A 72089-nucleotide genomic window follows, 5' to 3' on the forward strand; every position below is an offset into this window, starting at 1 on the left:
ATCACTGGGCAATACTCATTGGCATACTCAATCCCTTGATTGTGCAAATCCTCATGCACAACTATAGTCACAACTGATAGCAATCTGATCCTCTAACACCTGTCCCTGCTGAACTGAACATGCACTGACATGAAACTGAGTTAACTGATGTATTCTATAGTTGCATTATGAGTTAATAATTAGTTTAACAACTCATCATTAGTCTATTTGCAGTTAGACTAATTACAACTAGTTTAACCAAGTCAAACTGAACACAACTCCATCAACTCCACAATCAACTCCACCAAACTCAACTGATTGAGTTCTAACTGAATTCATGCATGCAAAAACTCAACTAACCCACAAAGAAAGCATACTTCCTTCTTAAAACTACATGTGCCACATCTGTAGCTCAAACTGAAGTGCTCCAAGAGAATAAGATCAAGTTTATAGTCCAAATATTATTATGAGACAATAATATTTGACTTTTCTATTTTTGACAGCCAGTCTAAAAATAGACTTTGATCACTCCTGCTGTGATCACTCCTACTGTGATCATCCCTGCTGTGGTCACTCTTGTTGTGATCATCCCTGCTGTGATCTAAAAACAGAACTTGCGCTATAATTTGCCTGCGGGCCCACTTAGTGAAGGCGACTCTTTTCACTAAGCTCCATCATCTTGTTGCAATCTAAACATTGTTCACTGCTTTTGAGGGTCCTATTCTTCATTGTGGCACCCATGGACCTCATTAGGCTTCTTAGAGGGCCCTACTACATGCATAAATTATTATTTGTCCTCTTGAGAGGCTTATCTTTTCATTTGTGAGCTAGTTTGGTGGGCTTGTCATCAAAGTTAGGTCATTTGCACATTATTTTATTTTTAGGGGCTAATGTAGGCTCATTAGCTAAATCAAACTCTGAATTAGTGTATAAATAGGATTTAGTTGGATCATTTGTATCATCACTTGACTTGGGATCTCTCTATCTTTAGAGAATTTTGCACTTTGTCCTTGGAGGATTATTTTGGATGATGGATGAATTTTGATGTATGGATTTGGGCTATTTGTATCTTGGAGCTTCTTATTTGAAAATGTGATACTGGTTGGATATACTCTAACATTGTAAGTGAAAATTTAACACTATTTTTCTTGTTGCTGCATACATTTGAATTTCACTATAATTAGGGCTAATTGCTACATGTACGAAATGTGGAATTATGTGTCTATTTAGCTTATTCTTTGTATGGGCCATTGTTAGATGAATGAAATGTCCTAGAGATCATGTTATCTTGATAATTTTGCACCATTGTATGAAGTATAAATGCTTGAAAATCATTTTTCTTACACATTCTCCCTCGCAGGTATGGGCTCCCACGAGATTATCAAATAAACCGGCTCTGTCAGCCCATTTGTGGATTTCCTGCCAATCACCACATCTCAACAGATTGCATTAGTTATAATCATAACATCATAAAAATAATCCACATGTCAATTCTTGCATGTCATCATGAAAACATAATATCATTGTTAATCACAACAATCTGAATAATAATGAACTGCATGCTCATGCGTGTCATAAAGTTTGCATAGAATTACTACATAAATACCCTCATAATTTATAACATCAACATATCAACATCAAAGACATAATAAACTAACAACGTGTCAATATAACCTCATATCATAACATCCTAATCCCTATGCCTATCATATCCCTCATGAGCATACAACATCATTATCATATCAAACAAAATGAATCAGAACTATATGTGCATCATTATCCTCATACCATCATATCATGAAATCTCATCCCAACGTTATAATTCAACATAGCAATTAATTGGAACCATAACTGAAATCATAGTGTATGATTTAGATATATCAATAAAATTTAAACAATAAGACAAGATTTATATGCTCTGTTGGCACACCTAAAAGTTTTAATTTTCGGTGAAAAATTTGTCAATTTTTCACTAAGCTAAAAATGTTGAGAGATATATTATGCTTTTGAAAGGATTAATTTTATTTTATATATTAATTTTTTATTTAAAATATATTATTTTTATAAAAATTATAATTTTTATGGAAATATATGTTTTAAATTTAAATTATATAATAAAATTAATTAAATTTTAAGCCTAAGTCAAACTAAGCATTCGAGATTTATGAAGAAATATTAAAATCGCATTTGGAAAGGAAGATTTAAAATGTCAGGCAAGTCAAAGTCAGTCAATAAGGTAATGTCCGGGCATTTTTAAATGACAGATATCATCAAAAAGAAAATAGAATGGTCTCCATTCATTTCGGACCCCCCAGGGTCATTCGAGCTTTAACAGCTGGGGGGGTCCGAAATTAGTTGTTTTTGAAAAACAACTCTTGGGCACGTGGCATCATGTGAAGTAGTTCACACCCCCTAGCCACGAAACTACATACCGTTATGGACCCCCTCCGAAATCCGCAAGTGGCCTCAGGGCTATGTCTGTCTCTGGTTTTTAATGACAGTGCAGATTTATGAGCCTAGGCATTGTGAGCAGCTCAATCATGAGAAGAAGACCCATATGTTGTCTACTGCCTCTCCACAGTCGAAATCAGTAGATCAAGGGAAACAGGAATTACCTCAGTGGCTTCAAATTGCAAAGTCGGCTAATGGTGCGAAAGGACCAGATATGTTGCAGTCAAAAGATCAGGAGCATACGTGGAATCAGAAAATAGAAGAGCTGCAAAAGAAATGGAATGAAAAATGCCGTTTTCTGCATCCCCATTTCCATACATTTCGGCCACTTATTTTGGTTGATCAATCTCAGGAATCCCTGCAGGTATCTAGTCAAGCAGATTGATACAAATGGCAGGAGACAAATTGCATTCGTGGAAGCTACAGGGTTATTTTTCAGGATCCAAAGTATGCCTAGGCATTCATCCCCAAAGCACTTAGAAACTGGAAGACTCATGGAAGAGCTTCATCATTGCATTAACAAACATGCAAATTTATACACACGGATAGCCGTAAATTCTACAGTAATCTACCGAATGCCGCCTGCTGCCGACTTCTCCAGAAGACGCCGACTTCCCTAGAAGATGCTAGGTTCTACATTTAATATTGGTGGTTGGATTTATCAATGTTTCCAACACTCCCCCTTAAATCCAACCATATGACAACTATACAATATATAAGACACTGTAAACATACTCCTAATTGACATGCCTGCTGGTCTAAGTCTCAGCTAGGCTTACAACAAACATTTCATTTTTGACTTCTTATTAAAGGTTCATGACAGCGATAACGGTCTCAACAATCCGCTCAGCTCCTTAACACTTTCGTTCTTCAACACTTAGAGTAGAACTTAACACAACACAGCTTTCACGCCAGACTCCTTGCTTGATCGGAGAGGCTCACACAACTTAGTTCTTTTTCACATAGGGTTTTTTTTTTTCTAAACAAGGACACACAACCCTTTGCACTTCTTCCTCGGCCTCCAGGCTCCTTCACGCTCGGCACAACGCTAGCAGCAGGAAAACGTGCCTCACTGTGGGCGGCACAACGCTCCATCACACTGAGATAACTCCACAGGTATTCAAATCACGACTCACTCACACAGGCTCCACAGATTGTCAGCTCAACAGCAACCCACCGAATCTCCACAATCGGTTTTCTCTCCACAGTCGAAACTCTCCACAACAAATCTGTCTCATGCGCTTTTCTCCAGACTGCAATTACACATCAACAACTTTTACAGCAGACTCTCTATGTTCAAAACACAGCAGATAAACAACACAACACACAAGGAATATTTCCTCCACACTCACAACACCATGCTGCACCTCTCACAGCGACTTTCCCGCGCCGAACAACTCTCACCAATCAGCGCAAACAACAGAGCACACAACTCCCAACTCGATGAGCACACAGCTCCACCACACTCACAGCTCCCACATTCCAACACCACTAGACCACTCACGTCCTAGGCCTTGTCTGCACCAGGCCTCCACGCTCTCACTCTCAACGCACTCTTCTTTTAACACAGCGACAACACAGCCACAGATGCTGTGATTCACAACAGGCACAAATAGCCTCACTAACCTTCACATTCCTGACCCCCTCTGGAGCTCCAGTGACACAAACATCACACAGCGCTACACACAAACAAAATACTTGGGGGCAGTCTCCAGTTCTTCACTGCACATGCCAATCTGACAGTCAACAGGAACAAAAAACAACAGATTCTACTTTCAACACAACTCTATGCTTATGTACTACACCACAACTCTCTGCTCTACTTTCCTCACAGCTCACAACATAACGCAACACAGTCTTGTCCTTGATGTTGTAGACGCAGCTCAGCGAACAACTACTACACTCCAACTCACGCAGCTCACCTCACCCAAGCTGAAATGCATATCAGACACTCAACTAGAGATCGGAGGCGCATAGCTCTTTAACTCAACATAGCTCTCAACCACAAAGCTGGCTCTGATACCAACTTAGAAATTGGAAGACTCATGGAAGAGCTTCATCATTGCATTAACAAACATGCAAATTTATACACGCGGATAGCCGTAAATTCTACAGTAATCTGCCGACTACTGCTTGCTGCCAACTTCTCTAGAAGACGACGAGTCTCCAGTTTTTCACTGCACATGCCAATCTGACAGTCAACAGAAACAAAAAACAACAGATCCTACTTTCAACACAACTCTATGCTTATGTACTACACCACAACTCTCTGCTCTACTTTCCTCACAGCTCACAACATAACGCAGCACAGTCTTGTCCTTGATGTTGCAGACACAGCTCCGCGAACAGCTACTACGCTCCAACTCACGCAGCTCACCTCACCCGAGCTCAAATGCATATCAGACACTCAACTAGAGATCAGAGGCGCACAGCTCTTTAACTCAACACAGCTCTCGACCACAAACCTGCTCTGATACCAACTTAGAAACTGGAAGACTCATGGAAGAGCTTCATCATTGCATTAACAAACATGCAAATTTATACACACAGATAGTCATAAATTCTACAGTAATCTGCCGACTACCGCCTGCTACCGACTTCTCCAGAAGACGTCGACTTCTCTAGAAGATGCTAGGTTCTACATTTAATATTGGTGGTTCGATTTATCAACATTTCCAACAAAAGCCACAACCATTCTTCTTCTTCTTCTCGTCATGGCTAACCATTGATGTGTTATATGAGGACAGAAAATGGATTTGATGGTTAAAGAAATTTTTTACTGTATACTTCATTTAAAAACGCAGTATCTTCAGTAGGTGATTTTCGGGCTCATTTTTTGGGCAACAAAGATGAATTTCTCAATTCCGAGACATGGGTTTTTTGCAGGATGGTCCCAATTTAGTCAAGCGATGAATATTTTGCAGAAATTGTGATCAAATAGAGATATTTTGCTAGTTTTCTGTAAGGCATATGTTCAATGCCATTTTCTGCAAAACTATATGCCATGTTTGCTCTGTGTAATCACCTTTCCAAGCTTGATAAGGAGATGAAGGACGATTTCTTCGGAGTAGATGTCAAAGCTATTTGCATTGAAGCAGGGTTACTTTCTTTAAGAGAAAGTCGTATGGAGCTAGCCGTGCTCTGGATGTTCTAGATTTCATTCCTGTAAATGAAAAGCCCAGCATACCCTATTAGAGTTGTTAAAATCAACTGATGCAAGAGGCGATGTTAATGGTCGCCTTTACTTTCAGTCCAATAGCAAGGAAATCATGATGGAGATTCAATTATAAAAGTTGATTGGGCAGTTTTCTCAATGAGAACTACAACTTTTAAGAGAAAATGAAGAAATATCAGTGTATCTTTTTAAGGCTCTCAAGGAGGAGGATCCATGTAGTCCTTTTATAGTGCAAAATTTTGAAGGAAAGGCTAAATTGTATATCAATGAATAACAAGAGGTGCTCCTAGAGACACTTTGGAAAGTTGATATATGCGCAACATGTGGTTGTCATTATCAAGATTGGCCTTTACTATATTTGGATTGAATATTCTAATATTCATACAGACTTGGATGCCCTTATGTAAAAGTTACTTCATTAAAGAAGAGACTAGCCTTGTTTCTCAAAGAAGATGATGCAAAGGTACATCGATAGTCAAAGAGACCATACGGATAGACTTGGCTACATATCCTCACTATCAAGCACCTAAAAAAAAATTCTCCTTTAGTTGGATGCTTGGGCCTTAAAAACAGTTAGATATGTATATCAATATTTTCTTCTAAGCAGAGTTGTATCTAATGTTGTAAGTTTATCAAATCTCTGATTTTTATTATGTAAAAGATTGACTTTTAAACTCAGAGAACAACGGAAAATGCATTTCCATATTCTGAGGGCAGTTATGCAGGTAGCAGCAGGTGGCAAGGAGGAGTCAGTAAGCAGATTCAAAAGCCTTCCAAATCTCTTAATTTAATCTTCCTCTCCTCCCAGATGTTAGTGCACATTTCCTTGTAATCTAAAATAGGAGGCATAAGCTCGTACATTTTTTTAGTTAATAGGTGTTAGGTTAGTTATCAGATTAGTAGGAAATTGTTTAATTATATTAAATAGTTAGGCATGCGAGCCTTTTTAATATATATTAGAAATTTAGAAACAGTTAATAGGTTGCAGATTTCAAGGAGAGCTCATCCAGGACTGTTTTTAATTTAATCATTTTAGATAGCTTGGTTAAGATTTTGTTTTATTTTCCTAAAAGCTAGCAACAACCAACGTATTGTAATCTCTATATATTTGATCATTTGCAATAATAAGAGGGTGGGCTTTTGATATCAAGACTCTTCACTTTGTAATAAAGTTTATGTTGTAGTATTTCTAATGAAAGCCTTATGGCTCTAGTTTTGACAGAATTTTGTGTTTTGAGTATGTTTTTCCAATTTTTCATATCTTATTTCTACACATGATAAAAGTGTTTATAGGAAGGTCTACAAAATCATTATCTTTAGAAAGAGATTTTTTTATTGGACTATGTTTTCATTATAACTCCTCTTTAATTGGTTTTGATTTGAGCTTTCTGACAACCATTAAAAGAGATTAACTTATTAGACTATTTGTCTAAAATATCTCTTCTTAGAATTGTTTTCAGCCTGGCCTTCTGTTTCCGTTTAAATCTATTTTGTTGGGTTGTAGAAATCTTCTACACACATCCAAATCTTCCTAGTTGTTAAGTAATCAGTCTGGCTACACAATTATTAGGAATCTCCTTACATTCTTCGGTCAAATTCTTATACAAATCAAGTCGTTCTGTTAGGCTGGAAGCTGACACTTTCAAAGGGAACCCTGTGAGAGAGCCTCTAAATCATAAATAGGAATTGTCATTGATCGTCTACCACCCCCAATTAAAACCATAAATCTGGCCATTGTGCTTCAAAGGTTGTTGTTCAGTGACAGGTGAACAACATTAAATAAAGCCTCGTAACAACTAAGGGATCCCCCTCTGGTTCAAGGGCCAACTTGAACCTAAAGGTTGGTTGAATTGGTTTCTTGGCGTAGTTTTTGCAGCCAAGGACTACCTACTGGAAACAAGTACAACATGCTCTACAAAAATATCTATCTAAGCTATGTAATCCTATCTAGTTCACTACAAATTAATAAAAAAGATAAAGAAGGTCACATTGGAGCAAAGTCAATGGAATAATCCTTATATATGCGTAAATAATCACCATGAATCATCTCATATAGTTTCAATAAATTTCCATAAGTCAAATCCTTAACTCTAAATGTCATTTTGAAATCCCATCAATGATGCTATGTTGCCATTTCATTTGTTTGGACATCAATATTTCCTTATGTTGGTGTGTACTTCAACCAATTATCCAACTCAACAATTAAATATCATATTATCCAATTAGTATTCTCTTAAACTATATTACTTAAACCTTTATAATTTTGTCCCATCATAAAATTAAATGCACTTATCTTTATATATTTATATCATGCATACATCATATGTCAAAATATTTATTATGGCCTAATACCATATAAAATCATATATATAATATTAATATATTTTCATTGTTAATAAATCATAAATTTCATCTTTTTCACACATTACATTATGAAATTCCCATATATATATTATTATATTATTACTCAAACCACATATTTTATAGATATAATTTTGGAATTGAGGGTTCTGTGATCCATATTACATTAAAGAGAGTCTTTTCCATAAAATCCACATAAGAGAAAATTTTTCCAACACGTTTGGAACCAACTATTATAATTCATTATCAAAACCAAAAAAATCAATATTGAAAATTATTTATTAAATAATATTAATATTATATATAGATCACTAAATGTTAACTTATTTTTAGGCCAATAGGCCTTCCTTTGAATGAGTTTAGTCTTCTACCTTTTCATTTTCTGATTGACATCTAGTATATGTTTTTCTGTTTGACATCTAGCAGCAAAAGATATTTTTTTGACATCTGGCTATAGTATTTATGTTACCGATTCATTATCCCTCGCCGTGCATCACATCTCGCAAGCATGCACTGCACTTTGACTGCTTTTCCCCCTTCTTTCATGTCCTTTCAATCCCATGCTCTTCTTTGCCAGTCTGCCATTAGTTAAATCTTCTATAGCCATATATTTCATCCCCATATTCTTGCACTCTTGGCCTCAGAGTTCATCGTTTCTTTGGTCTACCAGTTGTTGTTGCTGTTCTTCTTCCCTGGCTTTTGGAAAGCACTGATTAGGATTAAATTATCATTGTTCTGTTCATTCGTTGGAAGTTTAAGACGGATTATATGCTTATAATGCTCACGGCACCATGATTAGAGTTTGACAGGTGATCACTCGGTAAGCACTTGCTGTGTAAAGCATGATTTGAGTTTGACAGGCGGTCACTCGGTAAGCACTTGCTGTGTAAATGCGCTCTTCTGCTTTTTAATATGACAACCTAAATATCTGCGTCTTACTCATTAATGGCTATCGATTATGTCAGAAATTGTGTTTAAATGGTTTTAACTTCTAGGTTTTCAAGGCTTTTAGGGTTTTCTAATGTTTTAGTGCGATTCTTAGACTGACTCTGCCGTTTTACTGTCGTTCTTTAACCCGCACATAGCCTGCAAACAAATGTGCATATACTGCATCTGGTCTTTATGATTAGTTTCTGTCGGCCTCGGCCTATTTTTCAGCTTTCTTTTCCTTGCTCATCTTCTGCAAGATAATTTCTCTGTCATTTTTGGTTTAGGATTAATTTTGCTAAAATATCGCGAATTTCTTTTACGTTTTATCTTACCAGTTTAGCAGTTGTGCCCTCCCATGCGCCTTCAAAATCTCCAAGGTGGATAGCATTTTGGAGTGATTTTTCATAAGAGAGGTCCAATTCTTCTCTCCACATCATTCCTGAGACATCTGGTAGCTTTTTTTTCCTTGAGCTTTACTGTGTTATAAAAAATCCCTATTTCTTTTCAAGTTGGGTTTTTTTGATGTTATAACTTATTTTTCAACTTGTATGGCTGTCTGGGGCTTGGCATAGTTTTTTGGCTGGTGACATGTTTACACAGCAGCTGTGTAAAGGCAAAACACTCTTCTGCTTTATATTTGTTGTAACTTGTTTTATGGTGCATCTACAGGCTGCAATAGTTAGTGCACAAAACTTCTGGAAGCAAGTCAATTATTTACACAGCAGAAACTTGAACAACACAGACGATGCCATAATGCCACTACACAACATATGCCTTGTTTCATTTGTCTTGAGGGCCAAGAGCCAGTAAGACATGTTTCCTTTCTAATTTATGGCAAAGTATACTTTAGGAACTATTGAAACTGTAGAAAAATTTGGAACTTTAAGAAGGCATTCAACAGTTAAATAAGCCACCTTTGATGCTATACATGAGCTTCCAGTGTTGGTTGGCAGTTTGACTTCTATTAATCCTTTTGACAAAAACCTTCGATGCTATTTATGAGATTCCAGTGGTGGTTGGCAGTTTGACTCTATATTATCATTCTCCAGCAAATGTGAATCAGTGATTCAGACCTTGATTCCATGTTGACCCATTTCAATTCCCAAATAAAAATGTATTACAAATCCTGGCAGCCCAAATTAACTTAGGCAGTGGTTATGAAGGTACCATGCAGTGATTGTGAATCCAACCTCCACTTCAATGACTTATCAGGAATACAAAGTGCTGGAGTTGATATTCCTTTGTGAGGTCCCAACATGAATCCTGGACTGTTTCTCTTTTTCCAAGGTAATGGTTATCAGAGTCTAATGACTATCAGGAATACAAAGTGTTGGAGTTGATATTCCCTTGAGAGGTCCCGACATGAATCCTGGACCATTTATCTTCCTCCATGGTAATGGTTATCAGAGTCAATCTTGCCTCTGCAAGTGCCACACACTACCTCCCAACTATGAGGACGCATGTGGATCGTCAACCCAACAGTAAATGTTACAGATCACAATTGTTGACAGAATGTAATCCAATTCAAAACGTGATGCAAACCCTGGGAGTGTTACACAAAACCAGAATTTTGTACAGGGTATGATCTATATAACTAAATCCTGATCACAACATAAAAATTCTGAGCTCAGTTAAGATCAGTGAAGAATCTATCAAAATATTAACTGGAAACAAATTTTGTTTTTGTTTGTGAGGATTGCCCATGAACCAGTGAGGCTCCTGTATCATTTTGCATACCATAAAAACGTTGTTTACATTCATTCTACTGTCAGAGGGCAACATGTCATGCGTGACAGATGATTCTCAAGACTCGTACTGGTATTGCAGCTAGCAGGAAGGGTTGGTCCTCGAAGGCATGGAGTGCAGTGGATAATCCCTATATATAAAATGTCCCTATATATGATGACTTTTTGTTCTGGCACTAATTGCTACTGCAGACCTGGAATGCCACCCTTTGGAATTGTGGAAAAATCTCGTTGTATGATTTAGGTTCTAGGGATTCTAGCATTTTTAAGGTTTATGTTTGTTTAACTTAATTGTTCAGTATCTCTGTTAAATATATGTTGTATTTTATTTTAAACTCTGTTTGGCCATAATATGTGTTTTTTAAGTTTGATGGACTGTGTCAGTTCTGGTGCTACTGGACTTTGCTCTAGTCTTTAAAGTGATTAATTGCTATGGAAGTAATTTCTGTATTGAATGGTCAGTGCACATGGTCCCCAATCTTATAAGTCAATATGTTTCATCTCTTAATTGACAGAAATTACCTTTGGGTATGTTTTATTGACAGATTTGGTGAGTCAGTAAATGGTACTCCAAAGCCTACCTCTCCTGGTCTAAGAGAAACAAAAATATTGGAAGAAGAAAAGAGGAAAGCGAGGGCTGAGAGGTCTATTCTTTGAAAATTCAGGAATTTATTTTGTGTCTTCAGATTCTTGAGATTATGATGCTATTTTCCTTATCTTCTGTGTGTCTAATTTATTGTCAGCTTAATTTGCTTAATAGTTTTATCCAAAATTATGATACACATTTGTTTTACTTCAGAATAATTGGAATCTGACAATGCCCAAATTATTAAACAGGTTTGGACTTACTTTGCGCTCATCTGCTGATGATGAAGCAAAGAAGAAAGCTCATTTGGCTAGATTTGGAGTGGATGTGAAATCTGCTTCCTTGGAAGATGACAAGAAAAAGGCAAGGGCTGCAAGGTAAACTCCTATTTTAATGATTGTGTCTGAAAGTATTATTTGTTTTCTTTGTATGGTATGATGAAGATCACATCTGTTTCTTGCCTTTGTGAATTTCATAAATTAAGCTTTAATTGAAATTTTATTTTATATGGAAGCATACCTGAGGGCATTTCTTGTTTAATATTTAAAAAATGATTATAAATTGTTTGTTTATCTCAGGTTTGCCTCGACATTGGATGGAAGCACTTCAGAGGTAAACAAAAAACTAAAACCAGACCTGGCAGAGACTGTGGCATCAACATGAATGGTGAGTGTAAGTTCCTTGATCTCTTAAATCCTAATTTGGTTTGATTTTTGTTGCATGATACAAAGAAACACAACTGATTACTTTATTTATGATTCAGGTTTGGGATTCTAAGGCAAAGATGTTGTCCCTGTTGCAGCACAGCACAATCAGGCAATGTTAGATACTGGATATGATAAAAAATAGGCTAGTGGGGCTACAAATTGCATTAAATTTTGGTTGAGGATTAATGCCATTTTGGTAAAATCATTAATTAGTTTTGCTTTTATGTTTTGTCTAGCTTTCTCGTTTCTGGTGTCTTTCTTCGCTACATTTTGATTTGTTGTTAGCCTTCCCATTTACCCTTTTTATAGCCTTCTCCATTAGCATTCTCGTTTAACTTCACTCTTTTCCGCCCCCTCTTAATTTAATATTTGCAATGCTTACATTTACATGGAATCTTATTTGTGTTTGATTTTTTTTTTGTTATTGTTGTGGTTGCTTAGGCTTTAACTATCCATTTTACAGGTTTAAAATTTCTCTCATCTACAAGGTCAAATTGTCTTTGGTTTTGCTTTGAATTTCTCATCTATCCACCCTCTGGACTTTCTTGAAATGCCCTAACCAGATTGGGAATGTCAATTAACAGGAAAAACTTATATGATATAAAGGATTTGAAATAGAGCACGTGAACTTCGAAATTTTTTGTTTTGCTGGTCACTTAATTTCTGTTGTGCTTCAAATTTTCTGACTAGTGCTTCTAAATTTTGCTAATTTTCACTATTGAAATCTGCTGAAATTTTATCGTCGGTTATTTCACTTTTCATCAGTTATACTCAATTTCTCCTTCTCTTATTTTTCTTTTCCTCTATATCTGTTAGGTTCCCCTACTTTTCTCCGTCTCTCTTTGTGTCATTTTTGTTTTTTCAATTTTTTCTCTTTTATTTGAAGAGTATCCAGTGCCTTCATGTTTTTGTGGTCGTTTTAACCCCAAAGCATTTCGTTGTGGCTGCTGCATTTTCTTTGCCGATGGTAGGATTTTGGGATCAGTTTAATGTTTTACTAGGCTTGCTAATAGTATTTTAGGAATGAAGCTCATTTGACCCGCATAGACATGCAGTTTTGTGTTTTACTTAAAATGACAGGGATGCAAATTCCTCATCTTATGATCTAGTTGGACGGCTTATTTGGTCAAGGGGGCCAGGCAGTCTTCGTTTTGCTTGGCAAATGACAAAATGCAATTTCCTATTTTTGACCTAGGTGAATGATTCATTTGCTCAAGGTGGCCATGTGCTGTATAGATTTATAATTGTAAATGGGCGACTTAATTGTATATGATATTTTGATAAAGCTTATGTTCATCTCGATCTGGGTTAGACTGTGATGCAGTATATTTTGCCTTTTTTTCTGAATCTTTAAAATGTGGACTAGCTGTCAACTTTGACCTGAATATAGTTGCCCAAATCTATCTCATGTATACAACATACTGTGCTGACTACGAAAAATGCAGAATTTATAGGGTTCTGTTATACAAAATAAAAACACATGTATGCTTTGGGAATTTGATTTTGTGGTAAAATTCTGATTTGAAGGTAATTTTGTTCTCTCGTTCTCTAAGAATTGGGAGATTTGTAGATCATGCATTGTGGGTGAAAAACACAGAAATTCAACGATTGAGTGAAATTGAATTATGCAACTTGCACGACGTTGTGGGGAGCTAAGTCACAGGGTTCGATGAAACCTTCAGGTTTGGAATTTGGCGAACCTGAAAAAATTCGAAATTCGTCGAGGTTCAGTGAATGTCAAAGCCGAACTTCAAACTTGAACTCAAACCCGATCCAAATCGAATTACAATTTGAACCTGAAGCTGAACTGGATCGAACCCGAACCCGATCTGAATTGAATCACAATTCAAACCTGAAGTCGAACCAGATCAAACCCACCCAAACGAAAACACAAATTTTACTTAAAATGGCAGGGATGCAAATTCCTCATCTTATGATCTAGTTGGACGGCTTATTTGGTCAAGGGGGCAGGCAGTCTTTGTTTTGTTTGGCAAATGACAAAATGCAATTTCCTATTTTTGACCTAGGTTTAGTGAATGTCAAAGCCAAACTTCAAACTTGAGCCCAAACCTGATCCAAATCGAATTACAAGTTGAACCTGACCATCTATCTTGACCATCTTTACCAGTGGGGAGCCACTGTAAGCTACAAGCTTGTGGTATTGGCCGAGTTGGTTTAAGTAGGCAAACTACAAAGTTTTCACACAATTGAGTATATTTGTTGTTGCATATTTAGTATTTAGATTTCATGTCCCCCCTTGGAGCAGGTGGCTACCCATGAACTCACTTCTTTCCAAAACAAAACAGTTGTATAGTTGTGTAAGTGCAAAAGCTTTTATTGATTGGTGCTATCCCAGAAGAAGAAATTTAGAAATGCTGATGCATATGCTTTTGTCAGATAACTCAGTGTGCTTTCTTGCATACTCATAAATATTTTTTTTAAGGTGAAGTCACCATAAGCAAGTTGATGCATCAACTTGTGGCATCTTATTAGCTAATGAACTATTTATGTCAAGGCTACAAGGGTGCTAGAAAATCATCCTTATCTATTTCCGTATGAGTGTCTCTGCCATCCTTTTTTTTATTGAACCTTGTCAAGGTATGAGCTGACATCAGTGACTAAACTGGTCTGTGGTTGCAAAAATGACTAAACTGGTTTGTGGTTGCAAAAATTCTACATTAGTATTTAGAAAAATATAAGTATTAGGCTATTTTTGGGATTTAGGTCTCAACAGTATTGCCTATTTAAGGGTGCTCATGACTGAGCAGTAAACCCCTTTTTGTTAAATAGAAGGGTCTATGCTGATGCTTCATCTCTGTAGAAACCTTGTTTGTATGGGTATACTAGTCTGGAAATGATTGCAATGAGGGGTTATCTTTACTCAATGAAGGTTCAGATGTTTCACTTCTAGCTTCCTCCTCAAGAGGCATGCATTTATGGATGGATATACATGAGTATTTTGCCAACTTGAAATGATGGAGACTAAACTTAAACAGATTTGAGATTCTTTCTTGCAATTATCTGGCACCAACATTTCTTTACTTCATCATTTTTTTCTTAATTTGGTGTTCTCACAGTAGCTGGTTGCAGTGGCTAATTTGTTCCTCTTATTATTTTTCTTGTATGCCAATTAAACAATTGTTTTATCCAATTGGTCGGTAGTGTACGTGACTCACACTTGGTCATTCAAGTGTTTTTTCCATGCAAACTGAATAGTTGTTCTGTTTATTTGAGAAGGAATAGAATAGCTTTTAAATATCCTGAGCACAAGCATTGAATAGCTTTTGAAAAATATGGTAATGTTACTGGGAAATATAATTAGTGTACCAAAACATTGAAAAGCAATCTAGGATGGAATTGCAAAAATGTTCGTTGTAGCTTTCGAAAAATATCCTAATGTTACTAGGAAATATTAGTACCAAAACATTGGAAAGCAATCTACGATGAAATTACTAGAATGGAATTGCAAAGAAGTTCGTTTCAATTAGACAACAACAGAGTTTCAGGGTGTGTGAACTTAGATAACAATGAAGTTTCAAGGTGTGTGAACTTTTATAATGAACAACATTTCTAAAAACAAGTGTGAACTTTTATAATGAATAGCATTTCTGAAAACAGCCACTGCAATCTCTATAATGTAAGAGTTTTTAAAGTTTTAAAATGTTGTTGTTGTTGTTTTTTTTTTAATTAGTAATTATGATATATACAATTGAAAATAAGTAAGCAGTAATTTTAAACAAGTGTGAATTTTTATAAAGAATAGCATTTCTAAAAACAGCCACTGCAATCTCTATAATATAAGAGTTTTTAAAGTTTTAAAATGATTTTTTTTAAATTAGTAATTATGATATATATAATTGAAAATAAGTAAGCAGTAATTTTAATTATATCAATAATGATAATATATTATAATTTTGATTTGGAGGAATTTGATGAGGACAAACTGCAATCAAGATATACATTTAAAAATACTTGTAAATAAATTTTAATTAATTAAAAAATATTAATTAATAGTATAATAATAATATAATATAATCAAATCATTTTAATTAAATTTAAATAGTGATTTAATATTAAAATGATTTAAATGGTGGTTTCTAACCTTCTCTGTTTTTAATATTTTGTTATAAATATATAAATTAGTATTTTTTAGTTTTATCCATATATGTATACAACTTATTACATATAATAAACATTCATAAAACTAAAATATCATTTTTTACAATATCTATTTAAAATTTAAAGTTGCCAATACATATGGTATATGGCATACATATTTACAAATATTATCCTTAGATCATTTTTCCAATTTAAAAAATCTATCGACCTCTCTTTGCACCTTTGGGGCAATTACTAGTATATATATTATCACCTTTTAAATTTTTTTATAAAACATAATTAAATAATATTAAACCATCTATAATTATTAGAGTACATAATGTATTTTAAAAACCATAATTGGAAAGTCCATAGCATATTTGTATTTTAACATACTACAATTTTCATTCACACCCTCTTATATATCATATTAGCATTTTATGTAAATACTCCATTTAACATTCACATTATGTTTATTTGCATTCCTATATATATTTATTCTGTTCGTGGTGTTATCATAACTATTAAACACTTAATTTTATCCAATACTAGTTTTTATTTTTTATACAAAATTTATTTTTAAATAAAGTATATTTATCGTTTCAAGCTCTTTTCATTCACACCCTCTTATATATCATATTAGCATTTTATGTAAATACTCCATTTAACATTCACATTATGTTTATTTGCATTCCTATATATATTTATTCTGTTCGTGGTGTTATCATAACTATTAAACACTTAATTTTATCCAATACTAGTTTTTATTTTTTATACAAAATTTATTTTTAAATAAAGTATATTTATCGTTTCAACCTCTTTATATATATAATGTTGAATTATTTTGATAAGTATATTTATTGTTTTACCCTCCCCTCCCCGATCGGGCCCCCAACCAGCGGCCAAGAGGCCGCATATCAATTCTCGGAATCGACCTGCGGCCGCTAGTCGGGGGCCCGAACGAGGAGGCAGGTGGTGGAGGGGGGCGAGGGGCTGGGGTGGGGGTTGGCATGGAGGGGGAAGGGAGGTGCGGCGAGGGTCGGGGATGGAGGGGGGAGGGACTGCTCGGGGATGGAGGGGGGAGGAAGGGGTATGGGGTCGGGAGGAGGGGAGGGAGCGAGAGGGAGAGGGGAAGGCCGAGGAGGGGAGCGGCCAGGGGAGAGGGGCGGTGTGAGGGGGAGAGGGGGGAGGATGGGATCGAGGGTTGGGGGGATGGTGGGGCCGGTAGGGGGGAGAAAGATTTATGTTTTTTTTTAATATATTTTTTTAATTGATTTTTTTTTTAATATGTTTTTTTAATTGGTTTTTTTTAAATACTTTTTTTTTAATATGTTTTTTTTGAATTATTTTTTAATTGGTTTTGTTTTAATATGATCTTTTTAAAAAAAAAAAAAAAAATTAATTTTTTTGTTTTATTCTTTTTTTTAATTGATTTTCTTTTAAATTGTTTTTTAAATTGGTTTTTTTTTTAAATATGTTTTTTTTCATTGATTTTTTATTTGGTTTTTTTAATATGTTTTTTTAAATCGTTTTTTTTCACTGTCTTGTTTTGTTTTTTTAATGTCTTTTTCTATATATTTTTTTTAATTTCAACTTTATTTTTATTTTTTTTAATTTGTTTTTATTTTAATTTGTTTTGAATTTTTTTAATATGCTTTGAATAAATATACATATACATATACATATATATAAAATTTTGTTTTTAATTTTTAATTTTTAACTTTTAATTTTGTTTTTAAATTTTTATACTTTTGTTTTTGATATTTTATTTTAAGTTATTTCTTTATTTTTATAATTTTAATTTTAAAAAATAATTCTTAAATTTTTGTTTTATTTTGTTTATTTAAATTATTTAATTTAAATATTTAATTTATTTATTTTTAATAATTTTATTTTATTTTTTTTCAATGAGGTTTATATTTTTGTTTGTTTTTTTAACTTAAAAGGAAATGTTTTTAGATTTTTTGTGGTTTAATTTATTTTTCTTTAAATTATATATACGTTTTTTTTTTTTAAACATTGTTTTTTTTTTTCCATTAATTTTTTATTCAATTATTTTTGTTTTTATGAGTAAATTTTTTTTTTTTTTTTGGTCATGTTTATTTATTTATTTTTTTATGTTTTATTACTAACATGTTTTATGTTTTATTTATTTTTATTCTTATGTTTTTTATTTTTTGTTAGGTTTTTTTTTAATTTTTTTATTATATTTTTATGTTTTATTAATAACATGTTTTTATTTTTGTCATGCTTTATGTTTTTTTTTACATTTTTATATGTTTTTTATTTTGTTTTGTTTTGTTTTTTTTTTTTTTTTTTTGTATTTGATTTTTTTGGTCATATTCTTCTATTTTTACTTTTATGTTTTATTACTAATATGAAAATCACCAACATTTTAAAAAAATTATCCATACTTAATTCATTAGAAATTTTAAAGTGTAAAACTAAGCCTTTTAAACAAAAGGGTCGATGCTCATCAACACTTTTCAAAATCACGATGAAAATCATTAACAAAAAAATTTGTTCACACTCGATACATAAAAAAATTTAAAGTGTCAAAAGTAAGCCCTCTAAAAAAATGTGTTGATGTTGCATCAACACTTTTCAAAATCAGCATGAAAATCACTAACATTGAAAAAAAATGTTCATACTTGATACGTAAGAAAATTTAAAGTGCCAAAAATATGCTTAAAAAAAATCTATTCTGGCAGCACCATTTTTCAAAATCGGGTGATTTTTTTCTACCTCAAAAAATGGTACCAGTGCATTTTTTCATTTGATCGGTAACTATGTTATATGAGCTAAAGGGTAGAATTGTCTTTTTATAGTAGCAATGAAATCAGACCAAGTAATAGAGATCTTAACATGTTTTTTGATCTCATCTTGAGACCTTGCTACCCACCATATAAGTGTTGCACCCTCCATTCTCAATGAAGCCAACTGAATTTTGATATCATCCTCTTGAAGGTTATGAATTCTACAATACACCTCCAACTAATGAATCTAATTATCTAGCTTCTTTGCATTAACTTCACCATTGTAAATAGGTAACTCGAATTTACCATCAAGCTTCAGAAAAGGTGATTTACCAATTCCTTTCGAGGAATGATGATGAGTATGAGTAACAGTGGTATTTGTGGAAGAGTGTGAAGATGCTTTTGAAGAAGAAGATGAAGAAGATGATGGAGATGGTGGAGGTTTGCCTCCATTCCCATTACCTCATTTTCCATTACCTCCTCCTGAAGAACCTTCTCCATTGGGAGGCTTGGAGCTTTCTCCTTGCAATTTATTGTTCCTCTCTTCATAGAAGACCTTAATCATCTCTGTCATATCAAAGAAATCCTTTCTGAAGGTCTTTTCATCTTCTGTCATAATAGGTTCCCCTTCACGAGACATGGTCTCTAAAGACTCAACTACAACTTGAGGTTGTATTGGTGTTGGAATCTCAATTGCAACTTGAGGATGTACTGGTGTAGAAGACTTTGGCAACCTTTCTCTTCTTCCACTTGACCCAACTTCAGGGCTTTCAACTAGCTTTCCTTCACCTTTTTTGAGCTTTAACCTTGTAAGCATGACATAAACTTGCAAACAATTAAATCCTTCTTTCACTAACCAAATCTAGTAAGAAAAACCAGAGCTATCACACCAACTTGATTTCAATTGGAACAAATTAGTAATGTTGTGCCAATTCCCCATTCAAAAATAAACCCAAGATGCTTATCATTTGCTTTTTCAAGTGCTTAAGGATTCAAAAAAATTTCATAATTAACAGATTCCCATGAGAGTTTCTTATGTAAATATTATAAACAGTTTAACATAAAAAAACATATGCTGAACAACAACAATATAACAACAAATAACATCAAAATATAACACACAATAAGCACATGATAAAGGAGTTCACTCCTCCTAGGCTACATCTCCTTGGTCCAGCTTCCAATGGCTTAGGCCTCTCTATTATGCTCAAATTACATCAAAAGTGTGTTTATAATACTCAGATGCCTCTGAAACCTATCTCAATGAGTTAAAAATACTCAGTAATGGCTATTTAGCCTCTTTTTGTATCTAATTTGGATAAGAACTGAAGAAGTTATGACTTCTCCCAGTTCCTCCATTAATTGTTCCATAAATTGCTCTAAAACCGACAAAAAATTGTTGGGTTGTGTTATATTCTTTCCATGACTATCCCAGTAGTTTAACCGGGGGGTTAGAGAGGGGGCGGAGCCTCCGCTTCGTTGCACCGGGCGCAACGGAGTGGTAGCCCCCTTCTACAAGGTTCAGACCAACGCCCCAGGATTTTTTTTTTTGACCCTATATTAGGTGGGCAGACCTACCTATGGTTTTGTGCATGGATTTTGCATATGGTTTTGGGCGCGATGGTTTTCGATCCATGGTATCTGTAGATCTGGTCAAGAGAACTATGGTTATGTTCTAATCTAGGGTTAATGGATTGGGGTTTATGGATGCTTCAACATGTATATATATGTATTGTAACATTGAAAGAAACATAATGAAAAATCAATCTAGTAGTCTCGGTTTGGGATCCAGGGGAAGATCTCTGTGTATATTTGTTTTGTGTGTTATGCTCTCACCATTGTTTGTTTTCTATTTTTAGAATTCGTATGTAGGTAATTTCTGTATGGGGTTAAAACCTACATTTGGTGTCAGAGTTGTTTTGACTTCAAGGGGACGCCTTTACTGTTGAAGGGTTTTTCTCGAGCCTGTAGTAGACCCTATTCAGTAGGAGATCTACGAGATTGATTCTTGTGGCGAAATAAGATAATGAGCAGTGGAAATATAAAGATCTAGAAATTTAATGGTCAGAGTTTTGAGTTGTAGAAACTCAAGATGGAGGATCTGTTGGTGGATAAATATCAGTGGATCATAGTAGATCCGAGTACTAAACCAACGGCAATGTCCAATGAACACTAGAAGAAGTTGGATCAGAAGGAAAAAAGCATAATACGAATGTGTGTCTCAGATTCAGTGTTGTTGAGTGTGTCAGGGGAAGCTACACCGAAGGCTTTATGAGACAAGTTAGGGACTTTGTACCAATCTAAGTCTTCGGTGAATAAATTGTTCCTACGAAAAAACTGTATAACCCAAGGATGAAAGATGGAGACTCGGTGACAAAGAATTTGAACGCATTTAATACTATGGTAAGCCAGCTATTATATATTGATATTAAAATTTTAGATGAAGATAAGTGCGTCAGTTTGTTGTGTTATCTACCAGATTCATGGGATAGTTTGGTTGTTGCAATAGGTAGTAATGCAACTTCCTTGTAGTTTGATAAAATAGTCTCATTCTTGCTGACGGAGGAGATGAGATGGAAAAATATGGAGAGCCAGAATGGTAATGCCTGGTCTATACAAGGACGGTCCCATAACAGAAACAAAAATAAGTCCTCGAGTGGGAGATCTAAATCTAGAGGGAGATCTAAATATCCAGGAAAACATGTAAATGTGTGCTGGAAATGCGAAAAGGAAGGGCATTACAAAAGGGACTGTAAATCTAAATCTCTTGAGAAAGGAAAGGGATATGATGATTCTCCTCCTCTAAAGGCAAAAACCACCTTAGATGAAGGTGGGGATGTGTACATGGCTTCTTCTTCAAGTACACAAGTAGATCATGAGGCATGGTTGATTGACTCAGGTGCATCTTTTCATTTCACTCCCCATAGAGAGTGGTTCTACGAGTATGAGAAATATGATGGTGGTGATGTCTTCTCAAGGGATGACAAGGAGGCTAGAATCGTTGGTCATGAAAAATTCAAGTTGAAGTTGCAAGGTGGAAGGATTATAACACTTCCGGGTGTTTTGCATATTCCTTCATTAGCTAGAAATATGATTTCTGTAAGCACGCTGGATGATGCAGGTGTAAAAACAGTGTTCAAGAAAGATACCTACAAGATGGTTCGAGGAGCACTGGTATCGATGCGGGGAGGTCGGATTGGAACTCTGTACAAGCTACAAGTTAGCACCATTATTGATGGGTGCAACAATTCTATGGTTCCTGAAAGTGGAGCAGAAAATCTAGTGGTCTCTAGAGAAAAGACCATTTTGTAGCATCAAAGGCTTGGACATATTGGAGAGAAGGGCCTTCGAATGCTTCATGGTAAAGGTATGGTAGAAGGTATGTCTAATAGCTCTCTGGATTTTGATTTCTGTGAAAATTGTATATGGGAAGCAGAATCGGGCGAGTTTCCCCTCTAGTGGTAAGAGGGTGAAACATATATTAGATCTTGTGCACAGTGATGTGTTTGGACTTGTGAAGGTTCCATCACTAGGTAAGTCTGTGTACTATGTATCATTTATAGATGACTTCTCAAGGAATACATGGATATATTTCCTCAAGAAGAAATTTGAAGTCTCTGTCAGGTTTAAAGAATTTAAGGCTTTGATGGAAAAGCAGACAATGAAGAAGATAATGGTGGAGAGTTTTGCAAAAAGGAATTTGAAGATTTCTGTAAGAAGTGTAATATAGCATGGAAGAAGACTACTCCATACACACTTGATCAAAATGGAGTTGCAGAAAGAATGAATAAGACGTTTATGGAAAGGGTAAGAAGCATGCTCAGTGCTGTCGAGTTAGGACAGGAATTCTGGGCAGAGGCGTTGGAGACTGTATGTTACCTGGTCAACAAATCACCTTCATCAGCGTTGGAGGATAAGACTCCACAAGAGGCATGGACTGGCAAGAAACCTTCTCTTTCACATCTAAGAGTATTTGGATGTGATGCATATGTACATGTTTCAAATGAGAAAAGAACAAAGTTGGATAGTAAATCTGAAAAGTGCATCTTTATTGGGTATAAGGATGGTTTAAAAGGTTATAAGCTTTTGAAACCAGTAACAAGGAAGGTTGTGTACAGTCAAGATGTGGTGTTTAGAGAGGTGAAAGATGTAATTACACATGAATTCCTACCAAAGGAACCTGAGAAGATAGAGTTTGAGCTAACGGAGGAAGAATCAGATGTTCGGTAAACTTGACTCAGGATAGAGTCAAAGTTGACGAGGTTAAACAGTGATGGTTTTGGGGCACATGGTATTGTGCACCCATAGTATTCTACCCATGGTATTATATGTAATGGAGCTTATAAAAGGCTGGAAGGACTTCATTGTAATCTAAGCCCTGGAGGTGAGTGGTGAAGACTCACTTGGTCGGATTGGCCAGGGTTTTGGCCAAGGATAATGAAATTTCATTATGGTTGGGTTTTTCCCCAGATTTGGGGTTTTTCCGGATAAACATTTGTGTTTATGTGTTTATGGTTGTTGTTGTTTATTTTCTTATATATATTCCTCTCGGTAATTATTTATGTTATGCAGTAAATTTCTTAACAATTGGTATCGGAGCCAAATATTGGCTTCAAAGGGATTCTTTGATGCCAGGGGTTTATAGTGCCTGATGAGATCAATGTAGCATTTTTACAGATATGGGTCTGAAAATAATGGTGGTACACTCGTACGCGAAAGAACCTCGAGGAGAATGCACGAAATATAGTGTCGTAACTGCCAGGGATTGCAGTGCATTTGCGATATTTACCGGTTTGGAACATGTTGACGAATTGTTCGGGATTCATGCGGCTTCAAAAATTGTTCATTTTCTGCTACGTGAGACCACTAGTGCTGGAATCTACAAGGTTCTCGTTGGGCTCACAGTTGGAGCGGTTTTATAAAATCTTTTGAGCAAATCAAATTGAGAGAGGAAGGATCAGAATTGCTGCAGTAATAAACAAGAAAAAAAAATTAATGAAGTCAAAATTATGGCATGTAAATGGGCATACTACTGTAAGACTTGGTAAGGCATGTGTACCCCTCGGTGATCACCGTTAAAGTCTGGGTTAGACCTAGGTGATAGGGGGAATGTCGAGTTAACAATACCCCGGGTAAAAACTCTGAAGGGGGTAAGAGCTAGAGTGAGCGGGATTGTCTCACTTAGCAAGTTTGGCTGCAGTTAGTCAAGGAACCCTAACTCAAGTTTAAGGGGGGAATTGTTAGGTAAACTTGACTCGAGATAGAGTCAAAGTTGACTAGGTTAAACAGTGATGGTTTTGGGGCACATGGTATTGTGCACCCATAGTATTCTACCCATGGTATTATATGTAATGGAGCTTATAAAAGGCTGGAAGGACTTCATTGTAATGTAAGCCCTGGAGGTGAGTGGTGAAGGCTCACTTGGTCGGATTGGCTAGGGTTTTGGCCAAGGATAATGAAATTTCATTATGGTTGGGTTTTCCTCAGATTTGAGGTTTTCCCGGATAAACATTTGTGTTTATGTGTTTATGGTTGTTGCTAGTTATTTTCTTATATATATTCCTCTCGGTAATTATTTATGTTATGCAGTAAATTTCTTGACATCAGACTCTACAGTAGAAGAGGAATCAGAAGATGAAGAGCCACAAACTCTAGTTGTGAGAAGATCAATTCGAGAAAGAAGGTAGCCAGAAAGATATAGTCCATCTGCTTTCTGTTCAGACTTTTCTTTATCTATTACTGATGATGATCCCAGAACTATGAAGGAAGCAATAGATTCATAGGATGGAAAACTCTAGAAAGACGACATGGTTGATAAAATGGCATCTTTACACAAAAATAAGGCTTGGGATCTGGTGGAGTTGTCGGTTGGAAGGAAACCCATTGGCAAAAAATGGGTGTTCAAGAAGAAGATGAATGCAGAAGGAAAGGTGGAGAAATAAAAAGCCCGTTGGTAGCAAAAGGTTATTCCAAGGTGCTGGGAATTGATTTTGGTGATATTTTTTCTCCTGTTGCCAAGGTAGCTTCTATTAGATTACTTTTATTTGTTGTTGCTACTTTTGATTTTGAGGTAGAATAGATGGATGTGAAGAAAACATTTCTTCACGGGGATCCGGAAGAACGAATCTACATGAAGCAACCTGAAGGCTTTGTGGTGAAGGGTAAGAAAGAGATGGTATGCAAGTTAAAAAAGTCTGTGTATGGGTTAAAATAGTCACCAAGGATGTGGTATCAGAAACTTGATACATTTATATGGGGACTTGGGTTCATGAGAAGCAAAGTAGATCACTCCGTGTATTTTAAATTAATTGGTGATAGTGTTATTTATCAAGTCTTGCATGTGGATGATACACTGTTTTTTGGAAATGAAAAAGAAATTATCTAGGATTTGAAGACCCAATTATCCTCCAAATTCAACATGAAAGATCTTGGTGCTGCAAACTATATTTTGGGCATGGAAACGAAATGAGATCGGGAAAAGAGGAAGCTATGGTTAAACTAGAGGAAGTATGTTGAGACAATACTGCAAAGGTTTAATATGCAGGATAGTAAACCGATGAACGTTTCTATTCCTGTAGGTATAAAGTTATCTACTGAAAAGTGTCCCAAAACACAAGAGGACGAAGAGGACATGTTCTGTGTTCCATATGCAAGTGCAATCGGTAGCCTGATGTATGTGATGGTCTATACTAGACCAGAAATTGCACATGCAGTAGGAGTATTGAGCAGGTTTATGTCAAAACTAGGGAAGGAGCATTGGACTACAATGAAGTGGGTTTTCAAGTATTTGCATGGCACTAGTGTTATGGTTTGTGCTACCAAGGAAGGACCAATATTGGATAGATTTTTTGACGTCCATGGCTTTGTTGATGCAGACTGGGCTGGATATCTAGATCAGATAAGATTTACAAGTGGGTATTTGTTTAATCTATTTAGAGGCGTAGTTAGCTGGATGAGTAAGAGACAATCTATAGTGGCACTGTCAACTATAGAGGTAGAATACATGGTAGCCACTCATGCAAGAAAGGAAGTCATTTGATTGCAGAGATTGTGTTCAAGTATGGGGTTAGTATAGCGAGCTATAAGGATAAACTGTGATAGCCAAAGTGCAATTTTCTTGACAAAGAACCCTGCTTATCATTCAAAGACAAAGCACATTGATATTCAGTATCACTTCAAGAGGGATATGGTAGAAGACAAAAAGTTGTTGCTCATAAAGGTGGACAATTAGAAGAATACTTTAGATGCATTGACAAGTTATGTGAGCACTGAGAAGTTCTCTTGGTGTAGAGAAACAATGGGCATTGCAGGGCTGGATCAATGACTAAGATCTCCTGTAGCCCCCTGTGGAAAGAAAACAATAAGTGGGAGAATGTTGGGTTGTGTTATATTCTTTTCACGACTAGCCCCAGTAGTTTAACTAGGGGGTTAGAGGGGAGGCTGAGCCTCCCCTTCGTTGCGCGGGGTAGTAGTCCCCCTCTACAGGGTCTAGGGCAATGCCCCAGGAAATTTTTTTCTTTGGACCCTGTATTAGGTGGGCAGACCTACCTATGGTTTTGTGCATGGATTTCACACATGGTTTTGGGTGCGATGGTTTTCGGTCCATGGTCTTTTGTAGATCCAATCAAGGTAACTATGATTATGTTCTTATCCAGGGTTAATGGGTTGGAGTTTATGGATGCTTCGGTATGTATATATATGTATTGTAACATTGAAAGGAACATAATGAAAAATCAATCTGGTAGTTCCGGTTTTGGGACCGAGGGGAAAATCTCTGTGTATATTTGTTTTATGTGTTATTCTCTCACCATTGTTTATTTTCTGTTTTTAGAATTTGTATGCAGGTAATTTTTGTACGGGGTTAAAACCTACAAAAACTACATTTCTGCTCCAAAATTGGCTAAGGAAGCGAAAATTTCGCAGCACCACAGGCCATATCCTATCAGCCGTATCGTAATCACATTCAGCTAAGCTGTGGGATCTTAACATTGCAAAATTTTGCGATGTGGGGTTATGGACCCGACAGGATATTAAACGGAAGTTATAAAACTCCTTCGTCCAGAATCCTCTTGCTCCTTGCAATTGGTAGTTCAACAACGAAGGTTTTGTTACATGGAAACTCTACGATTGCGGACCTGTTGGGACTTTAAACTGCAGCATAAACATTCATCGTGCCCGAGGTCTATTGCCTTCAGAACTCACCAGCGTCGGGGTTGATTCCTGTTACCAATGCGATTGCGATATGCGATCGCATCGCATCACAACCCCAACCTTGCCCGAAGCTGATTTGTAACCCGAACCTCCTACTACTATGATATGCGATTTGCGAGGGCCAATGGTGGGCTACCACTTGGCACCTCCTCATTCGTTGAAGACCTTTCCAAATCACCCCAATTCTGCCATGTAGGCATGTCAAACTTGAGCTTTGACTTGCTCTAACTTTTTCATACGAAATCGGATTTGAGTGTCGTTCACACCATTAGAATTCGAATGACAAGATTTTGGGCATGGAAATTAAATGAGATCGGGAAAAGAGGAAGCTCTCGTTAAACCAGAGGATGTATGTCGAGACAATACTGTAGAGATTTAATATGCAGGATAGTAAATCGATGAAGGTTCCTATTCCTGTAGGTGTAAAGTTATCTGTTGAAAAGTGTCCCAAAACACAAGAGGAGGAAGAGGACATGTCCTGTGTTCCATATGCAACTGCAGTCAGTAACCTGATGTATGCAATGGTATCTACTAGACCATACATTGTACATGCAGTAGGAGTATTGAGCAGGTTTATGTCAAAACTAGGGAAGGAACATTGGACAACAGTGAAGCGATTTTTCAAGTATTTGCGTGGCACTAGTGATTATGGTTTGTGATACCAAGGAAGACCAAGATTGGACATATTTTTGGACATCTATGGCTTTTTTAATACAAACTAGGTTGCAGATCTAGATCAGAGAAGATATACAAGTGGGTATTTGTTTAACTTATTTGAAGGTGCAGTGAGCTGGATGAGTAAGAGACAATCTGTAGTGGCACTGTCAACTAAAGAGGCAGAATACATGGCAGCCACTCATGTAAGAAAGGAAGTCGTTTGGTTGCAGATATTGTGTTCAAGTATGGGGTTAGTACAACACGTTATAAGGATAGACTGTGATAGCCAAAATGCAATTTTCTTGGCAAAGAACCCTGCTTATCATTCAAAGACAAAGCACATTGATCTTTAGTATCACTACGTGAGGGATATGGTAGAAGACAAAAAGGTGTTTCTAGTAAAGGTGGACACTTTGAAGAATACTGCAGATGCATTGACAAATTATGTGAGCACTGAGAAGTTCTCTTAGTGTAAAGAAAAAATGGGCGTTGCAGGGGTGGATCAGTGACTAAGCTCTCCTATGGCTCCCTTGGAAAGAAAACAACAAGTGAGAGAATGTTGGGTTGTGTTATATTCTTTCCACGACTAGCCCCAGTAGTTTAGGTGGGGGGCTAGAGGGGGGGCAAAGAACCCCTTTCACTACGCGGGGCAGTAGTCCCACTCTACGGGGTCCACAGGGGCTTCAATGGGGGAGAAATACCATACCACGTGGGTTCATATTGGGGGATATATATTGAGGAAAAAATGACATAATATATTGGGGGATATATAAGGGGTAAAGGGTTTTTAGATTAACAGGTGTAAAAAATGGAGCTCAAAGTTAACGAAAAAATATGAAGGGGTATAAAAAATGTTAATCAAAAAATGGATACCTACAATATCTAGTGAAATTATGGGTTTTTAAATTAGGAAGGTGTATTGGGTTTGTATTGGTAGGGGGTTAAATAATGTGATTTTTTGAGGTATTTTTCGATATGTAGTCAAATTAGGGGTATTGTTTAGTATGCCACAAATGCACATGATACGTCAGAGGTTCATTGATTGAAGCCCCCATGACAGGGTCTAAGGCTGCGCCCCGAGAATTTTGTTCTTTGGACCCTATATTAGGTGCACGGACCTACCTATGGTTTTGCACATGGATTTCACACAGTGTTTTAGGCGCGATCATTTTCAGTGCATGGTATTTTGTAGATCCGGTCAAGGGAACTATGGTTATGTTATAATCCATGGTTAATGGATTGGGATTTATGGATTTTTTGGCATGTATATACATGTATTGTAACATTGAAAGGAACATAATGAAAAATCAATCTAGTAGTTTCGATTTTTGGACCCAGGGGAAAATCTCAGTGCATATTTGTTTTATGTGTTATGCTCTCGCCATTGTTTATTTTTTGTTTTTAGAATTCATATGCAAGTAATTTTTGTATGGGGTTAGAACCTACAAAAACTACATTTCTGCTCCAAAATTCGCTAAGGAAGCAAAAATTTCATAGCACGGCAGGCCATATCCTGTCGGTCGTATTGCAATCACAATCAGCTAAGTTGTGGGATCTTAAAACTACAAAATGTTGCAATGCGGGGTTACAGACTCGACAAAATATTAAACTGGAACTTATAAAACTCATGCGTGCAGAATCCTTCCGCTCATTGCAATTGGTAGTTCAACGACGAAAGTTTTGTTACACGGAAACACTGCGATTGCGTACCCACTGGGACTTTAAATTGCGACATAAAAATTCATTGCACTCGGGTTCTATCACCTTGAGAACTCATCCGCATCAGGGCTGATTCCTGTTGCCAATATGATTATGGTATGCAATCACATCGCATCGCAACCCCAACCTTGCCGGGAGCTGATTTGTAACCCGAACCTCCTACCGCTACAATATGCGATTTGTGAGGGCCAATGGTGGGCTGCCACTTGGAACCTCCTCATTCGTTGAAGACCTCGCCACATCACCCTAATTATGCCATGTAGGCAAGTCAAACTTGAGCTTTGACTTTCTCTAACTTTTGCATACGAACTCAAATTTTAGTGTCGTTCACACTGTTGGATTCAAAATGACGCGATTTTAGGCATATGAATTAAATGAGATAGGGAAAAGAGGAAGCTCTAGTTAAACCAGAGGAAGTATGTCAAGAAAATGCTGCAGAGGTTTAATATACAAGATAGTAAACTGGTGAAGGTTCCTATTCCTGTAGGTGTAAAGTTGTCTGTTGAAAAGTGTCCCAAAACACAAGAGGAGGAAGAGGACATGTCCCATGTTCCATATGCAAGTGTAGTTGGTAGACTGATGTATGCGATGGTCTGTACTAGACCAAACATTGCACATGAAGTAGGAGTATTGAGCAGGTTTATGTCAAAACCAGGGAAGGAGCATTGGACAAGAGTGAAGCGGGTTTTAAGTTATTTGTGTGGCACTAATGATTATGGTTTGTGCTACAAAGGAAGACCAATATTGGATAGATTTTTGGACATCCATGGCTTTGTTGATGCACACTGGGCTAGAGATCTGGATCAAAGAAGATCTATAAGTGGGTATTTGTTTAACCTATTCGGAGGTGCAATCAGCTGGATGAGTAAGAGACAATATGTAGTGGCATTGTCAACTACAAAGGCAGAATACATGGCAGCCACTCATGCAAGAAAGGAAGTCGTTTGGTTGCAGATATTGTGTTCAAGTATGGGGTTAGTACAGCGAGCTATAAGGATAGACTTTGATAGCCAAAGTGCAATTTTCTTTGCAAAGAACCCTGCTTATCATTAAAAGACAAAGCACATTGATGTTCAATATCACTTCGTGAGGGACATGGTAGAAGAAAAAAAGGTGTTGCTAGTAAAGGTGGACACTATGAAGAATACTACAGATGCATTGACAAATTATGTGAGCACTGAGAAGTTCTGTTAGTGTAGAGAAACAATGGGGGTTGCAGGGTTGGATCAATGACTAATCTCTCTTGTGGCCCCCTGTGGAAAGAAAAAAAAGTGGGAGAATGTTGGGTTGTGTTATATTCTTTCCACGACTAGCCCCAGTAGTTTAATTGGGGGTCTAGAGGGGGGGTGGAGCCCCCCTTCATTGCATGGGGCAGTAGTCCCCCTCTACGGGGTCCAGGGTAGCGTCCTGGGAATTTTTTTTATTTGGACCTATATTAGGTGGTCGGACCTACCTATGATTTTGTGCATGGATTTCACACATGGTTTTGGGCGCGATGGTTTTCAGTCCATGGTATTTTGTAGATTCGGTCAAGGGAACTACGATTATGTTCTAATCTAGGGTTAATGGATTGGGGTTTATGGATGCTTTGATGTGTATATATATGTATTGTAACATTGAAAGGAACATAATGAAAAATTAATCTGCTAGTTCCGGTTTTGGGATCCAGGGGAAAATCTCTGTGTATATTTGTTTTATGCGTTATGCTCTCGCCATTGTTTATTTTCTATTTTTATAATTCGTATGTAGATAATTTTTGTATAGGGTTAAAACCTACAAAAACTACATTTCCGCTCCAAAATTAGTTGAGGAAGCGAAAATTTCGCAGCACCGCAGGACATATCATGTCAACTGTATCGCAATCGCAATCGGCTAAGTTGTGGGATCTTAACACTGCAAAATGTTGTGATGCAAGGTTGCGGACCAGCTAGGATATTAAACCGGAACTTATAAATCTCTTGCTTCTAGAATCCTCTCACTCATTGCAATTGGTAGTTCAACGGTGAAGGTTTTGTTACATGGAAACACTATGATTGCGGACCCGCTGGGACTTTAAACTACAACATAAACATTCATCGCACCCGGGGTCTATCGCACTTAGAACACACCTGTGTCAGGTCCGATTCCTGTTGCCAATGCGATTGCGATATGAGATCGCATCGCATCGCAACCCCAACCTTGCCGGGAGTTGATTTGTAACCCGAACCTCCTACCGCTACGATATGCGATTTGCGAGGTCCAATGGTGGGTTGCCACATGGCACCTCCTCATTCGTTGAAGACCTTGCCACATCACCCCAATTATGCCATGTAGGCAAGTCAAACTTGAGCTTTGAATTGCTCTAACTTTTGCATACGAACTCGGATTTGAGTGCCGTTCACACCGTTAAATTCAAAATGACGAGATTTTGGGCATGGAAATTAAGTGAGATCAGGAAAAGAGGAAGCTCTGGTTAAACCAGAGGAAGTATGTTGAGACAATACTACAGAGGTTTAATGTGTTGGATAGTAAATCAGTGAAGGTTCCTATTTCTGTAGGTGTAAAGTTATCTGCTAAAAAGTGTCCCAAAACATAAGAGGAGGAAGATGACATGTCCCATGTTCCATATGCAAGTGCAGTCGATAGCCTCATGTGTGCGATGATCTGTACTAGACCAGACATTGCACATGTAGTAGGAGTATTGAGCAGGTTTATGTCAAAACCAGGGAAGGAGCATTGGATAACAGTGAAGCGGGTTTTCAGGTATTTGCGTGGCACTAGTGATTATGTTTTGTGCTACCAAGGAAGACCAAGATTGGACAGATTTTTGGACATCCATGGCTTTGTTGATGTAGTCTGGGCTCAAGATCTAGATCAGAGAAGATCTACAAGTGGGTATTGTTTAACCTATTTGGAGGTGTAGTCAGCTGGATGAGTAAGAGACAATCTATACTGGCACTGTCAACTACAAAGGTAGAATACATGGTAGCCACTCATGCAAGAAAGGAAGTCGTTTGGTTGCAGAGATTGTGTTCAAGTATGGGGTTAGTACAATGAGCTATAAGGATAGACTGTGATAGTAAAAGTGCAATTTTCTTGGCAAAGAACCCTACTTATCATTCAAAGACAAAGAACATTGATGTTCAGTATCACTTCGTGAGGGATATGGTAGAAGACAAAAAGTTGTTGCTGGTAAAGGTGGACACTTTGAAGAATATTGCAAATGCATTGACAAATTATGTGAGCACTGAGAAGTTCTCTTAGTGTAGAGAAACAATGGGTGTCGCAGGGCTAGATCAATGACTAAGCTCTCCTGTGGCCCCCTGTGGAAAGAAAACAACAATTGGGAGAATGTTGGGTTGTGTTATATTCATTCCACGACTAGAGCAATAGTTTAACTGGGGGGTGTTACAGGGAAAAGTGTCTATATAGAACTGCTCTATCCCACTAAGGTGTGACAGCTGCCTTAGAAACAAACAGAGAAAAGCTACTTTCGTTTGTCCTTTATGAATTATAAATAGAGAGGAACAAGAAGACCAACCTCTGTCTTGCGCTAATCTCCTGATTTGATTCCTCTCTTCTTTGATAGTCTTTAGCTACCTGCTCCCTTGCACGCCCAGCTTCACAAAGTACCTGTAAGATCATAGTAGCATAGCACTATACAAAGACATGGATCTATAATCATAAAAAATCTAGGATCAGATGTAAATTGACCATACAAATGTAGCAAGCATCAATGACACAAGAGCATGGAGGAAAACTTGAATAGCATTTATTGATAAAACAAGAAAGAGCCAAGAGGAGTTACAACCAATTGTTCTGACCCAACATCAATCTCCTAGCAAAGAAGCCCCTCTTCACCTCAAACAAATCTTAGATCACCCAACAATATGATGTTTGTCTCAAGAAACCAACAGCAATTCCTTACAATATGCAAAATTCCAGCCTCCTGGATCTCTGGGATGAGGGATCCATATATAGATATCTGTAATGGAGATGAGTCAGCTCATGATTTGATTAGTGTCTTCCCTCTGATAGTTCTTGCTTCCACTTGGAGATTGATGGTCTCTTACTCATCTTTGGTCGAATTCAGTGAGGCAAGTGTCACAGGACAAGATTCTGGAAGCTTCCATTGCCTCTCCACCTCGCGGAATGACACTGCCATTTGTCATTTCTCGCCCATCACACCCTACAGAAGGGATTTTTGAAATGCAATGCACCCATACAGTGTATTTAGGTGAGATGTAATGCACTTGGCCAGTGGAGCAGCTGAAATGATCCTGTTTTGACCAATTCTGAGCAGTTTTTCATGGAGAACTTCTGGGAGAAGCTGTAATCTGTTGACCTTGTTCCTTTAGGGGTTAGAACAACACTTTTAGGGAATTAGGAGCCCTTGGTTTATGGACATTTCATGCTTGGGGTTGTAGGGCCCAAAAATGTCTATAACAGTTGCCCCCTAAAGCATGAGGTCGTTAATCTTTTGATGTCGGGTGAAATGCTTTATTATGAGGATCCGAAGTTCTTTCAATGCTGGGAGGAGACCTGTAATAAGATACAATACAATACATTATCTTCATAATATTTTCATGATCTAGCTGAGGTGGGCATTCCCATGCTCAGCTTTATAAATTCATTTTCATGTACATAGGACAGATAATCGTCTGAGTGTAGACTGATGATTCTGGTAGAGCCATCATCCTTTTGATTGGATGATTATCTGTGCGGCAATGATGTACATTTGATGTCTTTATTTCCTTGAATATATATCGCAGCCCGGATGGATGAAACTAGATCCGGGGTCTTCAATCTTGTTCGATCTTCACTCGAAGTACAAGTCGATCCATGTGAAAGTTGTTCTGGAGTCGAACATGGAAAGACATCGCCTGATTACCAGCGAATGATGTAAGCTATTAACAGGCGCAAGAGGAATCACCAATAATGATAATGACCCTCAAGGTACTGTAGTACAATTCACGTGGTGTGAATAAAGGACTTGGAGTCGAACACCATGCAAAATCTTTCGGTCGAAGGCCATTGATGTAAACCTGTCGTCGGAAGTGAGAAACTTGCCATTGAGGCATGCAAGCTTCAAAGTACTGAATGGGGTGTTCCTAGATCAACTTCTTGGATAATGAGCTGATGTCGACAAGAAGTGATCCGTCACAGGAGGGCCTTAATGAATCCCACATAAATGACACGGAACGGAGCAAATGATTTTAATGGAGGTGAAAACGATCTGGTGATATAAGGTTCAGGGTGGCGGTCATGAAAGAATGGAGTATAAATGTATGGTAGTGGGTGAGACACTGGTGAATTCTCTGAATGAATTCTCTTGAACATATCGGCGACACTAATGTGATGGATTGGTAGCATTAACCCCAAATGTGGATGGTATGATGGGACCATGGTGATGTGACCGGTGAATGAAACAACCCAACCCGACTCGGACACGGAGTGGAAGTGTCATGTTCAAGAGCGACTTGCTACCAACAAAGTTTCTTCAAGTTTTCTTCCCAATTTTTCCCCAGTCATTGCTCACCAGTACCTCTTTATTTTTGTCAAGCTTGAGGAGGATAACATATGCTTGTTCTATAATTTGCCCTTCGGGCAAACCCATCGCTATGTTTTTACGAGCCTAGCAATAGTGAAACTCATTCTCGTCTATAGACAAGTTTGTCGCTATTAATCTTTTTAACGAGTTTAATGACAAAGATAACTCGGTCCTTTTCAATTTTAGAGAGTCTGAAAAGGAACGTAAAGGTAACTCCAAAATTCCTTTTTCTTCATCTAATCCCTTAAGTCCGAAAAAGTATAAAACAATACAAAAGGGATGAATTTTCGATACTTTTAACGAGCCGAACAAAACAAGCACTCGATCTTTTTGTGTAATAATCCCTCGGGTCCAAAAAGATTAAAATTTAGAGGAGGGATAGCACTTCCTGTCCCTTTAATGAGCTGGAGAGGCCAATGGCTTGACAATCTTTTCATATTTTACGAGTCAGTTGAAAAGAGCTTAAAGGAGACTCGTCTTTTGAGGAACAAGTGATAAAATGGGTAGCAACTGATTCCAGGTAAGGTTCGGAATTTTCCAATCACGCCAGTGTTACAAGGATGGCTAGTGAAATCACTCTTCGTAGGTGTTCCTCAAAATGGGTAAACAATCAAATGGAGGTGAATGATCAGCCAATGCAAAAGTGGAGGTGATGGTGCAAACACGACCAAGGCTTTAATGGGTAAAGTACTACATTCACGATGGTTATTTACCGGGGAATAGTTCATTTTTTAACGAGTTTAAACACAGGGGGAAACATTTGCTCATGGCTTATGTTTATTTTTTAACTAGCTTGAACTATGTACTAAAACTGCTCGATGCGGGTTTATTTTTTAACGAGCTTGAACCTTGCGGTAACATTGCTCGATTGATCCAGTCATGTGATAAGAATGTCTCATAAAAACGGAAACTTTTAGAGTTTTGCCCCACATCCTTTCTTTATGCATGTTAGGAAACGACCAATCCAAAAAACAGATAAATGATCGTTCTTTGCTTGCACGCCAAAAGGTTTGCATGCCCCCAGGTATAAAACAGAGTTTCAAGGTTACCCCTTCTTTAGTCCGTTAAAACATTTGTTTTACCGAGAGAGGCCTACCTCTTACAAGTTACCCAAAGATCGTTTTATTCATAGCGCAAACAAAACACTTCTTCGGCGATGTCTACCGAAATAGACAAAGGTGAGTGAAGGAGGCTACTCCACTCACGTAACTTTGACAAGAGAATCTTGTTCTAGAATAACCCCCTCTTCCAATCACGGACAGGAGTACAGACTAGTCATATTCTCTCGCGGAAACCTACCCTATACCCGAAGTTTTCCTGCCAAATCAGAACAGGGTGCATGCCCCCTGGGTTTCAGTCATATCCCCCCGAATCACTCGCGCTCATCGGGTGGACGGACCAAGGATTGAGACATTTCTTGCGTGAAAAGACCATTTAGGGATGGTATATGACTATTTTCTTTGTATGATCCGGGAAATGAAAGCTGGTCTACGAGCTTGACCACTCTTCCTTCGTGCGGAAAACACATTACTCTAAAGCGTGAGGAGACAATTGCTCCCATGCAATAAAATATAGTCTCGTCCAAGGAGTAGATTGTAATCCAGGGGTCCTTGAACTACCATTACGTTCATGTGAACTGTTTTCCCTCTCAATGTTATGGGCACATTGGGAAGGATCCCTAACGGTCGACTGGTTCCTTTATCAAAACCTATTAGATTTCTCATCTCAGGCAAAAGCAATGGCGAACCAAGCGCTTTCCAAGCAGTTGAGGAAAGGATACTCACAGAAGCCCCCTCATCTATGATGGTACCAGCCATAACCATTCTATATATTTGAACAATGATTCAGAATGGTACACTAGCTGGTAAACGGGGTCTGCCTAGTTGATTCCAGTCGAAGGAGACAACTAGGTTGCTTGGAGGTGGGACCGAATAGACGGCCAGGTATGACTCTGATGAACTTCCTTCCTGTGGTAAAGGAACGGGTAAATTGCCCCCATGTTCGTTGGAGTCTGTGCTTATGAAAAGAATTTGGACGGTGTCATCCTTGTTCTCTTCAGTGACTGTATCATCTGAAGATGGAACCTCTGAAGGCAAGACCGGGTCAACTGCCGCCTCGACCTTTTGACTTTCGTCTGGTATGGGTTCAGATGGTTTATCTTCAATGATAGATGCTTCGGCCGACCACTTGAGCGGGCCAGCCGGATTTTCAACCGGTGACGGACTCGGCAAGAGTTTTTTATATCCAGGAGGAAGTCGTAACGGTGAAACCGAACGATCGTCCAAAACTCTTTTAGCTTCGTCTAAGAAGGGACAATGGTGGACGGCATGATTGCCTTCGCACAGTTTACAAGGAAATCTATATTTTCCTTTTTGTCCTGGGGCTTCACTTTCACTAGTTGACGGTGTGTTTTCAACATGACCATCAGAGGTTGACGACACCGGGTTGTGCAAACGAGGAGACCAATCCCTTAAGATCCGAGGGATGCAAGGACAATCTCTATGATAGTGGTCTCCTTTGCAAATGACACATGGCGATTTAGGCCTGGTCGGTGAAGTGTGTGGATTTTCGCTAGACGACACTCGTTTGCCCCCATTCGCTTTTGGCTCCTTCTTCTTCTTCTCTTTCTTCTTCTTTTCCTTCTTCTCCTTAGGTACTTGACTTTTGGCTTTACCATCCCCATCAAGCGAAGAGGAAGGAGGAGAGGAATAATTAGAGGAAGTAGAAGGTTGGTGGGTAACTTTGGACTCATCTAGTTGCTGATTCGATTGTTCAGGAATTGTGGTGTTCTGAACGACAGAGGTTGAGAAGAGCCATACAGGCAAACCAATTGCAATCCTGGAAGCGACAATGTGGCCATATGGGGTGCACCAACATCTCCCCAAGAGGAGAAGGGACTAGGATTTCCTCCAAGGGGAATTCCTTGGTTGGTGGACTCCATTTTCTCAACCCAAGATCAACGTAGGAAAGGGGTAATGAGTATTCCGTTTAAAATAAATTTTAGACGCTTTGACACAACTTGTTTTTTCAATTTTTAAGAGTCGAGAAAAAACAAAAGATGACTCTAGTATCCTTCGATTTTTAATGAGCCTGAACTGACAAGTGCTCAGATGGACATTTTCTGTTAAGGAATCTAAAAAGGAACGAAAGGGACTGCTCTGGAAATCTAGGTAGAGGGATTACCAAACCAATCACAAAACTGCATAATACTTTTTACGGTACGGCAGTCAATCTTCCCGAATGTTGTGTTCAGTGAATTGCGATCGATAGGGCGGCAGACACGGCTTCCTATGGATAAAGGATTAAGCCTATTGGGGTCTCCCAAAATATACTCGACGGTACGTGGGAGCACAAGTCCATACTGGCACTTATCGTCTCAAAGTGGAGGAATCACCCAACCATCAGTGAGAACAACAGCTACCAGGCTTTACGACGCTGGAATACGTCTCTAGCCTAGACTTCTAAATGTTGTGCGTTAAGTTCCAAAGCATTGTTAGATTCATTGAATTTATTTTAAGTTGATCTTGTTTATGAAGTTTGCCTTTTAGGTTCACCGTGAGATGTAGATGTAATTCCTAAAATGAAATCTAAGATGATAAACAAACTTTTTATCTTCTTTGTGCAATGAAAATCCTAGCTACTAAGGAAAAGAAAGACAGAATCTTTTCACAAAGAGCAAAGAGCGCACTCTAAATGCACTTTCCTAAATCAAGCCAATCAGAATGTCTATATGCAAATGCACATGCATGTATTTGTTTTCGACTTTCTTAGTATATGGATGCTAAAAAGAAAGTTGATGCACAAATCTGAATTTCTTTTCAAGCGACAAATATCAACAAGTTTTTTTTCGAAATCAAAAATGGAGACGATCACAACACCTTACGATTTTAAAATGAATACTTGTTCTTGACACTAGAAAATTACAAATTCAGACCAAAAACAATAGTAACAGGATAATCGACCATCAACAGCAATCAAACTCTTTCCTACGATTGAAATCGACACTTACAACAGTTTCAAATCAAAGGAAGACAGTACGATTATGCTACTTTTGCAAAGGAGAACTATAAAAGACTCAACAAACACATAAAAACATCTACAGTTCTTTTGTACAAAGGAGGCGGAATAACAGCAAGGAAAAGGGATTTCAAACAGACATATACTGATCACAGGCAGCAAAATTCAGGAATAGAACTGCAAAGAATGAATCACAGAAACCAAAACTACACAGGGCCTAGTCTGATCAGCGCACCTGTAACACAGAGAATTTGAAATGCAGCGCACCTTGTCCACTCGGGAAGTGCGCTGAAGTTCAGGTTCTCTAAATAGTACCTGTGCTGGGACAAAAACGAGACTCTGTTTGGGTTCCAGGCCACAGTTTGCAGCTCAGTTCTTGGGTTTTGGCCGAGCAAAAAGCAATCAGTAATACAACAATCAGGGGTAGATCTAAGGAGGATCTAAGAGCTATCACAAGGGCAATCAGATAGTTTGTGAATCGGTTGTTTAAGTCATAAATAGATCCAATAGATGGATTGAAATAGCAGTTAACTACTTTGCATTTGTTATGGCAAATGCAGTTTGAATGCTACTTGTAAGTTTATGAAACAAACAACAAAGAATGATAAACAAACAAACTAATTATCTCCCCAGCAGAGTCGCCATTTTGTTACAAGGAAAAGTGTCTATATAGAACTACTCTATCCCACTAAGGTGTGATAGTTTCCTTAGAAACAAATAGAGAAAAGCTACTTTCATTTGTCCTTTATGAATTATAAGACTACATGATCGTCGATGATACACTTTACCATCGCGGTATCGATACAGTTCTGAGAAGGTGCCTCACCCATGAGGAGGCCGAAAAAGTCCTGAATGATTGTCATTCGGGCGCGTGTGGGGGGCATCAATCCGGTTATGCTACAACGCAAAAAATCTTACGAGCGGGATACTTCTGGCCAACAATGTTCAAAGACTGCATAACCACAGTCAAAAGTTGCCATGCTTGTCAAATTTTCGATAGAAAAACCAGAAGACCACCCGCACCTCTGCAGCCAATAGTTGTTGTTGGGCCATTCGCCAAATGGGGCATCGATTTCATAACATGTAACCCCACCTCGACCGGGGGGCATGGAGCTAGAGCGGGGGCAGAACCCCCCTTCACTGCACAGTATCCACAACAACATTCTGGGACTTTTTTTTTCTTTGAATCTATATTAGGTGGTCGGACCTACCTATGGTTTTGTGCATGGATTTCGCACATGGTTTTTGGCACGATGGTTTTCCGTCCATGGTATTTTGTAGATCCGGTCAAGGGAACTATAGTTATGTTCTAATCTAGGGTTAATGGACTGGGTTTTATGGATGCTTCGACATGTATATATATGTATTGTAACATTAAAAGGAACATAATGAAAAATTAATCTTGTAATTCCAATTTTGGGATCCAGGGGAAAATCTTTGTGTATATTTGTTTTATGTGTTATGCTCTCACCATTGTTTATTTTCTATTTTTAGAATTCGTATGCAGGTAATTTTTGTACGAGATTAAAACCTACAAAAACTACATTTCCACTCCAAAATTCGCTAGGGAAGCAAAAATTTCACAGCACCGCAGGCCATATCTTGTTGGTCGTATCGCAATCGCAATTAGCTAAGCTGTGGGATCTTAACACTACAAAATGTTGCGATGCGGGGTTACGAACCCGATGGGATATTAAACTGGAACTTATAAAACTCCTACATCTAGAATCCTCCTGCTCATTGCAATTGGTATTTCAATGGCGAAGGTTTTGTTACATGGAAAAACTGCGATTGTGAACCCGTTGGGTGTTGAAAATAGCAACAAGAAATGCTAAAAATAGAATTGCTAAAAATAGCACTGCTATAAATAGCAGTTCAGCCAGTTTTGATCTTAGCAACAATGGATGAAAAAATGGAAGTGTTAAAAATAGCATTTTTGGATACCTTCCTATTTTAGTCAGTCCTATACTAAAATAGTGAAGTAAAATTCGAATTTGATCTTAGTAGCAGTTTGTAAATTAATTAATTAATTCATATTCAGTTAATTAGTTAAGGAAAATCAAAATTGAATTCTATGTGGGGACATGCAACAGTTTCTCCATTAATTGAGGAATTTATCCATCAGTTAAAGAGATAAGAGTGAGTTGTAATATTAAGTTGTAATTAGTTGACTTAGTTAACTGAGTCAAGTCCAGTTAGATTAATTCAAACAGTTTGTTGAATTAATGTAAGTTCAGTTAGTTAATGCTTGCATGAAACTAACTACTGCACTTCAGATAGTTGAGTATTCTCTCATAAATAACTCATGCATGTCAATTCAGTCAAATACCCAGTTGAGATCAGATGGAGGGACAGTGTACTATCAGTTGCTAGAATATTCCATTGTGAATATTCCTTGATTGCAGAGAGAGCAGGATAGCTTGAGAGCTAATTATTTTTATAACTTGAACAAGATTTCCACTTGTATGATAATACAGAGTTGGGGTTTGAGGCTGAGGCTTTCCTCGTCATATTTCTGTTGTGTTATGTGTGATTGATTTCTCATTCTCAGTTATATGTGTTCTCTTGATCTTGCTCAATCTGATTAAGCTTCCACAAAGTGTTGTAGAAGTAGATCTTGTATTGTGTTTTAGTATATTGCATAATCTGTTGATCTACAATGGGAATTTCTACATGGTATTAAAGCAAGGTTTTGTAGAAAAAGTTCTACATGGTATTGGAGCAAAGGTGATCAAGGTGAAGAACTGTATACAAGAAGGAGAAGTTCGAAGCTTGTGTTCCTGAATATAGAAATCGAGTTCTTATCACATCTCAATTTCATCTATGGCGTTCAGTGGTTTAAGACTCGAGTATTCCCTTGATGGTAGCTCAAATTATATAGTCTAGAAGGATTACATGGCGGCAGTATTAGAGGATAACGGTCTAAAGGACTTCATTGATCAAGAAGTCTCCAATCCCACTGATGCTAGTCAACTGGCGGAATGGAAGAAATGTGTGGGTAGAGCAAGGAGAATCCTCCTGGAGGGAGTTCAAGACCACATTGTCTTGAGCCTCCATGGGAAGTAGACTCCATTTTTGATGTGGAAAACATTAAAAGATTTACATCAGAATAGCAGCGATCAAAGGAAGCTGGCGCTGAAAGACAAGCTTTGTAAGATCAAGTGTGAAAAGGGCGACACGATCTCTACATATCTGAACAAGCTCACCACCTGTAAGGATGAGCATGGAAGTGTAGGGATCACAACCACTGATGATGATATGGTGAGTCTTGCACTCCTCGATCTTCCTAAGAGTTGGCATAGCTACCAAGACTCGGTTAATGGAAGAGAAAAATTGCCAAATTGGGAACGACTTTGATCAAATATGATGCAGGAGGAAATAAGAAGAAGCACCAGAGATGGATCTTCATCAAAGAAAGAAGATGAGGAAAATATAGCCTTAGCGAGTAAGGTGAGGAAAGGGAAAGGGAAGGCATCCCATCCCAAATCCGGTTCTTCCCATGGTGGGAAGAAGATTGACAAATCGAAAGTGTGATGATTTCATTGTCATGAAGTGGGCCATTATGCTACGAATTGTCCACAAAAGAAATCTAAGAAGGGTTCCTTGAAGGGATTTGACGATGAGGTACTAGCCTCACAATTTGAGCTGGTTTTCTCGCTTATCGCATGCATGGTTTCATCCATGGTGGGATGTGTGTGGTACCTAGATAGTGGAGCTTCATTCCACATGTTAGGTGACAAGAATCTTTTCAATACCTTGGAGGAGAAGGATCTTCAGATGCGGATCGAGATGGGCGATGATGGAAAGTATCGTGTTTCAAGTGAAGGTACGGTTGTGCTTCAGAGGGAGCATGGAGCTCCCCTCACCCTGACTGATGTAAAGTATGTACAAGGTCTGAAGAAGAATCTTGTGTCTATCACTATGCTAGAAGATAAAGGCTATGATGTAGTCTTTAGTCAAGGAAAGGTATTCCTGAGGCATATTGGTATTGGAAAAACAAAGCGAATAGGGATTTGAGTCAAGAATCTCTCAAGCTGGAGGTAGACGATTGTTCTGCTTTGAGTTCCAAAGCTGAGATGGTGCAGAGCCAAAATGTTAGCGAGCTATGGCATAGAAGACTGGGCCACTTGCACCATGGAGCCCTGAAGATCATGCAACAGATTTCTACTGGATTACCCAAGGGAAAACTTGAGCAGACGACTACATGCAAAGGTTGTACCTTGGGTAAATATGCGAAATATTCATTCCCAAATCGAGACAGTAGAGCTAGAGAAATCCTCGAGCAAGTTCACTCAGATTTTTGTGGACCTTTCTCTACAACCTCCACCACTAAACAAAGGTACTATGTTATTTTTATTGATGATTTTTCTCCTAGATGCTGGATCTACTTTATGCAAAATAAGGATCAGGCCTTCTTGAGTTTTTGTGAGTTTAAAGCCTTGAAAGAGAAAGAATCTGGAAAGAAAATAAAAGCCTTGCATAATGACAATGGTGGAGAGTATGTCTCCCAACAGTTTGAAGACTTCTGCACTGCAGAAGGTATTAAATGGGAATTGACGACACCCCATAACCCATAGCAGAATGGAGTGGTCGAAAGGAAGAATAGATCGATTGTGGGAGAAACTCGAGCAATTTTGCATGACCAAAGCCTACCACTACATTTGTGTGCTGAGGCATGCAATATAGCAGTATACTTGCAGAACAGAAGCCCGCACCGTACACTGGGGATGAAGACACCTATGGAGGCCTATTACGGGAAGCGACCTGATGTAAGTCACTTTCGAATCTTTGGATCATCAGTTTACTGTCATGTGACCAAAGATGCCAGGAAGAAGATAGACCCAACAGCTGAGTTGGGAATACTTTTGGGGTACACAGATACACTCCACAACTATCGGTTGTACCTGCCTTCCACTCAGAGGACTGTGGTATGCAGGGATCTGAAGTTTGACGAGCAGAAAGCCATGCACTTATCACTTGAGAGGGAGATCGAGTTGCATGCAGATGAGGAACTTTCAGTTCCTAAAGATGAGGAGCTTCAGATTGATGTGGAGCAGCCGCATGTAGAGGATCTAGGAGTGGAGACATCCACTCATGCTGATACTTCCAAAGATGGGTAGAAATGCTCAAGGGAAGCTAACAGGTTGATGCTGGATGTGCGGGAAAATGTGGGACAGCCATCTTCTTAGTGCAGAAAAAGGAGGTCACCGAGCGGTACACTAGGTACATGGCCCTGGTTGGGGAGTGTGTAGATACCAAACCTTCTTCATTCGAGGAGGCAGTGCAGCAACCAGTCTAGGTTGATGCAATGGTAGAGGAGTACGACTCTATCATTCAGAACAGTGTGTGGGATGCTGTCCCAAGGCCTCAGGGAAAGTCAGTGGTGAGTTCCAAATGGCTTTACAAGGCAAAGCAGGTAGCTGATGGTAGTGTTGAGAAACATAAGGCAAGGTTTGTTTCCCGGGGTTTCTCACAGGTTGAGGGGATCGACTATGATGAGAATTTTTCTCCCGTAGCAAGGTACTCATCAATTAGATTGATGTTGGCACTATCAGCTCAGATGGGGTGGAAGATCCACCATATGGATGTGAAGACAACATTCCTTAATGGGAAGATTGAGGAGGAGGTGTACATTGAGCAACCAGAGGGTTTTGAGACTTTTGATCGTGAGTCGCATGTGTGCAGACTCAAGAGGGCTTTGTATGGGCTGAAACAAGCACCGCGTGCTTGGTACACCAGGATCAACAACTATTTCACCGATTTGGGCTTCAGCGAGAGTGAAGCAGATGCGAACCTTTACCACATCATGGTAGAAGGTAAACCACTGATCATTGTTCTTTATGTCGATGATCTGATTTTGACAGGTGATGATCAGCTGATACAGTCTTGCAAGGAGGACCTTGCAAGAGAGTTCGAGATGAAGGACATGGGCCTTATGCACTACTTTCTAGGCATGGAGGTGTGGCAGAAAGATGGGGAAGTATTTGTGTCTCAAGGAAAGTATGCCAATGAGATACTCAGGCGCTTTCACATGGAGAAGTGCAAGCCCATGCAGACTCCTCTAGCTGGGAACTGGAGGAAGGAGGATGTTACTTCAGGTGAGGTAGTAGCTGCTACTGTTTATCGGTAGCTAGTGGGTTCACTTATGTATCTGGTGAACACACGACCCGACTTATGCTTTGTGGTGAACCAACTGAGTCAAGCTATGGTTCAACCTACCAAGCTGTTTTGGAAGGCAGCAAAGCATGTGCTGAGATACCTCAGAGGCACATCTCAGTTTGGATTGTGGTACAGACAGATAGAGGGAGTGAAGTTTTAGGGCTTCACAGATGTGGATTGGGTAGAGGTTCCATTAGATCGGAAGAGAACTTCTGGAGGAATCTTCAACCTTGGTTCAACTGCAGTTTCGTGGTACAACGGGAAACAGAGATCAATTTCACTTAGCTCAGAAGAGGCTGAATACATGGCTGCTAGTAAGGCTGCATGTGAGGCCATTTGCATGTGGAATATTCTAGTGGAATTGTTTGGTCAAATGATCGATCCTACAGTGATCTACTGCGATAACCAGAGTTGTATCAAACTCTCTGAGAATCCAATTTTTCATGATAGGTCCAAGCACATAGATATCCGATATCACCATCTTCGAGACTGTGTGGTCAAGAGGATCATGTTGTTATTGTATGTTTCGACTGAGGAACAGGATGCAGATATTTTTACGAAGGCATTGTCAAAATGCAAGTTCAAGTTCCACAAAGACAAGATCAGGGTTACTGATAATCCATTTCTTCTTGAGAGGGAGTGTTGAAAATAGCAACAAGAAATGCTAAAAAAATAGAATTGTTAAAAATAGCACTGCTATAAATAGCAGTTTAGCTAGTGTTGATATTAGCAACAATGGATGAAAAAATGGAAGTGCTAAAAATAGCATTCTATAAATAGAATTTTGGAATACCTTCCTATTTTAGTCAGTCCCTATACTAAAATAGTGAAGTAAAATTCGAATTTGATCTTAGTAGCAGTTTGTAAATTAATTAATTAATTCATCTTGAGTTAATTAGTTAAGGAAAATCAAACTTGAAGTCTATGTGGGGACATGCAACAGTTTCTCCATTAATTGAGGAATTTATCCATCAGTTAAAGAGATAAGAGTGAGTTGTAATTAGTTGACTTAGTTAACTGAGTCAAGTCCAGTTAGATTAATTCAAACAGTTTGTTGAATTAATGTAAGTTCAGTTAGTTAATGCTTGCATGCATGTAACTACTGCACTTCAGATAACTGAGTATTCTCTCATAAATAACTCATGCATTTCAATTCAGTCAGAGACCCAGTTGAGATCAGATGGAGGGGCAGTGTACTATCAGTTGCTAGAATATTCCATTGTGAATATTCCTTGATTGCAGAGAGAGCAGGATAGCTTGAGAGCTGATTCTTTTTGTAACTTGAACAAGATTTCCACTTGTATGATAATACAAAGTTAGTGTTTGAGGCTGAGGCTTTCCCCGTGATATTTCTTCTGTGTTATTTGCGATTGATTTCTCATTCTCAGTTATATGTGTTCTCTTGATCTTGCTGAATTTGATTAAGCTTTCGCAAAGTGTTGTAGAAGTAGATCTTGTATTGTGTTTTAGTATATTGCATAATCTGTTGATCTACAGTGGGCATTTCTACATTGGGACTTTAAACTACAACATAAACATTCATTGCGCCCAGGGTCTATTGCCTTCAGAACTCACCTGCGTCGGGGCTGATTCCTATTGCCAATGCAATTGCGACATGCAATCGCATCGCATCGCAACCCCAACCTTACTGGGCGTTGTTTTGTAACCCGAACCTCCTACTGCTACAATATGCAATTTGCGAGGGCCAATGGTGGGCTGCCACTTGGCACCTCCTCATTCGTTGAAGACCTTACCACATCACCCCAATTCTGCCATGTAGGCAAGTCAAACTTGAGCTTTGAATTGCTCTAAATTTTGCATACGAACTGGATTTGAGTGTCATTCACACCATTGGATTCAAAATGACGAGATTTTGGGCATGGAAATTAAATGAGATCGGGAAAACAGGAAGCTCTGGTAAAACCAGAGGAAGTATGTCGAGACAATACTGCAGAGGTTTAATATACAGGTTAGTAAATTGGTGAAGGTTCCTATTCCTGTAGGTGTAAAGCTATCTGCAGAAAAGTGTCCCAAAACATAAGAGGAAGAAGAGGACATGTCCCGTGTTTCATATGCAAGTGCAGTCGGTAGCCTGATCTATGCGATGGTCTGTACTAGACCAGACATTGCACATGCAGTAGGAGTATTGAACAGTAGTGAAGTGGGTTTTTAGGTATTTGTGTGGCACTAGTGATTATCGTTTGTACTGCCAAGGAAGACTAAGATTGGACAGATTTTTGGACATCCATGGCTTTGTTGATGCAGTCTGGGCTGGAGATTTGGATCAGAGAAGATATACAAGTGGTTATTTGTTTAACTTATTTGGAGTTGTAGTTAGCTGGATGAGTAAGAGACAATGTGTAGTGGCACTATCAACTATAGAGGTAGTAGTTCCCGTCTACGGGGTCTAGGGCAGTGCCTTGGGAATTTTTTTCCTTTGGACCCTATATTAGGTGGGCAGACCTACCTATGGTTTTGTGCATGGATTTCGCACATGGTTTTGAGCGCGATGGTTTTTAGTCCATGGTATTTTTTAGATCCGGTCAAGGGAACTACAATTATGTTCTAATCCAGGGTTAATGGATTGGGGTTTATGGATGCTTCAACATATATATATATATATATATATATATATATATATATATATATATATATATATATATATTGTAACATTGAAAGGAATATAATGAAAAATCAATATGGTAGTTACGGTTTTGGGATCCAGGGGAAAATCTATATGTATATTTGTTTTATGTGTTATTCTCTTGCCATTGTTTATTTTTTGTTTTTAGAATTTGTATGCAGGTAATTTTTGCACGTGGTTAAAACCTACAAAAACTACATTTTCGCTCCAAAATTGGCTAAGGAAGGGAGAATTTTGCAGCACTGCGGGCCATATCCTATCAGTCGTATCGCAATCGCAATCAGCTAAGCTGTGGGATCTTAACATTGCAAAATGTTGCGATGTGGGGTTATGGACCCGATGGGATATTAAACTAGAACTTATAAAACTCCTGTTTCTAGAATCCTCTCACTCATTGCAATTGGTAGTTCAACGATGAAGGTTTTATTACACGAAAACACTACGATTGCGGACCCGCTAGGACTTTAAACTGTAGCATAAACATTCATCACGCTCGAGGTCTATCGCCTTGAGAACTCACCCGCGTCGGGGCCGATTCCTGTTGCCAATGCGATTGCGATATGCGATCTCATCGCATCGCAACCCCAACCTTGTCGGAAGCTGATTTGTAACCCGAACCTCCTACCACTACGATATGCAATTTGCGAGGGCCAATGGTGGGTTGCTACTTGGAACCTCCTCATTCGTTGAAGACCTTGCCACATCACCCCAATTCTGCTATGTAGGCAAGTCAAACTTGAGCTTTGACTTGCTCTAACTTTTGCATATGAACTTAGATTTGAGTGCCATTAACATCGTTGGATTCAGAATGACGATATTTTGGGCATGAAAATTAAATGAGATCTGGAAAAGAGGAAGCTCTGGTTAAACTAGAGGAATTATGTCGGGACAATACTGCAGAGGTTTAATATGCATGATAGTAAATCAGTGAAGGTTCCTATTCCTATAGGTGTAAAGTTATATGCTGAAAAGTGTCCCAAAACATAAGAGGAGGAAGAGGACATGTCCCGTGTTCCATATGCAAGTGTAGTCAATAGCCTGATGTATGTGATGGTCTATACTAGACCAGACATCGCACATGCAGTAGGAGCATTGAGCAGGTTTATGTCAAAACCAGGGAAGGAGCATTGGACAACAGTGAAGCGAGTTTTCAGGTATTTGCGTGGCATTAGTGATTATGGTTTGTGCTACTGAGGAAGACCAAGATTGGACAGATTTTTGGACATCCATGGCTTTGTTGATGCACATTGGGCTGGAGATTTGGATCAGAGAATATCTACGAGTGGATATTTGTTTAACCTATTTGGAGGTGTAGTCAGTTGGATGAGTAAGAGACAATCCGTAGTGGCACTGTCAACTACAGAGGCAGAATACATGGCAGCCACTCATGTAAGAAAGGGAGTCGTTTGGTTGCAGAGATTACATTAAAGTATGGGCTTAGTACAATGAGCTATAAGGATAGACTGTGATAGCCAAAGTGCAATTTGCTTGGCAAAGAACCGTGCTCATCATTCAAAGACAAAGCACATTGATGTTCAGTATCACTTCGTGAGGGATATGGTAGAAGACAAAAAGGTGTTGTTGGTAAAGGTGGACACTTTGAAGAATATTGTAGATGCATTGACAAATTATGTGAGCACTGAGAAGATCTCTTGGTGTAGAGAAACAATGGGCATTGCAGGGCTGGATCAATGACTAAGCTCTCCTGTGACCCCCGTGGAATGAAAACAACAAGTGGGAGAATGTTGGGTTGTGTTAGATTCTTTCCACGACTATCCCCAATAGTTTAACTGGGGGGCTAAAGTGGGGATGAAGCCCCCCCTTCATTACACAGGGTAGTTGTCCCCCTCTATGCACTACAGGGCAGCGCCCTAGGAAATTTTTTCTTTGGACCCTATATTAGGTGGGCGGACCTACCTATGGTTTTGTGCATGGATTTCACACATGGTTTTGGATGCGATGGTTTTCGTTCCATGGTATTTTGTAGATCTGGTCAAGGGAACTGCAGTTATGTTCTAATCCAGGGTTATTGGATTGGGGTTTATGGATGCTTCGGCATGTATATATATGTATTGTAACATTGAAAGGAACATAATGAAAAATCAATCTGGTAGTTCTGGTTTTGGGATCCACAGGAAAATCTTTGTGTATATTTGATTTATGTGTTATGCTCTCACCATTGTTTATTTTATGTTTTTAGAATTTGTATGCAAGTAATTTTTGTACGGGGTTAAAACCTACAAAAACTACATTTCTACTCCAAAATTCGCTAGGGAAGCGTAAATTTCGCAGCATTGCGAGCCATATCTTGTCGGTCGTATCGCAATCGTAATCAACTAAGCTGCGGGATCTTAACACTGCAAAATTTTGCGATGCGGGGTTATAGACCCGACAGGATATTAAACCAGAACTTATAGAACTTGTGCATCCAGAATCCTCCCTCTTATTGCAATTGGTACTTCAAAGGCAAAGGTTTTGTTACACGGAAACACTGCAATTGCGGACTCGCTGGGACTTTAAACTATAACATAAACATTCATCGCGCCCGAGGTCTATCGCCTTCAGAACTCACCCACGTTGGGGCTGATTCTTGTTGCCAATGCAATTGTGATATGCGATCGCATCGCATTGCAACCCCAACCTTGTCGGGAGTTGATTTGTAACCCAAACCTCCTACCGCTAGAATATGTGATTTGCGAAGGCCAATGGTGGGATGCCACTTGGCACCTCCTCATTCATTTAAGACCTTGCCACATCTACCCCAATTCTGCCATGTAGGCAAGTCAAACTTGAGCTTTGACTTTCTCTAACTTTTTCATACGAACTTGGATTTGAGTGTTGTTCACACCGTTGGATTCAGAATGATGAGATTTTGGGCATGGAAATTAAATGAGACCAGGAAAAGAGGAAGCTCTGGTCAAACCATAGGAAGTATGTCAAGACAATACTGTAGAGGTTTAATATGCAAGATAGTAAATCGATGAAGGTTCCTATTCTTGTAGGTGTAAAGTTATCTACTTAAAAGTGTCCCAAAACACAAGAGGAGGAAGAGGACATTTCCTGTGTTCCATATGCAAGCGCAGTCGACATCCTGATGTATGCGATGGTCTGTACTAGACCAGACATTACACATGTAGTAGGAGTATTGAGCAGGTTTATGTCAAAACTAGGGAAGGAGCATTGGATAGTTGTGAAGCGGGTTTGCAGGTATTTGTGTGGCACTAGTGATTATGGCTTGTGCTACCAAGGACGACCAAGATTGGACAGATTTTTGGACATCCATGGCTTTGTTGATGCAGACTGGGCTGGAGATCTGGATCAGAGAAGATCTACAAGTGAGTATTTGTTTAACCTATTTGGAGGTGCAATAAACTGGATGAATAAGAGACAATATGTAGTGGTAGTGTCAACTACAGAGGTAGAATACATGGCGACCACTCATGCAAGAAAGGAAATCATTTGGTTGTAGAGATTTTGTTCAAGTATGGGGTTAGTACAACGAGCTATAAGGATAGAATGTGATAGCCAAAGTGCAATTTTCTTGGCAAAGAACCTTGTTTATCATTCAAAGACAAAGCACATTGATGTTCAGTATCACTTTGTGAGGGATATGGTAGAAGACAAAAAGGTGTTTCTGGTAAAGGTGGACACTTTGAAGAATACTGCAGATGCATTGACAAACTATGTGAGCACTAAGAAGTTCTCTTGGTGTAGAGAAACAATGGGCGTTGCAGGGTTATATCAATGACTAAGCTCTCATGTGGCCCCCTCTGGAAAGAAAACAACAAGTGGGAGAATGTTGGATTGTGTTATATTCTTTCCACAACTAGCCTCACTAGTTTAACTGGGGGGCTAGAGGTGGGGCGGAGCCCCCCCTCGTTGTGTAAGGCAGTGGTCCCCCTTAACGGGTTCCAGGGCAGCGCCCCAGGAATTTTTTTTCTTTGGACCCTATATTAGGTGGGTGGACCTACCTATGGTTTTGTGCATGGATTTTGCACATGGTTTTGGGCACAATGGTTTTCGGTCTATGGTATTTTGCAGATCCAGTCAAGGGAACTACTATTATGTTCTAATGCAGGGTTAACAGGTTGGGGTTTATGGATGCTTTGGCATGTATATATATGTATTGTAACATTGAAATGAACATAATGAAAAATCAATCTAGTAGTTCCGGTTTTGGGATCCAGGGGAAAATGTCTATGTATATTTTTTTTATGTGTTATGCTCTTGCCATTGTTTATTTTTTGTTTTTAAAATTCGTATGCAGGTAATTTTTGTACGAGGTTAAAACCTATAAAAACTACATTTCTACTCCAAAATTCGCTAAGGAAGCGCAAATTTCGCAGCACCGTGGGCCATATCCTGTCGGCCGTATCGCAATCGCAATTGGTTAAGTTGTGGGATCTTAACACTGCAAAATGTTACGATGCGGGGTTACGGACCCGATGTGATATTAAACCGGAACTTATAAAACTCCTGGGTCCAGAATCCTCCCACTCATTGCAATTGGTAGTTCAACGGCAAAGGTTTTTTTACACGGAAACATTGTGATTGCGGACTCGCTGGGACTTTAAATTGCAGCATAAACATTCATCGTGCCTGGGGTCTATCACCTTCAAAACTCACCCGCGTCAGGGCCGATTCCTGTTGCCGTTTCCAATACGATTAGGATATGCAATCGCATCGCATCACAACCCAAACCTTGCCGGGAGCTGATTTGTAACCCGAACCTCCTACCACTACAATATGTGATTTGCGAGGGCCAATGTTGAGCTGCCACTTGGCACCTCCTCATTCATTGAAGACCTTGTAACATCACCCTAATTATGCCTTCTAGGCAAGTCAACCTTGAGCTTTGACTTGCTCTAACTTTTGCATATGAACTCGGATTTGAGTGTTGTTCACACTGTTGGATTCATAATGACGAGCTCTTCAATCTAAAGCTGGGTTTGACAAGATTTTGACACTTTGATTTTTGAGTATAATTCTAAGCACCTAATCAATGGGTAACCTTTGTAGTTCCAACAAACTAATATTAAGGAAACATGGGTATGATTTGATTGCTATTTGTTTTGACATGCAAGACTCACATTTGAGTCTTTGTCCCTACTTTCCCATACTGACCTTGCTTCTTGATTTCTTGTTGAAGAGTTTGTTGCCTCTTCTTTATTACCATCTTGCTGCTTTGTTTTAGAAGGAGGTCCAAATCATGCTATCACAGCTTTACCTTTATAAATCCATGATCTCTTGGGATGATTTCGCATTCACCATGTCTGTAATTTCCACTACAAATTTCTTTATGTTTTGCACATTCACTTTCATGCGTTGCCATTATGTCTTCCCTATCAAGAGAGCTTCCTATAGAAATGCCACTTGTTCTTTCAAAAATGTATTGTTTTCTGCTAAAACCTTGTTCTCAACTTTTATTATATGAATTTTATGATCTCTTTCCTACTCTTTAGCTTCTAAAATCTCTAACCTTTGTTTTAACAATTCTTTCACATAAAGATCAGATGACGAGGTGAGAGGTGTGGATGTGGGACTATATAAGACAGAATCATCAATGACTTTTCCTCTGGACTTCTTGTTGCCATGTGATTTTAGAGGGTACTTGTTTGAGTGCCTATTGCGAAGGTCTCGAGTACTTTCATTTTGAGACCGTTTTTTCCTTGTATGCTCCCATTTTAGACGGGCTAGTATTCATTTTAAAATGCCCCAATATTGTTTAGCATTGACTCAAACCCACTTCCCAGCGTTGGTGAATGAGGCAATTTTCACTTATCTTGAATCATTTGTCTCCAGAGGTTCTAAAATTTCTTGTCCCATTGTCATGTTTGAATGCATTTTTCATCCAACTTGTTCTGAGAAATATGTAGGTCTATAAAATGCCAAGATTACTTCGCACTACTCCCCGTTGTTCAGGTTATCGCTGCTCCCTACTCAGGCTACATGCTGCTCCGTGCTCATTGCTTAATACTTCTTCTACATAAAAGGTCCCTGCTCTCACACTGCTCACTACTCATTGTTCACTATTGCCTGCTCTAACTGTTGACCACGCTTCTCACACTGTTGTCCACATTGCTCATTGTTCGTCAACAAAAATCTTCAAAGATAAAAGTCTGGCATTGATTTCCCATGAATTACTAAAGTAGGTGTGGATAAATTCTCCGACAAACAAAGTCTTCCCATGAACAAACTCAGTCTTCTCAACTTCAAAAATAGTATCTTACATCACATCCAACATCAGAGATAGTGCATGCGTCGATGCCCCAGGTCGCTCAGAAGTGGTAAATTGGTTGGGATTTTTTACCAAGTACCATTCGTAATCTTTAATTTTTTTTAATTTCATCATTATAAAATTAAATTATATTTTATTTTGTTCCCATACACATTTTTCAAAACCAAAGGCATCAAAGTTCGTATAAAATTTCCTCTAATTTCAAGTCTTTTCATAAAGAGTTAAGACTGGGCAAAGAAAGTATGGTCTTGATGGGAAACGAAGAACATGACAATGCAATATCAAATCCACGACAGAGCATCCATCAACCATTGTAACGAGAAATATGGCAGTGAAATCCGAGGAAGTTTTTATCTCCAGATGGACTTCATTCCTCCATTTGTCTTTGATCACAACTAATCCTTTGTTACTTTTAGTGTAAATAAAGTACTTGAGGGGCAAGAGTGGAAACTCGACCTAAAATATGAGGCCAACCAGAAAATTCGAATGACCCAACCAAAGTCTCGCCCTTTCAGGAACTCTCGACCCGCATATGATAGGCCATCACACGGGCTCGTGCCTTGCCTCCCCATGACCCGAAGACTTTAAGCCATGATTTGAATTATGTAGCTTTGTGTCTCTAGTGAGCTTGCATTCTAACGTAACAATATTCTAATCTCGACTGGATTCTAACTAGCGCCTACATGATACCTATGTGAAATTATCAACTGCTAATGGCTAAAGGCACCTCATTATTCAATAAGGAGGGAGGTAGGCCTTGTTAGGAAGGGGAATCTCTTAGAAGGGACCGAATAATTACCATACAAACCAAATCTTATAAACACGTTTAACCAAAAAATGACAGTAACCTATTTATAAAGCTAAAACCTTATATTAAATTGTAATAATATTCCTTCTTCTCTCTATGTAAAATAAAAAATAATTTTAATAATTTTATCATTTTATGAAAGCGAATGATGGTATAGATTTTAAGAAAGAGAATAATGGTATAGATTTGAGTAATAAGTTTTTTTCCTAAATAATATTATTAGTGTATTCTTGCAAGTGGATGTTGAAGGAAACTTATTGTTATATTTATATTTTATAAGGATTTTTTTTTTTTAATCTTTAGAATTTGCAAGTGGATGTTGAAGGAAACTTATTGTTATATTTATATTTTATAAGGATTTTTTTTTAATCTTTAGAATTTTCAATAATTTTTTACTGTGAAATTTTCATACGCCTTAAGAGTTGGAACTTATGCTCTGATACCATATGTAACAATCTCAAAATTAAAATATGCAACTAATTAGGTCAATCGTGTGATTAGTAATGAACACATAATCATTCCATTGATTAACATAGAATTTTCAAAAACGTAAGCAGAGATGACTTACCTATGGCGAGGATATTCCCTACTTGTGATTTCAGAGTTGAACGTTATTTGAATTCCACTAACCACAACAAAATTTTCGAGATGACTTTCCACCCAACCGTAGGCTCAACTGCACATAATCTTTCTATAGTGAGCCACCTTCGAGCCCTCAATCAATGTACTACTGTCAAAGAATCCTTTGTCTCGCAACACTTTTCTCCCAAGAATGGATGAAGAAGTGATGAATCTCATCTTCCTCATCGTCCATTAAATATACCAAACAATGGAAATGAGTCTACATGCACATATTCCATGTGTCAACATGCAAATTTTATTTCTTTATTTTAAGTTTTATTTAATTTAATATTTCTCTTAATTTAATTCTTTCTTATTTAATTCATTTTTGTTTTTTGTTGCGTTTACTTATTTTTACTATTTCTATAATTCTCTTAATTTAACTTTTTCATATTTTATTTTACTTTTTTGTTAACTTTCCTTATTTTTACTATTTTTATAGTTTACTTTTGTATATATTTATTTAGAACTTCAGTATTATTATTTACTATCTTATTTATTTATGATTATTATATTATATTCATTATTCATTATTTATTGACTATTATTATCTTTTTTTTTACCATTATTAACTTTTCTTTATTGTTTACAATTTATTTACTTATATTTTAATATTATATTATATATTATATTATTATTATTATTGTTATGGGACATTACACATCTACAGTCTTGCTAGTCCCCAAATTTACCTTTATCTTCACCAATTGATCTAAATTTACAAACCAAATTCTCGTTTTTTTCATGTGGTTACTGCAACCATTGTCTAATAGCCACACATTATCAGAAGGTTCATGCATGGTATGAAAAACTAGGAACATGGAGTTAGTACTCTCTGCAGTGGCATTAGCTCTCTAGTTCCCTTGATCAACTAACATCTTCCTACAATCATGGGCATAGTGACCAAATTTATTGCAATAATAACATCTCACCTTTGATTTGTCAACTCTTTGATTATTGTTGAAGCTTCTATTGTTGCTTCCACTTTCATGTTCATGCTCTTCTCAACCATCTCTCTGACCACCATGTCTTCTGCCTCGTCCTCTGCCTCTCAATCTACTTTTTCCTCGACCTTTGTCTCTTGAAATAGAAACCTGACTTTTGAAAGCAGTTTCTAAAGTGGAATCCTTATTTCTGTCTATCCTTGCCTCATGTGATAGAAGTGATCCCATCAACTCATCAATTGTTAGTGATGTCAAATCCTTGGCTTCTTCTATGGTTGCTACCACAACATCAAATTTGGTAGACAAAGATTTGAGGACCTTCTCAACCACTGTTTGATCTTTAATTTCATCACCATAAATTTTTAACTGATTTACGACATCCATGACCCGATTCATGAATGAATCGATGTCCTTTGTCCCCTTCATTTCCATAATTTCAAAATCTCTTCTAGTATTTTGGAACTTAACAATATTAACTTTGGGCATATCTTTATAGCTTGTTGTCAATGTGTCCCATGTTGTCTTTACTAAAGACATGATCATAATCTTATGGAACATTGCTTGGTCCACTCCTTGTTGGATAAGTTGCAACGCTTGTGCATTCTTCTTTTTATCTTTCTTCCATAGTTCCCTCTCTACATTAGTGAGGGCTTGTTCTTCTTCTTCACTTTTAGGTTCTGAAAACCCAAATTGGACATGATCCCAAACATCATAAGCCTGCAATATGGTCACCATCTTAATGATCCACACATTATAATCTTTCTCTATAAACGATGAAAACTCAAAATGGAAATTTGAAAAAACCATCTTCAAATAAAAACCTTCTCTTCGAATAATATCCCTTTTAAACTTTGCTAAACCTTCTTTAATAACTTTTATAAAAACCCCCCTTATATTGAAAAAAGAAAGGAAAAAAAAAAAAAAAAACCTTTATAAAAGTTATTATAAAGGCTTTAAAAAAACCTCTAAACGAGACTTTACTTCGGTCAACTTCAATTAATACTCACAACTTCACCTTTTTTAACACTTGACGGGGTTGCGCATCCCCAAAACTAATAAATTACGTACATAACCTAAATTTTTTAAAGATATTTACACAGTTTATGTACTAACGAAGTGCGGATTTAACACTTTTTCGCACTTTTTAAAAGTGTAATGATTTTGCAAAGTAATTTTTTTTGGATTTGTTTATAATATGATTTTTCGGAGATTTTGGTGACGGAATTCGGTTGAAGAAATTCAGGTTAAATCTTGATTTGTTGCAGTTAAAATGGTTTTTTAACTACATATTTGGATTCAGCACCCTGAAAAACCCCTGGGACGCTTTGATTGTGCAAAACTAGCTATCAAACTTGGGATTCCAATAGATTGCTGTCGGATTTTGACCGGAAAAACCCACCAAAAAAACTTCTAAAAAATCGCATTATAAACAACTGCATTCTTTTTAATGTTGGTTTTTTTAGTTTTTTTATCACTGGCTCTGTAAAAACGGATTTTGTGATTTTTCCTCCACTCTAATACTAATTTGTTGAACAAATAAAGAAAGTAAAACATAAATTAACACATAAAATACATTAGTTGCAACTCTTTTATTAATAATACAAAGTTTGATTATTACAATAGACATGATGAGGGTATTTAAATTTTTTTTAAAATAACTTTATGCCACTACACTAAATTGGGTATTTAAACTTTTCGACTAATAATTCACTTAAAATAACTTCATACAACCACACACTAACAAATTCGACTATGACTTAATTCAAATTGACTTGACCCTCTAAATATAGAAATAGTTAAACTATTTTAACAAAATACAACTATTTTGATACATTGTTTATTTGAAAAATCGCATAGTATTGCATCATTACATTTTTAGTATAAATTATTATAAAGTTTATGTATGTTTCATATCCTTCAATAAAGCGGAAATTGATTGAATCAAGTGATCTTCAATGAACCCAAAATTATTAATATTATATTGACTGCGCATTCCGATCAGGAAAAAAATTGATGGGTGCCTCTTTTGGTAGTCTGTATCTCATAATTCTCTCTGGGTCTATCAGAATTAAATTAAACCTCACTAGTTGAGACCTATAACACCTTAAAAAAAATAAAAATGCTACGGTGGTGCCAACCAAGTGTTATTTATTTATATGCATATAGATGATTAAGGAGAGAAGTCGAGAGAATTTGAAGTAACTCTTTTCCTTCCTTGGGCTCTGAGAGTAATTGCAGTAATTCATTTCCTCGCAAAATTTTATTTATGCTGTTAAATTCTTTCACACACAGTAGTCATTACAAATGCAGAAATTTAAGATTGGAGGCAGCCATATGTTGATGATTGGAATGTTTCTTCTTCTGGCAGCTACCCGGATTACTGGTTCTCCCGACGCTTCACACCCACACCACCCCTTGCGGAACTTATTCCCAGCCACGACCCCAAAGGCGTGGTTCCAGTTGAGGATGAATTGGGTAAAAGAAGCGGTTCCGACTTCCCGGATTGCTGCCCGGGTAAGTGCTGGTCTGAGTGCCCCCTGCAGCAGAGATGGAGGGCATGGATCCGGTTGTTGATGAGAAGAAAGAAAGAGGGTTGTATAGGCCTTGATTCCAGACCTGTTTGATTCCTGAGGAGCTCGTGATCCCATTCCAGACCTGCTCGATTCCCGAGGAGCTCGTGATCCCTAGCCCTTAAGAAGTTTCTATGATATGTTATTAGTCCCTTAAGAAGTTTCTATGATATGTTATTAGTCCCTATAGGCAGCGCAGGGACTATAGCATTCATTCGAGCATTGACTAGGTATTAATTTTTCTGTTGATCGTAAATTTTCACTGTTTAAGCAAAGTTTATTGCTGGGAATTTGGCTCCAAAAAATTTTAATCAAATTTTCGATTACACCCTCTTATTGCAAGCGTCTCTTGCCCCGATGTGATTTTAGTGAGGGCAAGTTATTTTATCCTAAGTTTTTTCTTGCCTCCATGTGATTTTAGTGAGTGCAAGCTATTTTATCCTAAGGTTTTTAAAACAAAGGCCGATCAAGTTATTTTATGCAAAGTAATAAGGTTTCGGGAAGTTATTTTATGCAAAGTTTTTGTAACTTATCTAGCTTACACTTGTTTACACTTGTCACCATTGCGTGCTGACATGATTGTTTATAGTTGTCGCCACCACTCTTCTCATCTATCCATTCCACCGCCTTCGCGCTCCCTCTTGCCCCTCTTCATTCCATTGCAAACAGATTGTCCACCGCCCTCCCGCTCCCTGTTGCCCCTCTTCATTCCATTGCAGACAGATTGTCCATTGCAGTGCATCCACTCTTCATTCCGTCTATGAGTCTTTTTGCATGTAGTCACATTGATAGAGGCGTCCTTGTGTGGCTTACAACAGATTGTATACAGTCAGTTCAATTCAATTCGCATCAAAGCCAGCTAGTTCAATTTGCATCAAAGCACAGTCGGTTCAATTCAATTTGCATCAGAGCCAGCGGGTTCAATTTGCAGAAGAAAAGCAGAGAAAGACAAGAGCCTAATGGCACTTCTTCGTTGATCCACTATTTCACTGAACACTTCTTTAGTTAATTTGCACTTTTTCATCGATCCACAGCCTCACCCAACGCCTATCTTATCCGATTAATCTGCACCTAGAGGTACAATTTCAAAACTCAATTTATTTTTTTTGTCAACCTAAAAAAACCATAACTTTTCATTATAAAAATGATTATAATAGCTTGTTTTTGTTATGCTTCTTCAAAAAACAATTTTGAATTTCGAAATTCAGTTAAACTGTAATTTCTTAATTACTTAATTCAAATGGACTTACCAAAATGAAGTATGACAAGAGGAGTAAGTCTTCTGAGACTTATGGAAACCTGTTACTCGGAACGGAATACCAAATATGTAAAGTCTGCCTCAGCTGTTCCTGGCAAAGACTGAACTAAGGGCTCTCTCTTGATAATTGCCCCATGCCTTGCTTGGGCAAGATTTTTCATTCTCCAGGTGGTTACCATGTTCATGCACAGTTACAAATGTCTTCATGGTTCTATTCAGATATAGGAATTCAAATAAAAATCTACTTTAATTTATAATATTTTCAAAAGAATATTTATTTGTCTTTGATTGTGAAGATTGGTACGCTGAAGGTAGATGACATGCATTCTATGATAATAGTCTAATAGTTTTTAGATTTGGTAATGATAAAGATAGTCTAGAGAAGAAACTTAATCCTAAGATTTCACTAATTTCCATGTGCAGGCTTTTGTTGCAAAGAAATATTCAGCTCAACTTTCACTTACCACCTTAATCTGCTTTCTGGGAACCTTGCAGTCCGTTACATTGACTCTTGTTATTGAACAGAAGCCTTTTGTATGAGCTATAGGATGGGACATGAACCTTCTAACTGTTGTTTACTCTGTATGTCTTCCATCTGCATGTGAACTAAGTAGTTTCATGATTTGATTTACAGACAAATGCAAGACTTCTGGAATACTAATAATTTGAATGCAAATTTACCATAAGCAGGGAGTCGCCTCTGGAATTGCATATTATGTACAAGGTCTGTGCATGGAATTAAAAGGACCTGTATTTGCCACAACATTTAGTCCACTCATGATGATAATAGTGGCAGTCATGGGCTCCATTATTCTTGCTGAGACCATCTACTTGGGGAGGTGAAGTGCCACACTGATAATTAGAGTATAGATTTAGGAAACTGATTATTTATTGGATGCATGAATATGGCCATGCAAGTAATATTGATTTATAACCTTCTTATGCAGTGTGTTGGGAGCAATTCTGATTGTCGTCAGCTGTCTCCTAGCCTTGGGTGAACCTGGCACATCGATTTCTCCATTTCACATTGATAGGGCTCGCTCGATTGATAGGGCTCGGTCCAAAGAAGCTATGTCGCTACGGGGAGAAATGCTGCTAATTCTGTCTTTGAATTCCCTATCGGTCTTTAGTCCACTGAACCAATCTACGTAACAGTGGGTTTTTGGTTCTCAACAAAGTAAGTGTGGGTTTCTTTTCTTCTAAGGCCGTCTTCATCGAGGGCCTTTCGAATCTAAGATACTTCTCTGGAGTTAGCTGCATCTGAGGATTTGCTTAATGAGTTGGTTATCTAGGAGGTAGACACGTTGGACATGCAAAAGAGATAGAGGTAAAGATGTTGGGTATGCAAGAAGGACGAGAGGCAGGCAGGTGGTAAAACTGCGGGCCCACGGGATTTTACGTGTTTGAAATATATTTTTGTATTATACATTTTTTTTGCATGTGTTACAGGTGTCTTTTTAAAAGCTCTGTCTTTAGCTTGATACGTTACAGTTTGTCTTTGCTTTTATACATTACAGTTTCAGAGCAGTGAACTGCATGACGAGATAGGTGGTGACCGTTTGTGAGTCTTTTTACATGTAGTCACATTGATAGAGGCGTCCTCGTGTGGCTTACAACAGATTGTATATAGTCGGTTCAATTCAATTCGCATCAGAGCTAGCTAGTTCAATTTGCATCAGAGCACAGTCAGTTCAATTCAATTCGCATCAGAGCCAGCTGGTTCAATTCGCAGAAGAAAAGCAGAGAAAGACAAGAGCCTAATTACACTTCTTCGTTGATCCACTATTTCACCGAACACTTCTTTAGTTAATTTTCACTTTTTCATCGATCCACAACTTCACCCAATGCCTATCTTATTCGGTTAATCTGCGTCGGAGGTACAATTTCGAAATTCATTTTTTTTTTTTTTTTTTTTTTTTTTTTCAGCCTAAAAAAACATAACTTTTTTTACTATCTCACATACCGGAGCTAGAATTGGGATTGAAGGCGATGGCGAAAGCGGTGATTAGGGTTTGCAGCGTAGCCTCTCCGGTTTGCGTCGGCTCGGCCACTCAGAGAGTTGGCTGCCTCTTGCTCTTGAACCAGATCGGAGACTAGAATCTGCATGATTGCATGCTCCTGCACAGGGATATCCATGGAAGAGATGACGTCGCCGTCTAGGCGGCTACACTACCTGGAAAAAAAATGCATCAGACGGTATTGGAGCCGCCGCCTTCACAGTTGCTCGCTACGCTACAAAGACTCACCTTGGAGGTTCCACAGATCTCACCTCAACAGAAAGCCATCAGCGGATCTGCCTCTTGAACCTGCCAAATCGGCTTGTAGAGACGCCAAAGCTGGCCATTCTCATCGACTGGGTAGCAGACTTGGATCTGCAGGCTGCAAGCCCACGCATGCCCATGCACAAGGCTCCCCTTGGCACAGATGATGTCGCTGTCTGCGTGGCTATTTTCCTGGCTAATGTTCCAGACGGTCCTAATGCCGCCGCTTTTAGAGTTGCTCACAATGTAAATAGAAGCAGCCCTGAAGTTCCTTCAAATCTCTTCTTTGTCGTACGTATGCAGCGGATCAGCTTCCTGAACCCACTTGATAGGCCTGTAAAGGCACCAAGGAAGGCAATACACATCAACTGCATATGTGCCCCTTGTCCAGCTCTGGTCAATGCTCAAAGACTAGCGAATTTGGACATGGATCTGTCTGTTGTTGGTTGGAAGAAGTTTCCTTTCTTGACCCAGCCAGATCTGCCTGAAGAAACACATGCATTTCAGATCCAGGTCAAACTCTCGGGCAAGACGATGATGCAATAGGTACGCGTAATAGATCTCGTGCAGGATCTTTTGCAAAAACTCGAACGCTGGCTGGAGATCCCCTCCTCTTACCTCAGATTGCTATATAAGGGTAAGCAACTTATGAATCCCCTTCCTCTCTCCTTTTACAACATACATAAGGATGCTTTTATTGTGGCTACCTTTCATTTAAGAGGTGGTTCCTTTGGGCAAACCTCCTCTGCCCCTTCATTCTCTTTTAAAGATGCAGTCCGCAAGAAGCTGCCCACCCACAGTCCTCTCCGAAAGCAGCGCAACCAATTGTGGCTCCAAAGCCATTTTTGGTAGACAAATCAGAGGAAATTCCTTCCATCAATTTCTCTCATCCTGAGATTGACAATCACTACCAAATATTTGCAGAATCCACACTCATATGCAGATTTAATGGGCTCTGGCCTCACACATTAGATCTATACCAATGGATCCATACCAATTGGACTAAAAAAAGAAAGATCTACTTATGTTCAAAAGGATTCTTCATTGTGGTTTTTGACTTAAATGAAGATTACCAGAAGGCCTTAACGAGAGGCCCTTGGTTCTGGGGTTCGGCTAGGCTTTTTCTCACCCCTTGGTTTCCAAAGTTCAACCCTTCTATAACTGTCATCACCAAGCTTCCCATTTGGGTCAGGCTCCCGAATCTTCCGGCACATCTATGGCATATCTCTGTCTTCTTAGCCATTGGAGACACTTTAGGATGCTACCTGGCTATAGATTCTTCAAGAAAGGAAAATGGACTCTACACATACGGTAGAATTTGTGCAGGAATAGATATCAACAAAGGACTGTTGGATCAGATGAGGTGTTCAGGATTGTAGGGTGAGGCAGGAGTGTTGGGTTTCGGGAGGTAAGTAACTAAAAGCATCCTTCTCGTGGCCCCTATCAAATAAGTAACTAAAAAAGTCACTAACGTACCTCTCCTCTCCTCTCCCTATGGTCGAGTACCTAAAGGTCCTTAACAGTCAAACACCTCTCCTTATTAGTCGAGCATGCTTACGCACCCTCACCATCGGAATAGTGAGTGACTCTGTCCCTAAAGGTCCTCTCAAGATTGGAGATTTCCACTGGACACAAACCTTGGATTACGAGAATACAACCTTCTGTTGCCGCCATTGTCATCAAACGGGGCACCTCCAAAGTACATGTACCCAGTTCCTTGACAAAAAGAAGAATCTGAAACGCAAACCCAAATCCAAGAGCTGGAATCCTTGTGTGCCACCCCCTCCTATGGACGATACAAATTCCTCTAGTTCGGATGAGGAGGAAATTGAAGTAGATGGGCAGAATGATGAGATTCCGTTGGATGCTCCCTCGGTCAGTCCAACAGTCCCCTTTGCCCCTCAATTCTCTCGGAAACGTTCTCATATACCTTCGTCCTCAGACTCTGATAAGGATATTCCACCGCCAGAGCAGAATAGTCTACAACTTGTTATGGCTCAGCCAAACTCCACTGGATGGGTCAAAGTAAGCAAGAGAAAAAGCAAAAAATGTCGTGTGGCAGTAACTGCCCTCTCGGGGTAGATATCTCTGCTTAGTTCTAGCTTTTTGTATTCCCGTGTTTTCTATGGCCCTTTCCTTGATTGTCTATAAGGAGCGAGGTTGATAGCCTTTCACCTACGGCTCCCATGCTTTTCTGCTTCGCTTGCATGCAAGCTTGATTGTACTATACTTTTCTTTTCTTAATAGAATTAGTCTTACTCAGAGAAAAAAACAAAAAAGACAAAAACAAAAACAAAAAAAACAAAAAAACAAAACAAAAAACTTTTCATTATAAAAATGATTACAGTAGCTTGTTTTTGTTATGCTTCTTCAAAAAACAATTTTTAATTTCGAAATTCAGTTAAACTGTAAATTCTTAATTACTTAATTCAAATGGACTTACCAAAATGAAGTATGACAAGAGGAGTAAGTCTTCAGAGACTTATGGAAACCTGTTACTCGGAACGGAATACCAAAATGAGGTATGATAAGAGAAGTAAGTCTTCAGGGACTTATGGAAACCTGTTACTCGGAACGGAATATGTTACCTAGGACTATGCCCGGTTTTTGCCCAACAACTTGTTACCTGGGACCACGGATTTTACCTGCCGCATAATTGTCTGCCGAAGCTTGCAATACATTCGTGAGTATTCACTGATTTAAAACAGGGAGTGCGCTATTGCTTTATCAATTGACGTTACACCTCAATGTGTGGGTTGCCTGGTCAATTTAGGGACACATCATTTATATTTTCGATGACCGTAACCAGCTCAGGGAGGAGATAGTCTTTGTGTCTTTGGATGATCGCAAGATGATAGCGGTCAATCTTAGCAAAATATTTTTACATCTTAATGTGTTCTTTATGTTTTTTTTATTTCATTTATTCATTGATTAAGCAATTTCACCTAGACACTTTTGTCCAGCTAGGCTGCCCTAATAGGGAGTACCCTTCCATCAAAGTCAGCCAGGATTTAACATGGCCCCTATTGCTTTTTCATGTCTCTCGCAGAAATGAACCTTGATGGGTGACTCAACCTGCCTCCATATTCACTGCTGAATCAGGACATCTGAGTTCTTCACTTGTGTATATACCCCATCTGAGTATTAGCAGCTTCCATGGCTTCTACAAGTAGGTGGTTTGTCCCATATTTTGCGATCATTGTATTTGTTCTTCAGGTAACAAATGCGATGTTTACTGATATGTCTTCTATGCTTCATGAATTCTGTTCTTCTTGTTTTCCAATCTTTGGAAGTACTATATAGCTTATCTCTGTTTGATGAAACAGATGTTTGTGGAGGCTGCTGAAGTCGGAACTTCAACAGTATCTGGGGTGAGTATATATGTATCACTGAGTTAAGTCTAAATTATCACATGGGTGCATTTCATTCATAGGAGTAACAATTATGAAGACACTTGGTGCCCCAATTATATAAATATATTTTGAAATAATCACATTAGATTTTCCCTTTCCCTCATTCCATCAGCAAACAAATGCGATGAACAGGAGTCTTCAACAGACAATAGGTATATATAGTCTTAATTAAAGTCATAGATTATATAACGTTATGGGTAATGATTATCATTATTTGGAATCTATTTGCAAACAGTCTCACCAGTATGTAGTTGTTTTAAAATTTTCTTGTGAATCAAGACTTCTGTTTGGGAATATTTCTTGATGATGTTTCTGCTATTGCTTCAAGTATTTTTCATCAAAAAATTCATTTTTAGGCATGATGTTGTTCTTGTTTTAACTTTTTCCAACATCATTTTGTTGCTTTTTAACATTTCCTTATAAATGGAGGGTTTATCTTTGACATCACTCTGTTTGTGCTTCAATGTTCTGGTCAATTCTTTGTCATTTGTTCTTGGTTTTTAACTTTTCCCTGTAATCTCAGGGTTCATATTTGACATAGATTGTTTGTTATTATTTTCAACATTCTCTTGTTAATTCAAAGCTCATCTAAGGAATTACTCGTTCTTGTTTTAACGTTCTTCTAAATTCATTCTTGTTTGTTGTTGTTTTAATATTTTTTTAATTTTTCCATGCTAGATAACAGCAATAGTAAAAATTGCTAAAGTAATTGAGTTTTTGCGAAAACAATTGCACAAGGCAACTCTGGTAAGCAACTGGAAATGATGGAAGAAATTATAGATGTTGACATTTACAAATTTAGATTACAATGCATTGTGCCTGACAACATTGATTATGTATTAAAAAGAAATGGTCTCTTTAGACTAGATGCATTAAAACTAGAAGTACAGGACTTTTTGGTTACATTTCTTTTAGCACATAAGCTCCAAAAAGGCTCGTTCCACGAGATTGTACAAGCCTATACAAACATCCATTACCCACTGTCTTTCAATCTTTTCAAGTGATTACCTCTTGCTTACAGTTAAATATTCCCAAAAACTCAGTTCCATTCACACTTAAAACCAACTTGCAAACACCTTGAACTCTTCTATAAATTGGCAAAAGCAATGCCTAATTTCTCACCTGCAAAACATAACTTCTTTCTGCACCTATATATTGACATACATCTCTCTGCTTCACATAACATAGCCTCAATCTGAATACCATTTCTGATCAATGTAGTAACAAGCTACATGGAGTCCATTAGCATAAGCGAACTTACTCAACTGGTAGCATTGTTTCTTTTAGCACTTGTTCTCATGACTCTTCTAATTATGGAAATCCTAAAAGTAGAAGCACAAAGGAAAAGGAAACCAAGAAACAACCACTAACAATAACATCTCAAACGGGGAGCATAAGAATCTACAAGTCCTCAGCTATTAGACTATCCATCTAGTGCTTCTGCCTCTACAGCATCCATGCCAGGTAATAGAAATACTCAAAAAATTTCAGCATAGTCAACAGCTTTTACCTTAACACAGGCAAATTTATCATGCATTGCACATGGGGGCCAAAACTGCCATAAAATCATGTAGAATTAGCTAAAGAATCTGTAGGCTGGAGATGCTATTACTGTTGGATTTGGTGTAGTTTATGCTGGTGCAAAATTTGTCATTGTTGTAATGAATATTTCCTTCAAGCCTATTAAAAAAAATAATGCCTATGCAACTGTTCATCATATGATGCTGTCCACTGCAACTTTTGATTGATATTATATCACAATCAACTTCTTCTTTGTAGCTACCTACTTGTACTATGGCTCTACTTGTCATGAATTAACAACATTTGCAAATTTGCCGATATTTCTTTGTGAATAACTTCTTTAATGTTATTAAAATCAACAATATCTTGGATCTTAGATTAACATTATTGATAGAACTCCAGTGTGATGGGTTGGTAGCTGTACATTTTGGCTAGTCGTAAGAAATTTCTTCTTGGATCTTAGATTGGAATTCTTCATACAACCCCAACATCATGGCTTGCTAGTTGTACCTTTTGGGTTGTTGTAAGAAATTCCTACTCAAGGTGATGAATGAGTCGTTGTAAGCAATTCCTGCAGACAACTACTACAACTAAGCAACCCATGGATCAAATTGTTTACTACAACAGAACCAAGAAGTTCAGAGCTATTGGACTGAACCACTAAACCTGACTCAAAGTCACTACTGTGTCTTACAACTGATCTCCTTTATTGTTTTTCCAAGCACTTAATTGGGTAGATGAAAGTTCATGAAGCTAGTTGTAACTTTGAAAAAACATCTAGTCTCCTCATTTATGATTGGCAGCCAATGAAAATCTTGCAATCTAACACCAGTATTTTATTTGCGATTTGCCTCTGATGTCAGATACATCACTTAATTCCCGATTTGCTTTTGCTGTCACATACATCATTTTATTTGTGATTTGCCTCTAATGTCAGATAGATCACTTAATTCCTGATTTGATTCTCGTGTCATGTACATCATTCCTACACCGATTGCTGACATTCCAAAATTTTGTCAATTTTCATATCGAATTCCGCAAATCTTCAAATCTAATCTTAAAAAACAGCGATTTATCAAGAACCACCCCCAATCTAACAACTCCACGAATTGGTAGATGTCTTTGGACCAACTTTTCAAGAAAGCTTCTACATCATCCAACTTCTAAAATGGAAACACCGTCGCTTTGACAACTCTACCAGTTAGTAAATGTCTTTGGAGCTTTTCAGATTTTCGAGAAAGCTTCTGCAATTGTACAACTATGGTATGTCTTCTGATCTGTCTCTAAAAGCAAATTCTGTTTCCTTTGGATATTTGCATCTATACTGATGTTCAAATTGAATTTTGTACGATTCAGGTTTGCTACATCTGCTTTATTCCTTTATCAATATGTCAACATCAGAAACAAAACTATTATGTCAACATCAGAAAAAGAGTTCTACTTTGCAAATGAACAATTCCATCTTCAGGTATGTTTGCTTTCAAAATAATTGTCTCTATCTCAACTTAATACAGTGCATAAATATTCATTTGCCACTACTTCTTCCATGATCTCATCTGGGTGTAAGTTGCTGCAGAGTGTAAGGGTTTTCTTATGTTTCCATTCCTTACGCACAGAGCCCAAACATTGCTGCCAAAGTCATTGTGGCAACCCAAAGAACTGGAGTTTCTCAATTTTAGTTCGACTGAAATAGAACATGTACCTGAACCCATCAGTAATCATTTTTATCCAAAATTCCAAATAAGCTTTCAAGCCTCTCTAATAGTGACTACAACTTTACAAGGTTTAGCTCTGCCAGAATTGATGTGGATTTGATTAATGTATAGAGTGGAGAATTATTCCTATAAACAACGAGTGGTAGTGTAGTGAGTTCACTACCTCATTGCTGTGAGTTTGGTTCTCTCCACCTTTGAGGTGCTAAATACTCTTTGCAACTTGACCAGTCTGAAGAAAACTTCCAATTCAACCTTGTAAATCATTTCATTGTTACAAGTTTGTCAGAGTAGTTGCTCTGATTATTATTACAACTTTCCATGACACTGTGTTCAACTTGATGCCATGTAATATTATGTTTGCTTGAATATTATACGTATATTTTTTACCTTCTCATTGGAGTTTTTTTTATCAATTTTATCTTTGAAATTGGTTGTGGTTCATCGTTTATCTTCAATAAACGCTCACTTGCAAATTTGCCAGATCTTAGATTAAAATTATTGATAGAATCGTAGTGTGATGGGTTAGTACCTGTACAATTTGGCTAGCCGTTTTAATACCAGTGATTTTATTCACTAAAATTTTATACCAAAGTTTTTAAGTGGAAAAACGTTCTAGCTCTTATTGTGGACTTCACGTGACCCAATGCAAGAATATTGGGGCGAGTTTTTTATATGCAAATTTTTTGATACACTGCAATTTAATTCGAAAGTTTTACCAAAAAATGGGTTATATCTTATTTTTTTTCATGATGCGCTGCATTTTATATTCTATTCAACTTTTCTTTATTTCCAAAGTCCTTACACTGTAGCACTCTTCATAAGAACATGTACCTGAAACAATCAGTAATCTTTCTCGGATGCAGGTTTTGGATCTTTCAGTATGTACAAAGCTAAAATCATTGCCAAGTGAGATAGGAGGGTTTGTAAATAATCTCACTTGCTCTTATTATTATTACAACTTTCCAAGACAATGTGTTGAACTTGATGCCATGTAATATTATGTTTCCAGAGAAGAACTCTATCTTTAAAGATGAATGCTCACGAATATTGCAAAAGAATCTCAATTTTTCGCAATAAAATTACAAGTATGCCAAGGGAATTGAGATGCCCAAGACTGATCAGTCTAATCCTGACTGAAAGTGTAAAATTGGAACATGTTAAAATTACTGCCAAAGTCATTGTGGCAACTCAAAGAAATTGAGTTTCTCAACCCTGGCAGGGACAACCGCTACGACAGTGGCTCCCTTGTTTTGTAAAGAGTTTGCATTTCCTTTTGTTTTGGACATGGTTGTGCCCTATGGATTCTCATTATTAATATCAGGTTTTGTATTTGTAAACACCTTTGGTTGTCCCCTCTTTATATCGACTGCAACTTTGGCCTTCATGCACTAAACTTTTTATCTCTAGGTCTCTATTGTATTTTGTATTGTAAAATGACTTTCCATTTGAGTGACAGTTGATTTTATTGAAATGGGGCACTTATAAAATTGGAGTTGCTAGGATGGTCATTGACTATGTGGATTTACACACTCAAATCTCGTTACCTCTATGTTATCATATTGTAATATTTATGAGAATAAAAGGCATTTGGAATATGAAAATTTTTAGGGTTCAAATGGACTATGAGGGAGGGAAATTGAAGAGTCATGGGAGAGGTGAAAGGTCACCTACCTATTTGAATAAAGGGACCCTCATCCTTTCTTCGAAAGGTATTTTAGCACTTGAGTCCTATAGCATAACTCATAGTACTTAGGCAACTTTGAGGACTTTGGCTCTTGGCAGCTTTTAGGTTGAGTGGTTTTGAGGCTAGGGTTTATGTTAGTGATGATATGAGCAGCCTTCATTCCACTATTAGATTTTGCTGGGCTTGAGACGAATGTACTTGGAAATGCTACATATTAATGAGAGTCTTTCCACTCTTTGCATCGATTCCCATGCATTTTTCATGGTATTTGTAATGGCTATCTAGTACTTTTATTGTGAGTGCATGTGTGCTTACATATCTGGTATATGTTGACAAACTAATTCATGGCTTATGGCTTATATGTCTACTTTGAATCATTGCTCTCTTTATTCCATGTTAATGCTAGTAACCTATTGCAAACAAATTTCTAGTTAACCTCTACTACTTTCTTATTGGTATGTTATAGATGGTTTTAGCTAATGGCTCTTCTTGAGGCATGTTTTTCTTATTGTTTTGTTGTTATGTTATTGTACATTGTTATGCAAGTTTCTTAATGGTGGGTTGATTTCATCCTCATTCTCTAGGCATTTTACGCTTGATCTCACACTAACCTCTCTTCATTTGAATAGCCAAAAGGAAAATAAACTTGGTGGCAATCAAGCCCACTTATCGGATGGTACTCTTATCCCAAATGGTGTGAGGTCAAATTGGGAATTTACACCAACAAGACCCATCACTGTTGGGAGAACATTTTCCCGTAGGGAACAAGTCACATGGAGACTAAAGAATCCTTAAACATTAAAAATATCCACATTGTAAGCCAATAGAAATTTAAAATTATATTTTTCTTATTTATTTCCCTTGTCCTTAGTCTAGAAATATTTCATATTAACAACTATTGTCAATTTAAGAATATATTTTCAAACTAGTTTCAAAACATAGCTTAAAAAAAAAAGAAAAATTATATCCTCAAATTTTTATAAATTTACAAGATAATTTCACATTATTAAACATTTTATACATTATATTCATAATTCTATCTATATCTTTTTCTTTTCTATCCTCAAAATATATCTTTCTCTTTCCTATCCTCAAAATAAACTATATGTAAAATGCCACAACAAGCAATGGTATCGGATTCAACTCAAGGATGCAGTTTATTAATCTATTTCATTTCTATGGTAATGACTACCTCAACTAAAAACAAGGACTTATTACCTTTGCAACTCCCTTTTGATTTACTTTAATTTTGATTATTTAACTTTTAAAGCTCTGAAAATGATAATGTGAATGACATTGCATGATTAAATTAAAGGAGCGCTCCTTTCTAA

The 72089-nt window shown here is 37.8% G+C and overlaps 1 protein-coding gene across 8 annotated transcripts; it reads left to right on the top strand.

Moving 5' to 3' along the window:
• Positions 1–8654: 8654 nt before the first annotated feature.
• Positions 8655–59142, top strand: LOC149218763 (uncharacterized). 8 transcript variants are annotated; one of them, XM_089382462.1, is made up of 5 exons: positions 8655–9702; positions 11187–11285; positions 11479–11590; positions 11806–11899; positions 58705–59142. In XM_089382462.1, exons 1-5 carry the CDS (start codon positions 9485–9487, stop codon positions 58908–58910), a joined length of 729 nt encoding a protein of 242 aa, XP_089238588.1. In that variant the 5' UTR covers positions 8655–9484; the 3' UTR covers positions 58911–59142. The 8 variants fall into 8 exon arrangements, with proteins under 8 accessions (XP_089238588.1, XP_089238589.1, XP_089238595.1 ...); XM_089382463.1 differs by having other exon boundaries at positions 11806–11893; XM_089382469.1 differs by having other exon boundaries at positions 11479–11604; positions 11806–11893; positions 58705–58836.
• The last annotated feature ends 12947 nt before the right edge of the window (positions 59143–72089 follow it).

This window comes from Pinus tabuliformis, chromosome Q (genome assembly GCF_031772625.1).
Source record: "Pinus tabuliformis cultivar Carrire ecotype Pingquan chromosome Q, CPIR1, whole genome shotgun sequence".
Taxonomy (NCBI): Eukaryota; Viridiplantae; Streptophyta; class Pinopsida; order Pinales; family Pinaceae; genus Pinus; species Pinus tabuliformis.

Coding starts and splice junctions, on each gene's coding strand:
- LOC149218763 (XM_089382462.1), top strand. CDS start 9,485: ATGTTTACACAGCAGCTGTGTAAAGGCAAAACACTCTTCTGCTTTATA. Junction 9,703..11,186: donor GTCTTGAGGGCCAAGAGCCA/GTAAGACATGTT, acceptor TTTTATTGACAG/ATTTGGTGAGTCAGTAAATG. Junction 11,900..58,704: donor CATCAACATGAATGGTGAGT/GTAAGTTCCTTG, acceptor TTCTTCTGGCAG/CTACCCGGATTACTGGTTCT.